Consider the following 72,089-nt stretch of genomic DNA (forward strand, 5'->3'; position numbering starts at 1 on the left):
TATATACACACACACACACACACACATACACACACACACACACTATTTGGGATCAGCATTGCTGTAAAAATACTGTATAATGTCATTTTGGATGGGGACTTGGGGAAGGATTAAGTATATACTGAGTATCCAATATGAGCTTTCGTTTCAAATTATTATTTGGAAATTGATTGCAATTACAGAAGATATTTCTGTCTGTAATAATAAACTGATAGATATGTTATTCTTCTTGGCCTTAAAACTCATCCTTAGCAACTGGAAGGATAGTTCCTTCCTAGAGATACATACTTAATGAAATACAGTATGTTTGACATAAATACGAAGCTGCTGCAGCCCAAAAAATATAATAGACCCAGAAAATTTCAGGAAATCTGGAACCATCTCTTGTAAACAGGCTCGCAATCATTTCATAATCGCTCATGCCTGTTTATCCTGCCTTAGGCATATGACCTTCTCCTTTTTCTGCATATACTGCCTCTCTGGTCCTCTTCCTTGCAAATCCCTCTGTTTTAATCCATTGGATTTTCATCTCACCCTTACCTGCTTTGTCCATTAGGAATTATTGCTTAAATAAAAAGGAACTGCCTGAGAATGCATAAGTGCAAATCTGACTACTGCTTTTGTTGATCCTTAGCAACAGAATGTGAATGATTCCTTGGAGCTCCTCGTAACACTCCCATGAACTAATTGTTACAGTGTATTTAATTTGCTGTGTTAATTTGCTGTCTGCTAACAAGCTGCTTCATTGAGATGAAAATGTTCCCTAGTCACCGGGAACAGCCGCGGACGTTGTGTTCCGGAAGAAGTAACCCAGCGAAGCGTGATAATGTGCTTTTCTGGCAGTGAGTCCTGTGATTTCTAAAAGTCTAGGTCAGTAATCAATAACACTGTGTTACTACCACCTATAACACACAATTATTAAATTTATAAATAGACCTTCATACTTGGCTTCATCGGTAAAGTGTAGTGAAACACCATGTAGACCATCGGCCTTATATCTAATCATCGGTCTATATTAGTGGCTGTGTCCATTCTTTTTATGATTTATTTACACTTAAAAATAAAAAAATGCCATAAACTGTTCAAAAGTTCACTGATCTTAAGAAACAGTTCCCACGATGACTATATTGTATCCAAAGAATTTTTAAATATATCCAAACTTAAGTGATCAAAAGATGCCATTCAAATACTTCACTAAACGCTGCTGTTCTTCCAAGGCTCTGCCCTACTTCCACATAGCTCTGCCGACACGGGTCCATGTTTCGAACTGCTGTTCTTATAAGCCAGCTCGCTTTGCTCATTAGATATTGACTTTTACTGGATCGGGCCCGTGTCGGCAGAGCTATGTGGAAGTCTTGCTTTTCTTAGGGAATGCAATAGAGAAATCAGAATAAGTCCCAGCATGCAGTGGGGTAAAACCAGGCCTGGATCAACCTATCCTGAAAATCTGAAGCCGGTTGGCAACCCTATTATCAGGACAGTTCTCCTGCTGAATATACTCCACTAAAGTTGCTTGGATGAAGTTAACCCGGGTAACTTTGCCACCCATAAGCTTACTGAATATGGCTTAATATATATAAAAGAAATTATTTTTAAAAACAGTAGCATCCCTGCAGCCACCCTTAGATTTTGAGCCCTCTGGGGACAGGGATATATCTACGATATCTGAATGTCAGCCGCTTTGAAGTGTCATGAAAAGCAGAATATTAAGAAATGTTCTCCTTCCGCTGGGTTTTTTCAGCAGTTTTCGGGATGGGGGGAGTGGAGGAATTGGGCTCTGCTGCTACAATTTAGTGGCAGAACGGGGGCCTCCGCAGGCTACAAAATTATAACCTTTGGAGGAGGGGAGGGGGGGGGGGAAGGGGAAGGGGAGGTGACTGGCCTCAGATTGGCCACTGCTGGTTTTGATATTTTTTACTGTTGTAGAGAAACCTACTGGGTTTCTACTAAGTAGAGCATACCATTAGCTTAGGTAGAGGCTAAGTAAATCAAGTGGATTATATCTCCCCCATGTGGGCTGCTGTGTTGATTGCTTCTCACTACTATGAAAAGGGGAAATATCTAGTGAGGGTACGGATTTTTGAGATCCCAATGAGAGGCAGGATATAGCTTTTGCCTGCTCATGGTTTTGTTCCTTTTATTTAGAAAGGAGTACCCTGGGACCTGCAAGAGTAAGGTCTGGTTCAGAAGGGGTAACTCATCTTCTCTTTTTCAGAAACTGAAGTCTGGATTGTTGTGATTGGTCCAGCAACTAAATTCTCCAGGGCCTAGGGAATTTAGTCACTGTCAAGGTTGTTTTTCAGGACCCTTCAAAGGTCAATCTTTGGGATTTTCTGATTGTTTCTATGCGGATGACATACAAATTCTGGCTTGTTACAATCACAGTTCATCTTTTTCTCTTACTTGAATCAATGACTGCTTGACAGAAGTGATCAGTTGGTTGACATCCTCCAAATCTAAGGCCAATCCTGACAAATCTGGACCAATCTGGTACTCCAGAAGACAGGATATTACTCAGTTTCTTCCTCCCCACTATCGGCTCGATCCAGTAAGGCCGCGGTAAAAACAGTGCGGTAGTGTCAGGCGCACCCTTCCTCCCCGCACGCACAGTTCTCTTAACTAACTCCCCGATACTCTCCTCTAATCGCATGCAAATGCATGCCGCGGCTTTAAAGCGGTAGGGAAGGGTTATGGCCGCGTAACCCATTTTACTGTATAGGCGCTTAATACAGCGCCTATACAGTAACCTGGGTGCGCTGGTACCTGTCATTTCAAATGACATTTGAAATGACAGGTACCAGGAAGTGTAAAAATCAAAATTTGTAAATACCTGTCGGAGGGCCGCGTGGGTCCAGGCGGCCGGCGGGATCCGGGGGGCCGGTGGTCGCGTGTTAAATCTAGGCCGCGGGCGGGTGGGCGCGGCGGCAGCGGCGGCGGGGGGACACGCGTTAGTTCGAGACGGCCGGCGGGCGGCGGGTGGTCGCGTGTTAAATCTAGGCCGGGTCCGCACAGGCGCGCATTCATTCATTCACTGCCGGTGGGGGCTGCCTCTCCGGCAGCCCTCACCGGCAGTGAATGAATGAATGCGCGCCTGTTCAGCGTTCAGCGATACAGTCTCCAGCGATACAGTCGTGCAATTGGGTAGGGTAGGCAGCAGCGGGGTCCGGGGGTGGCAGCGAGATCCGGGGAGCCAGCAGCGGCAGCATGATCGATCGATCGATCACACCCCGTGACGCCAAACGTCGTGACGTCACGTCTTCAGCGGCCAATTGCACGATTTTCCCGTGCAGGCGGCCATCTTTACTTTGCCACCTACCTGCCTGCGCGATCGATCATGCTGCCGCTGCTGGCTCCCCGGATCTCGCTGCCACCCCCGGACCCCGCTGCTGCCTACCCGCCGCTCCCGGATCCTGCCGCTGCCCCCCCGGACCCGCTGCTGCCTACCCGCCGCTCCCGGATCCTGCTGCCGCCCCCCTCCCCCCCGCTGCCGACCCGCCCGTGCGATTTTGGCGCTCATCCAGGGAGGGAGGGAGGAAGGGAGAAGGGACTACCGGATGCTGCTGATGGACCCACGGCCCTCCGACAGGTATTTAAAATTGTTTTATTTTTTTATATAACACACAGGTATTTTTGTTTTTTACACTTTTTAAACTTTTTTTAGCAGGCCCGAGCCTTGCTACTTTTTCGTTTGTTTTTTTTTGCCCTGGTCCCGTCCGGTCTCCTGCAGCCCCGTCCGGTCCGGACGGGGCTGCAGGAGACCGGACGGGACCAGGGCGGGTAAGCAATGTTTTTACCCTACACTACACTACACTAACTCCTACTAGGGGGAGGCGGTAAAGTAGCAGGTTAAGGCCGCGGCAGAACAGCGGGTTAGGGAGGAGATAATATCAGCGCCCGTTACAGTATCGCAGGGGAATAGATAATTCCTTCATTATACAGCTTTTTCGTTCATTTACATGCCGGGTGCGGAAAGGGTTATGCGTCTGTTTTCAGAAGCGATACGGACGCGTGAAACTGGAGACTGTATCGCCGAACTGCCTTGCGTGCCCGAATTGTGCGCTACGAGCACGTTACAGACGGGCAATCCTCGAGCGGACGATACTGGATCGAGCTGTATGGCTGGTAAACCAATCCAAGTAAAAAAAAAAGTTATCACCACTCTAGGTGTCCATATTGATACTGCTCTTTCTTTTTCAAATCACATTTTGCATTTGTTACAAAGTTCATATTTCTTTCTGCGCTTTATTCGTCATCTTTAACCTTTTCTGGATTCTTCTGATCTCAAGACTCTTAACACATCATCTTATTGCAGTGCCCTGTTTCACAGATTAACATCCATTCAATTAAAAAGTTTACAAACTGTTCAAAATACTGCTGGAAAATTTATCTTTGGAAAGAAGAAATTTGACCGTTACATCCTTAACTGCATTGGCTTCCGATATCTTTGAGAATTCAATTTAAAATAGTTTTGTATTTTTTACTTTCAAAGCCTTACATTGGGATACACCTACATACCTCTCAAGCCTAATTGTTCCTCATTGTCCTGTTCGCTTAAAGGTGAATTTTAAAACTGGCTCACAGGCGCATATATGCGCATGTGTCGGCCCGCACAAAGGGACGCGGCCATTTTATAACATACGCGAGTGTATGCGCACATTATAAAATAGCCTGGCCACGTGCACACATGAGCCCAGTTTTAAGTGGGCGTGGATCTGGGCGTGCAAATGCCGCTTCCGCATAAGTGGGGAGTATTTTAAAAGGGGTGCGTGCTGACGCCATTGCTACTAAAACCATTTGGTTCCCAGTTTGCCCAGTTAAGAGCTAGGTCTTCCAAACCCCTCTAGTTTAATAGTCTTCCTTCCTCCCCCCCCCCCCCCCTTAAAACCCTGCTGATGTGCCTAGTTTTCTTCATCATTTACACGTCAGCCACAGCAGAAGTAAAGTTATGTGGCAGGGGACCTTGGCACGCACCAGGGCACATAAGAATTTATGTGCACGTCTCAGGTACATGCCCCAAAATGTCCATGCTCCTCCTAGACCACACCCACACCCTTCCCCTTTTTGAAAACTTTGAGATGTGCATACTTCAGGAAATACACCTGTATCCTGGCGGCTTTTAAAATCTGCTTGGTGCGCGCAATCCCGACATATTCACGCATTCCTTTATTGATGAGCACGCTGGGCTTTTAAAATTCACCTTTCATTGGATTTTTCTCAATAGGAATTGCTAGTATTACCGTCCTCCAGAGAGATTAGGTTAGAAACTACCAGGGAAATTATTTTTTTGTATTTTGCTCCTAGTCTCTGGAACTCTTTTCCCTTACATTTACATTTAGAAAAGGCTTATTTTAATTTCAGAAAAGCTTTAAAGACTTTATTGTTTTGCAAACCTTTCCATTCAGGTAATTAGAGTTTCTTTCATTTTTTATTATTTTCTCTGTTATTTAATGATTTTACAGTTTTAATGTTTCTGTTAATTTGATATTGCATTTAATGATTTAATGATTTTTTAATTTTTTGTATTATATTGAATGTATTATTATTACTGTTAGAATTGAATAAGTTGTAAGTTACTACTAGTTAATGCTGTTTAAAATAAATATTGCTTGTTTATTATTTTATGGTTATGTTTTAATATATAATTTAAGTTGTTTATGAGTTATTTTTTAATGACTTACCCCTAGATTCATCAAGCTGTGATGTTTTTTCACAGGCCCCATTATTGCAGAGGGTGTCACCGCAATAGTGGGCCCTCTCGCCCGAAAATGCATCACAGCTGTATGGTGCATTCTTTTGGGTCACGGCCATGTGACTGGGGATCAGACCCACGGCACCCTGGGTGAGGAGTAGTCATCTGAATCAAGGTATGAGAAATGGGACCTTGACTTATATGAGTTCTGCTGTCACTCCTTGTGACCTTGGGCAAGTCACTTTACCCTCCATTGCTTCAGGAACAAACTTAGGTGGTTATTTTCCAAACGGCATTATGGGCTTTTTGTGTGCATTAAGGTGTTTTTTGCATGTGAAAAGCACCATAATGCATGGTGTGATGCTAATTAGAAAAGGGGTGGAGTTTAGGGTGGGATTTGATGTTACATCAAGCTAGGTGGAGAGAACATTGCACAAATCTCATCTTTGGGTGAGTTTCCTCACTCCGAAGGTCATCAAATCTTCACAAGAGAGCACTGTGCTGTTCGTGTGTCTCACTCTGAATGTCAAAGTGGCCCCTAACCCCCTACACTCCTACTTAAACCTCACCTCGAGTTACTATGGGCCTCATATAGAGGTATAAATATCTACTTAGTAATAGTTGTTCATTATCTTCATTTATGATCAAATGTCAATAAAGTCATGTTGGAACCACATATATTGTCCAGCATGATTATTATCATTAAAGACTAGAGACAACTTCTCATGGCCTTAGAGATCAGTTCCCCCCCCCCCCCCCCCAAACAGGAAATCCTGAAAAGTAGTGGGCTTATGGAAATTATAGGAAGTGTGATCATAGCAAACCCATAAAACTGAAATGTGCTCTTGGACTCCTTATTAAGGATCTCAGGAGTTACGCTCTTATCCGGCTAACTTCATCTGCAGATTTTTGATCAGAGTCAGCTGGCTAACTCTGCCGGGATAGTGCTGAATATCAGTGCCAGACCCACTCCCTGAATGTCCCCACCCTGCCCCTCATTTATCTGGTAATGATATGGGGGGGGGGGGGAATTTAACCAGTCAAACCCTTTTGAATATTGACCTCTCTGCTTCTGGGAGAATGAGTGGTGTGAATTTTTCACAGGTTGATGGAAATCTCATTTCAGACCAGCAACTCTTGGCTTACTTCATGGTTCAGTTTGTTTCAGATTTGCAAAAAAAAAAAAAGCATAAAGTTTGGTGACATGAAAGCCACTCTTCATGGACATAGGCAACTTTTGCTTCAAAACATTTCAACATGTTTTCCCCCGTCCCCCCCCTTCCCCCCAACATGAACTAGGAAAGGTTTTCATGTGGCCCCTGTTCAAAATCTTCTTAGAATGGGGTCTGGTTCTCAGCCAAACTGAGTTCAACTCTGTTGGAGGACTGCTAGCAAACATTCATCCCCTAAACTAGACAGCAAGGGGTTAATATTCCTTGGCCTTGTCACCTGAGCCTGCTTGGGAAGGGGAGGAGCTCTATGAGTTAACTAGAAGATTGCAAGGAGTCTGAATCTGTTCCACTTCTCTGCCTATTGTGTCTGGTCACACCAGCACAATCCTGTACAGAGCCATGTATATAATGTTTATTATTTTGTATCCCAGTTATTCATGCAAAGTATTCCTTGCATGCTACTACCGAAGAGTCCCTAGTCATTTTCTGCTTCACATCAAGTGTTTCTCATGGAAGTGTATATGTGTGTGTGGTTGTGTGTGTGTGTGTGTGGTGGTGGGGGGGGGGGGGGGGGAGGAGTCCCTGCTGCACACACCAAGTTCTGACCCTGGACAATAGGATTGGGCCAGAACGGCGCTACCATGCCAACAAATTCCTGGGTCCAGCTTTTGCTCCTCAAGCAAACTGGTGTTGTTCGATATTGCAGAAGCAGCATTCAAAACTCCGGGATGGGATGAAGGAGCTCCAGTCATTGCACAACAGAGACACCTACTGTCTGGAACCGGCGAGCACTCGTATTGGTTTTCAGAGGGACTCATGGTTAGTGGTCCCTGGCCTTGGACTGCCACTTCAGTGATTGGGGAAGTTTATAAAATACCTCAGCTAGTTGCAAACAAAGGCTCAAGGCATCATAAGTCCAACAGAGGCTAGTTCCAACCAACATGAATGCACAGAGGGGCAGTAGAAAAATGTAGGACCAACAATACAATTTTATTTAGAAAAAAGAATAGGGTACAGTTGCCCTCTGGCCCAGGTCAGTTCTGATGGGCCTATCCAGTTCTGCTTTTGCCCTAGGTCTTGTTTTTGGAAAGGCAGGATTAGCATTCCAGAGACACAGTGCGACAAAACCAGGACTGCATCAATCAGGATGGCCAGCTAGCTCCATTTTATTTTTTCAAGGTGGCCTGAACTGATCCTGGTTTGACCCTCTTACATCAAAGGACAGTGCAAGTCTCCTTTGGGAAGTCAGGCTTAGAAGTGCATGCCTCACCGTGCAGAGAAGAATAACCTGGGAATATGTCAAGAAATAATGCAGCTTTCTTCTCGTGGAAAAGAAACGCCAGTAGAAATGGCGGTTTTCATCAGCTGTGTTTGAAAGTGAATTATTGAAAAGATTTACAAGGCTTTAGGAAATAAAAGCTATTATCAAGTTCCAATATATATCTTTAGGAGCTGAGAAGACAACAGAGGAACAGTGGAAACTTACTTGACATGCTGGAGATAGGAGCTCCTTCTCCACAAACACAAGTGAAGAAAAACATAAAATAATATCTTAGGATATGTCCTGGATAATGCAGAAAATGATAAAAGCTGCAGTTTTCTCTCGTGTAATCTTTCCATGCCCTTGGGCACCTGACTCATGGATAATGGTGTTGAATTTTGCAACGGATATAAAACTAAATCCGGCCCAGCCTGGTGGCTGGCTGCCATTTGTCATGTGGGAGACCAAGGTTTGAGTTCAAAGCCCAGCTTTTCCTTTTCAGGCCAGCCAGGACTAAGGATCCTGCGAGGGCAGCATCCTCGGCCTTGGCGGTGTGAGGAAGGGAGTCCCAGCCATTCCATACTGGTGACACCGAATGGCCAGGCTAAAGGTGCGCATGTCCTGTGGGCCAGATGGAGCCCTGGTGTCTGTGTTCCCTGCTGAAATAGAAAAAGGGGCAAGGGTTAAAAATGGGGGAACCTCCTCCCACCACCCCGATATTTTCAACTGAAGGCCTGTGGTGCCACAGTCCAAGGGAGCAAAATTAGTCTCAGCTGAGAGAAGCGCAATGATCAGGAAAGGGGAAAACAGCCTTCATTCCTGCAGTCGGCGACTGCAGGAATGAAGCTCACCAGAGCAGGATAGGAACGTGAAATGAACATGCCAACAAAGAAATTGAAATAGAAAGACAGGAGGTGAGAATTCTCTAAGGACGCCTGTTATTGACCCATTTTCAATGCACAAATGTAAATTTAGTCTAGCCTTTGTATGCGAGCACACGGCGGAAACTTGATTCATTTGTTAAGCAAAAGTTCTCTCCCGCCTCCCGGGCACACTTGTAATGTCAGCACCATTCTGTGAAATCCGTATTTGTCTTCTCATTGAAATACACCAGGGATGAAGAGGTGAGGAAAAGGAGGGCTGAGTAAAGAGGGAACGGTACCACAGGGAAAATGCATGTCTGGGTTATACTGAACAAAGACTGTAAAGTTAAGCTGAATTCTGAATTTCAAACTCAATAGATAATGGCATATGCTCTACTCCAGTGCTTCCCAAACCTGAGTGCATGCAGATTTATCTCATGCATATTCATTGTGGGTATCCTGAAAACCTGACTGGCTGGGGGGTCCTCCAGGACAGGTTTGGGGAACTCTGCTCTGCTCTAATGCTTCTCAATCTGGTCCAAGCTCTCCCCCACCCCCCTCTAAAACTGCTGTTGTGTTTGGGGTATCCATAGTGTCTGCGCAGGAGGTATATTAGTAAACAACAACCTGATTCTTAGGCCTAACACATGCACACACAAAGGGCTATATTCAGCCCCTCACTCCCCCGCCCCCATGTTGCTTATGGAATTTCTCATAAAAACTTTGTCAGTGGCTGGCACTGCAGGGATCTCCTTATCTGCAAGTGCTTTGCATCTGCAAAGTATGTGAGGTAAAGAATCCATGGGGAATTTAAAATGAAATCCCTGCAATGTTTTCACCCAGCTTGCCCCAACCCTGTTCCCCTCCCCGGTGACGCCAATTTTCCCCGCATGGGTGATTTTTTTCTGGGAGCGTTAACTTGGGATTATCAGCATAAATCCCTTTGAAAACTAAGAACATAAGAAATTGCCATACTGGGTCAGACCAAGGGTCCATCAAGCCCAGCATCCTGTTTCCAACAGAGGCCAAACCAGGTCACAAGAACCTGGCAAGTACCCAAACACTAAGAAGATCCCATGCTATTGATGTCAGTAATAGCGGTGGCTGTTTCATAAGTCAACTTGACAAATAGCAGTTAATGGACTTCTCCTCCAAGACCTTATCCAAACTTTTTTTAAACCCAGCTACACTAACTGCACTAACCACATCCTCTGGCAACAAATTCCAGAACTTAATTGTGCGTTGAGTAAAAAAGAATTTTCTCCAATTAGTTTAAATGTGTTGCCTGCTAACTTCATGGAATGCCCCCTAGTCCTTCTATTATCCAAAAGAGTAAATAACCGATTCACATCTACCCGTTCTAGACCTCTCATGATTTTAAAGACCTCTATCATATCCCCCCTCAGCCGTCTCTTCTCCAAGCTGAACAGCCCTAACCTCTTTAGCCTTTTCTCACTTGGGAGCCGTTCCATCCCCTTTATCATTTTGGTTGCCCTTCTCTGTACCTTCTACAGTGCAACTATAGCTTTTTTAAAATGCAGTGACCAGAATTGTACACAGTGGTCTCAACATGGTGCGATATAGAGGCATTATGACATTTTCCATTTTATTCATCATTCCCTTCCTAATAATTCCTAACATGCTGTTTGATTTTTGACTGCCACAGCACACTGAGCCAACGATTTCAATGTATTATCCACTATGATGCCTAGATCTTTTCCCTGGATGGTAACTCCTAATATGGAACCTAACATTGTATAACTACAGTATCACCTTGCACTTGTCCTCATTAAATTTCATCTGCCATTTGGATGCCCAATCTTCTAGTCTTGCAAGGTCTGCCTGCTATTTATCACAATCTGCTTGTGATTTAACTACTCTGAATAATTTTGTATCATCTGCAAATTTGATTACTTCACTTGTTGTATTCCTTTCCAGATCATTTATAAATATATTGAAAAGCACTGGTCCAAGTACAGATCCCTGAGGCATGCCACTGTTTACCCTTTTCCACTGAGAAAATTACCATTTAATCCTACTCTTTGTTTCCTGTCTTTTAACCAATTTGTAATCCACAAAAAGACATCGCTTCCTATCCAATGACGTTTTAGTTTTTTTAGAAGCCTCTCATGAGGGACTTTGTCAAACGCCTTCTGAAAATTCAAATATACTACATCTACCGGTTCACCTTTATCCACATGTTTATTAACCTTTCAAAAAATGTTGCATGCATTATGGATATCCTGAGAACCGGATTAGCTTGAGAAGCACTGCTCTACCCAGGGCTGGAGGAACCACTATGCGAGCTAGGCCTGTGCCTAGGGCTCCAAGACTTAGGGGGCGCAGCGGCAGGCAGCAGAATTTTGAAAGGGCCAAAAAGTGCCCTTTCAAAATTTTGCCAGCCCCCAACTTGCCCTGCCTCCGCCCCAGTGCCACCCTCCCGACGCCCCCCCTGGTGGTCCAGCGGAGGGTTCGGGAGCAATCTGCCGCTCCCGGGGCCTCAGCTGCCACTAAGCAAAATGGCGCCGGTGACCTTTAGCCCCTACCATGTGACAGGGGCCAACTAATGGCACCGGTCTTCCCTGTCACATGGTAGGCGCCATTTTGGTTAGTGGCAGCCGACCACCAGGGTAGCATCAGGAGGGTGGCACCAGGGAGAAGGCAGGGCAAGTCGGGGGCTGGCTGCCTGCCGTGTGGCCCCCTAAGTCTCGGCGCCTGGTCTCTGGCTGCGCCAATCTTCCTTTCTTCGGCTATGTGATCAGCTAACCGGCTATAAGAATATAAGAAAATGCCATACTGGGTCAGACCAGCATCCTGTTTCCAACAGTGGCCAATCCAGGCCATAAGAACCTGGCAAGTACCCAAAAACTAAGTCTATTCCATGTAACCATTGCTAATGGCAGTGGCTATTCTCTAAGTGAACTTAATAGCAGGTAATGGACTTCTCCTCCAAGAACCTATCCAATCCTTTTTTAAACACAGCTATATTAACTGCACTAACCACATCCTCCGGCAACAAATTCCAGAGTCTAATTGTGCATTGCGTAAAAAAGAACTTTCTCCGATTAGTTTTAAATGTGCCCCATGCTAACTTCATGGAGTGCTCCCTAGTCTTTCTATTATCCGAAAGAGTAAATAACCGATTCACATCTACCCGTTCTAGACCTCTCATGATTTTAAACACCTCTATCATATCCCCCCTCAGTCGTCTCTTCTCCAAGCTGAAAAGTCCTAACCTCTTTAGTCTTTCCTCATAGGAGAGTTGTTCCATTCCCCTTATCATTTTGGTAGCTCTTCTCTGTACCTTCTCCATCGCAATTATATCTTTTTTGAGATGCGGCGACCAGAATTGTACACAGTATTCAAGGTGCGGTCTCACCATGGAGCGATACAGAGGCATTATGACATTTTCCGTTTTATTCACCATTCCCTTTCTAATAATTCCCAGCATTCTGCTTGCTTTTTTGACTGCCGCAGCACACTGTACCGACGATTTCAATGTGTTATCCACTATGACACCTAGATCTCTTTCTTGGGTTGTAGCACCTAATATGGAACCCAACATTGTGTAATTATAGCTGCGCCGATCTTCTTTCTGTGTGTGTATATGTGATGTGTATGTAAGAATGGAATGGAGCTTCTGTGTGTGTGTGTGTGTGTGTATGTGTTATGTATGTGAGAAAGGAATCTGCCAGTTTAAAAAAATGAAATGTGATAATATATATACCTCAACTTTTGTGATGGTAGCACAACTTTTGAAAAGTTGGATGAAAGATGAAATTACTGAATTTTAAGCATCCCTCTTCTGTAAAATAAAATTTAACAGTGGGTGAGACAAATACTAAAGCAAAAAAAAATTAAAGTATTTAAAATGTTCATCTCTGCAAAATCAGAAATTTAAGATACTGATGCCAGGTGGGGTTTGTTTGTTGTTTTTTTTAAGCATTATTTAAGCATGAAGACTAGAATAGTTCCAATCTGAAATGGTTTTGCTTTTTTTTTTTTATTAAGCCTTTAGAAAATGCATATTTTTAAATGACTAAGACTGGAATCTTCCCATTTAAAAGGGAAGCTGACTAAGGATGTCTTTCTGTTCCATATCTCCCACATGAATAATCATACGACTGATAGTGTGAAGAAAGACACTTGCTTTATTGCCTGAAAGCGTAAAACAAGAGAAGCTGTACGGTGTGGGTGGCTGTCCCTTGGGAGGGCAGAACCTGAAGGAAGGGTGTCATTTTGCCTTCTGATAGGAATGTGGTTTTCTTATTTAATGGTTGGGAGCATCACTTTCACTTTTAGTAAAAGTGAAAAATGCTGCATGTCTGAAAGCAAGGTGCTTCTGTGAGAGTGTAATGTGCATGTGAGACAGGGAGGGTGCTTCGTGTATGTGAGGCAGGAAGGGTGCTTCTGTATGTGTGTGGTGTATATGTGAGACAGGAAGGGTGCTTCTGTATGTGTGTGGTGTATATGTGAGTCAGGGAAGGTGCTTGTGTGTTAATGTTAACACACAAGCACCTTCCCTGTGTGCGAGAGAGATGGAGCATGTTTTTGGCTGGCTTGTGGCTGTGAGAGAGGGCATGTGTGCGATTGAGCCTGTTTGTAAGTGAGATAGAACGTGTGTGATTGAGAGCTTGTGTGTAAGTGAAATAGAGAAAGCATGTTTGCGATTGAAAGCCTGTGTGTAAGTAAGAGAGAGCGAGAGCATTGTGTGATTGAGAGAGACTGGCCAGAGAGGTGACGTGTGTATGTGTGAGAGAGACTGATCAGGGAGATGACTGGGATATGTGCTTGTGTGTGAAAGAGAGAGAGAGAAACTAGTTGGGAAGATGATTGGTGTGTGAGAGACAGAAACTGGTCCTGAGGGTGTGACTGGTGTGTGTGTGTGTGAGAGAGAGAGAAGAGACTGGTTGTGGTCCCTAAGGAAGAGGACTGTGAAGACAGCTTCAGCAGCTACTGCTGCTTCTGGTGTGGCCTGCAAGGGAAAGGAGTAGGAGAATTGCTGGAGAGGGTAAGTAAAGGTGGATTTTTAAGTTCATTTTTCTTGATTGACTACCATTTTAATTATTGGGTAGTATGTGATGTGTCTGCTGTTTGAAATATTTTATTGGTGTTTGGTAAAGCTTTCAAAATTTGCATGAGTCTTTAATTATTTGGTATTCTATTCATCAGCTGTTTTGAAATTATTTTATTCGTATGATTTTATAATTATGATTAATGATTTATATATCTTGATTTTATTGTTTCACGAGGAATGGTGAAATTTTTGTTTTTTCATTGTTACACTGTATAGAGTCTAGCGTGATGCATTTTACAGTTCAGTTTATGTCTGCACATTTCTATTTATACTTTATGTGGCTTTATTCTGTATTTGGTGAAGGTTTGTGTTCTGCATGCAAAGATTGAGATGAAGCATTCTTTTAGCATGTGGTTTCTCTGTAGGGATCTGTAGTAGCTTGGCCTGTTCTGTTTTTCTGATAGGAGGTGTATTGATATTTTAGATTCTGGTGCAATATTTGTGGTATTCTTTTTCATAGGTGGGGTTGTTATTCTTTGAGTGTTGGCAAATAGTACTGTGTTGATACGGGAGGACCTTGTCGAAATATATCACAATAGGTATGATGCCATATGAATTCCAAGATGCAAAGTTTTCTTGTTGGCATCACGACAGTGCATGAAATTAACACAACAACTTGTATATTAATTTTACCTCAGAATGTCATTTTTCATGTAAAATATGTTATACATGCATAATTTAAAATTGTGTATGGGGAGGGGTCGCCAGACTGTAAGGTTTGCCTAGGCTTCCTAATACCCTTGCACCGGCCCTGGCGCTACCCAAACCACCTCCATATCATCATGAAATACTAATCCAGTCCTGGTTTTGTAATGTCCATCTAAGTACAATCTATAGAATATGCAGGGCCGGTATGTCCCAATAGGCAAACTAGGCAGTCGCCTAGGGTGCCAGCCATTAGGGGGCGGCAAAAAGCAGCCATGTGGGGCCATGAGCGGAGCCCATCCAACTCACAGCTGAGAGGAGTAGAGACTCGACGGGCCCCGAGCATCACCTCTGTGTGTCTGTGTGTGTGAGTGGGATGGTTTGTATATGAGAGAGCAATGGTGTTAGTGAGAGAGAGGAAGGGAGCCTGTGTAAGGATGTGTGTGTGAGAATGAGACAAGGAACCTAAGTGTGTGTAAGAGAGGGGTCAGGCCTGAGTGAATGAAGCCGGGCTGGGGCCTGGACTGGGGGGGGGGGGGCAGGGGGGAGGGCGTAAGGCAGAAGGTTCGCCTAGGGCACTTGCACCAGCCCTGAGAACATGAGCGAGGCTGCCAGGGGCAGGGAGGTCTAAAACCAGGACTGGACTCTCATCTCACAACGTAAAGTTAAGTTGGAAACACATCAGTACTTCAAGCCAGCCCTCTGCCTCATCTCCAGCCAGTTTGGTCTGCAGTACATCTGCAATGAATTGTGATGGTTTGTGAGAGATCTGTATACACTGGGTCTCAGAACCAGCTTGATGTATTTAAATATATCTCATGCATATTCATTAGGGATCCCCCTAAAAATCAGACCTTCTATGGATAGCCTCACAAGTAAAATAAGAGCCACTGACTTAACTGTTGGTATTTCTCTTCTCGGCTCTGTGCTTTCTGAATCCTGTCTTTATGTTGGGATTTTTCCCTTGGGTTAATTCCTGGATCCATCCTGTGGAGAAAACAGGAAGCAGACCTAGGAAGAAGACCAAAAATGCATCTCATAGAGCCTTTGATGTAGGCTGCAGTGAGAAAGGGAGCAGTAAAGAAATACCTGGGGATGCTGCCTCAAGACACATGTATCAGTTTAATGTGTTAATTAGCCAGATAACAACTCCATTTAAGTGAAAACATCTTTAATTCACTCATAAAAGCCCTGAAAGCTGTGTTCTGAAATCACAGGCCTGGCATTGCCTTTAATGTGTCCCACTTTTAATTAAAAAGCTGCATGTGAGCAAAATCTCTATTTCTTTCTCAACAATTAGCACATTTTTTCTGCAAGGACAGGGTCTTCTCTATACTTGTAGACAGACATATGGTGTTATGCTTGGAAAGTCTTATAGTACTGTAAACATTTTTAAATAAACAAGCAAATTACAATGAAGTATGATTTTTTTTCTTTCTGATTTTAATTCTGTGTCTGCAGAGAAATAGGTGTTTTAAAAGTTATGCCTACTTAAGTACATTCATAAGAATCTCTGGAAACATGAATGCTACTTTGCTGTTCGTCATTTTATACCAGTGTATGAATACAGCACTGACAGCTGAAGAGAGATATCAGGGGAGATGAAAGCAATGCTTCAATGCATCCAAAGTAGAAATACAGCATGAACTGATGAGAGACTTCAGGAGAGGGGATAACAGCACGCTCTGAGACTATCAAAGTATGAGTACATATTCATCAGACTTGTTTGTTGGATAAGTACATATCTAAAGTGGAATGGTTTCGCCCTTGAAGGCTTTTTGTTACTCGATGGGAGACATACCTTTTTTCTTTATCTCCATCAGCACAGAGTTTAATTCTTAATGATCTGTCAATACGTTAACATTGAATATGTATACATATTTTGAAGTCTGATTCTTCCTTGTTTTCCTTAATACTATATTGTTTATATCTGATGTCCTGGGTGGGGAAATGTTTAGATCTAGGTTTTGTTCCTGATTTGCTTCATGATGACTTTTCCGGCTTGCAGAAACCCGGCTGGAAAGATGCATACATGTTATAAGATCTGTTACTTAACTGGAACATATGTAAAAAATTTTGACATCTCGGCTTGTTGCCTTACTGAACTGTTTATTATTGTCAATACTCAAAAATAAAATTAAAATAAAAAGTATGAGTACAGCATGAACAGCTGAGGATGAGCTCAGCAAAGGAGCCGGAAGCACCTCAGTACACCCAAAGGATGTATACAGCATGGACAGCTGAATAGAGACCTCAAGGGAGGAGATACCAGCACCCCAATGTACCCAAAGAATAAATGCATCAATGGCAGCTGAAAGAGACCATGGGGGAAGGGACAGCAGAGCTCTGAGAAACTTGAAGTATGAATGCAGAATGAGCCGCTGAAGAGAGACCACAGAAAAGGAGACAACAGCACCCTGACGCACTCGGGGAATGACTGCAGAGAGGTGGAGGGAAAGAGAAGCAGGGAATGGACGAGAGGTCTCAGAGAAGACAAGAAAGGGGACACAGAAGAAGCCACAAGACAGAGGAGATACATTCAAAAGACAGGAGGTGCTGAGTAAGAAGCTGAGGCAGAGAAGCAAATAATGAAGCATGGAAGGGTGAACATAGGGAGGGCAAATTTCGAAAGCTAATTACCTGGGCTTTTTGTAAACTGTTCGCCCCTGTGTGCGGTAGGTGCGTTTGCGTTGTGCCACTTGCATTGTAGTGGAGGTGTTTCTGGGGCGAGGAAAAACCCAGAATACATGGTTTTGGATTTTCAAAACTACAGGTGTTGTTTTGGTTGGAAAAAGGATCCACAGAAAAAAAAATAGGTGCAAATCTCTGCAAATATTTATTTTCCTTTGAGCAATTTTCAAAGGAAAAGCTTGTGCGTAATTTCTTTTTTAGAACTGATGCAAAATCAGAAGGGGAATCATTCCCATGGGCTTTTCACCTGCCCCAACAGTTCTGAAAATTGTCCCACTATCTTTCATCTGAAGGGAAGTTTTTAGAGAAGGCCCTTTGAAGGGAAGTTGTATAGAGAAGGCCCTTTTGCAAATAATTCCTGTCCCACTGTTAATGACACACCTCATGGTTTTCAGTCATTGGTGAAAAATGTGCCCATTCAAGGCCTCTGCTCTTCAGTTGGGTGTGAATGTCAAGACAGCACCAAGTCCATCCCTTCCTCATCCTCTTTTTAGTGATTGCCCTTATGTACTGCTTTCCAAGTTGGAAGGTAGACGAAACCTCAGTTGTTTAGAAATCCTACTCAGGTTTTTAGGTATTGGCTCGGTTTGGACTTTGAGCCTACAGCTCTTGGAAACAACTGCCCAAGCCTGTCCATTTGTGCAAAAAAACTCCTTAGGCCATCAGGTTCTTACAGCCCATACCTGATAGGTCTGTTGACAAGACTAACTAACCAGAAAGGATGCTGTAAAGTCATAAAACCCTGATGTCTTTAATCTTTACTATATAGTATTTCCAGATGATTCAGTGGGCCACAGGTTGATTATGACAGCATTAGTGCCACAAGGCCTTTGCGTTCCCTAATTTCTCTAGAGCAGTGTTTCTCAAGATGGTCCTGGAGTACCACCTATTCAAACTGGTTTTCAAAATATCTACAATGTATATGCATGAGAGAGATTTGCATGCACTGCCTCCATTGTATGCAGATCCATCTCATGCATATTTATTGTGGATATTCTGATAACCTGACTGGCTAGATGTGTCCCAAGGACTGGGTTGAAAACCCATGCCCTAGAGTGTTGCATCAGCTGTTGACCATTGCTGACATTCCACTTACACTGCTGGTCTCCTCCTGACACCCCAACCTATATTTCTGCCCTGTCAAATCCAGCTCGTTTGCACAACTGCAAATATAAGTACGTAAGACTTACCATATTGGGTCAGACCAAAGATCCATCAAGCCCAGTATCCTGTTTCCGAAAGTGGCCAAGCCAGGTCACAAGTACCTGGCAGGATCCCATGGGGTAGACCGATTCCAAGCTGCTTATCCCAAGGATAAGCAATGGATAGCTAAAACTCCACCTTAATAATGGTTAATAGACTTTTCCTCCAGGAACTTGTCCAAACCTTTTTTAAATGCAGTTACACTAATAGCTTTCATCACATCCTCTGACAATGAATTCCAGAGTTTAATTATACATTTAAATTATAGTTTTAAATGTATTGCCAAGTAATTTCATTATATGTCCCCTGGTCTTTGTATTTTTTGAAAGAGTAAACAACTGATTAATGTTTACTCATCCATTCCACTCATGATTTTATAGACCTCTATCATATCTCCTCTCAGCCATCTCTTCTCCAAGCTGAAGAGCCCTAACTTCTTTAGCCTTTCTTCCTAAGGGACTTGTTCCCTCCCCTTTATCATTTTGGTCGCCCTTCTCTGTACCTTTTCTAATTCTGTTATATCTTTCTAGAAATGTGGTGACCAGAATTGCACACAATACTCAGGATGAGGTTGCACTATAGAGCGATTACAGAGGCATTATGATATTCTCTGTTTCATTCTCCAGTCCTTTCCTAATAATCCCTAGCATTCTATTTGCTTTCTTGGCTGCTGCTGCTGCACACTGAGCAGAAGATTTCAACAATGTCATCTAGATCCCTTTCCTGAATAATGACTCCTAATGTGGAACCTTGCATTATGTAGCTATAATTTGGGTTATTCTTCCCTAAGTGCATCACTTTGCACTTGTCCACATTAAATTTCATTTGCCATTTGCATGCCCAGTCTTCCAGTTTTACAATGACCACTTGCAATTTCTCACAGTCTTCTTGTGATTTAATAACTTTGAATAATTTTGTGTCATATGCAAATTTGATCACCTCACTTGTTGTTCCCATTTCTAGATCATTTATAAATATAATAAAAAGTGGTGGTCCCAGAACAGAACCCTGGGGCACTCCACTATTCAACTTTCTCCATTGGGAAATTTTACATTTAACCCTACTCTCTGTTTTCTGTTTTTAACCAGTTAGCAGTCCACAATAGGACATTGACCTCTATCTCATGACTTTTACATTTCCTAAGAAGTCTCTTGTGAGGGACTTGATAAAATGCTTTCTGGAAATCCACATACATGAAATCAACTGGCTCACCTTTATCCACATATTTATTTACACCTTCAAAAAACTAGCAAATTTGTGAGGCAAGACTTCCTTTGACTAAATCCATGTTGGCTTTGTCCCATTAAACTGTGTTTATCTATACAATTTTGTTCTTTATGATTGTTTCAACCATTTTGCCTGGCACAGACGTCAGACTCACTGGTCTTTAGCTTCTTGGATCACCCCTTGATCCCTTTTTAAAAATTGGCATTACATTGGCAACCCTCCAGTCTTCAGGTACCATAAATGATGTTACTGATAGTTTACAAATTTCCAATAGCAGATCCACAATTTCAGTTCTCAGTTCTTTCAGCATTCTGGGATGTATACCATCTGGTCCAAGTGATTTGCTACTCTTTAGTTTGTCAGTTTGCCCTAGTACATCTTCCAGTTTCACTGAGGTTTGTTTCAGTTCCTCTGAATCATCAGCTTTGAATATCATTTCTGGCATAGCTAGTATAACTCTTACATCTTCCTCAGTGAATACCGAAGCAAATAATTCATTTAATCTCTCTGCTTTGTCTTTGTCAATCCTAAGTGCACCTTTTACCCCTTGATCATCTAATCATCCAAGTGACTCCCTCGCAGGTTTTTTACCTTGAATATACTTGAAAAAGTTTTTATTATGAGTTTTTGCTTCCACGGCAAGCTTCTTTTCAAATTCTCTCTTTACCTTCCTTATCGGTGCTTTGCATCTGACTTGCCAGTGCTTATGCTGTTTCTTGTTTTCTTCATTCGGATTCCTTTTCCATTTCTTGAAAGATGTTCTTTTAGACATTATAGCCTCTCTCACCTCACCTTTCAACCATGCTGGTAGTCATTTAGCCTTACTTTCACCTTTTCTAATATGTGGAATACATCTGGTCCGGGCTTCCAAGATGATGTTTTTAAACAACATCCATGCCTGAGCTAAACTCTTAGGGCCTGATTTTAAAAAGTATTTACATGCGTAAAACTGGGTTTTACTCGAGTAAATGCACTTTACTTGAGTAAGTGGGGTTTAGAAAATTGCCTCAATATATCCCATTGAATTGTCCATAGGATTTGCTCACGTAAATGCATAAATGGCTTTTAAAAATTACTACAATAGTAGTTACATTTACAGGTGTAAATCCTTTTGAAAATTCTCCTGTTAATCTTTGCAGTTGCTCCTTTCAGGTTTTTCCTAACCATTTTCCTCATTTTATCATAGTCACCTTTTTGAAAGTTAAATGCTGTTGCAGTAGATTTCTTTTTTGCGCTCCCTCCAGTTAAGTCAAATTTGATAATGTTGTGATCACTATTGCCAAGTGGCTCCAACATTGTTTCCTCTCGCACCAAATCCTGTGTTCCACTAAAGACTAAGTCTAAAATAGTTTCCCCTCTGGTTGGATCTTGCTCCAGCTGCTCCATGAAGCAGTCATTTATTTCATCTAGGAACTTTACTTCCTCTCTGCCAGCACCGGTCCTTTAAATTAAAGCATCTGCTGCCAATATAAGACTCATTGACGTGCACACATTTATAATGAACAGCAATTGGGTGGCTGTAATTTTCCAGATCACCGTGTTGACGACAGAAGGGCATCACCAACCATATTGCATTGCTGTCACTGTGAACAAGTGGGTTGTCTAGCCGTCTCGTCTGTGTGATTGATGACATGATTAAACCATCACTCTGTTGTGTGCACCACTGATCGCATGGCTGGGCTGCAGCGCTGCTCGGTTGTAGCACTGATGGATGTAAGGAGACTCAGGCCGAGATCTTAATGTTTTCTGATGCCTTGGTACTACCAAGCACAGACCATTCTGAATAGCGAGCTCAGTGGTAAATTAGCCCAGCTGTGTCCTAACCAGCTAAAATTCAGGACAGGACTAGCCAACTCCGATCCTCAAGTACCGTACATAGGCCTGGATTTCAGGATATCCACAACAAATAAGCATGCAATAGATTTGCATACAATGGAGACAGTGCATGCAGATTTATCTCATGCATATTCATTGTAGATCTCCTGAAAACCTTATCTGTTTGCAGCACTCCAGATCCAGAATTGCCTACCCCTGGTGTAGGGCATTTTTATCTGCAAGCTAGACAGCTAAGGGGCTGATGCAATAAATGCGTGCGATAAAACGGGCGCTCATGTTGAGCACCTGTTTTCCTAATGCACGCACATCACAGGCCCTGGGTGCCTGATGCAGTATGTAAATTAGTGACTGCGCTAAAAAGATGCGCAAGGGACAAATTGTGCGCCCCCTACCACTCAAAAGAATCGGGCGCCCTGGAGACGTGGCTGTGCGTGGGTTAGGAAAATGGACGCACAATGTACAAGCACGCCTGCAGCGTGCATATGGTGCATGTATATTGCGTGCCCACAAATTTATTTTTTATTATCGAGCCCTTCCTTTTTTTGTAAATTTCAACCCCCACAAACAGTGGATCTTAGTATCGCAACGATACTAAGTAAGAGGAACCACTAACGGCAGGATTTTTTTGTTTTTTCTTGAGCCCTTGGCTTGCGCTATGACTTGACACCAGCAATTGCCTCATCTACATGGCAAAAGTTTCCATGTGATGAGTGCTATTAGCTACGTGCTTGTTTTGACACATGTTTTGGACACACTAATCCTCTTATTGCATCGGGAATTATTCTAGCGTATCTGGCTCTCTCTGTGCACAGGGAGAGCAGCCTAACTTTTAGCTGGCTAGCGCTGAGAATTCTGTTGTTAGGCAGCTAGAAACTTTGGAAATTTATCCAGTAGTGTACATAGCATTGCCCAATACACAGCACCATATTCACTGCTACTACTTATTCAGGTCAATATTTAAAAGGGTAACTTTCAGGTACCCAAGCAAACCCTGAGATTTGAATTTCCTGCCCTGTCAAGTGGCTACATTTTACTTGGATAACTTTTTGACTTGGGTAAAATGTAACCGGATAAAAAGAGGGAGGGTGAGGAGGAGCATTCCGGAGGCTTTTTCCCTAAATCCACCCAGGAAATGTCTTGCTTGCCGCACGGCTGAAATTTGATCTCATCGTCCCTATAGCGCTACTAGAGGTTCGCTGTGCTGTACAGATCTGTAAGAGGTAGCGCCTGCTCTGTGAAGCTGACAACCTGGTCAGGACACACAGACGAGACAAATAAGAGGCTGCAGGCTACGTATTTATTAGAGGAAATATGGTTAAAATCGACAAGGCTATTCTCAGGGAGAGCCGGGGCGTGAGATTTAAAAGCAGCTCCAGAAAGGTAGCTTTTCAGATAGCTTTGAGTACATAGCGGGTGATTTTAAGACTGGCCGCATCAGCGCAATGTCTACCAGTACCTTCCCTTGGACTTTGCAGCCGTTTTTAAAGGGTAAGCATGTGGGCACTTTCACTTTGAATGTTAGCCCAGGAAAAGCCACCTGCAGGCATTTGGACCTGGCAACTGGTGCCGGTGGTTTTCCAGAAGAAAAAGAAAAATATACGCTCCTGCTTTTGAAAATGAAAAGTGCGTGCCCGTAGCTCCAAACCCCTCCCCAGTCCCACCTTCTGGGAACGCTTCTCATCTCTGCGGGTAACATGCATACCTTGACCCACATATTTTATTTCAAACATTTTTCTCCCGTCTAGCCATAGTCCTAGGCGGGTTACAGTATGACAAGCATAGTCTTAAAAACAAATACATGACAAACTAAAATAATAAAGAAATAAAATAATATACACATTGCTGCCAATCAAATATAATCATAAAACAAGCAGATAGACTAACACTTCCCAAATGCTCGTTCAAAAATATATAAATCCTTTCTGCCTTTTCCAAAAGACCTTTCTACAAGTCTGATCCCGTAGGCCAGCCAGTAAGGAGATCCAGAAAACAGGACTCACGACCCTAAAAAGTTGCTCTCTTGTTTCACAAAGTCGGACACGCCGAAAAGATTGGACCTCAAGCAATCTTTGCCCTTGTGTTGTATGCAAATGAGAGGGGAACGTATGGTTTAATAACTGAACAGGAAATAATGGCAACAGAGCATACAGGGCTTTTAAATTTCACATGCTGAATAACTGACAGTCAATGTGAAGATCTTAAAATAGGTAGAACATGCTTATAATGGGGCCGATATAATAAGGTGCGCTGAAGCTGCCGTGGGTTTCTACGTGCATGTATGCACGTGTTCCCACGCAAAGCCGTATACGGGGATGTAATAAGGGTTTTGTGTGCGAGGAAAAAAGTGCATAGAAACCTGCTTACTAACCCACATTTTTTTCTGCGCAAGTGCATGCTAATGGCTTGCAAATAAAGTGATTATCTAACCATGAGAAGTCTAGAATGGGTAGATGTGTATCGGTTATTTATTCTTTTGGATAATAGAAGGTCTAGGGGGCACTCCATGAACTTAGCATGTAGCACATTTAAAACTAATTCTTTTTCACATAATGCACAATTAAGCTCTGGAATGTGTTGCCAGAAGATGTGGTTAGTGCAGTTAGTGTAGCTGGGTTTAAAAAAGGGTTGGATAAGTTCTTGGAAGAGAAGTCCATTAACTGCTATTAATCAAGTAACCTTAGAGAATAGCCACTGCTATTACTGGCATCAGTAGCATGGGATCTTGGTACATGCCAGGGGCTTTTAGTCTGGATTGGCCTCTGTTGGAAACAGGATGCTGGGCTTGATGGCCCTTGGACTGACCCAGTATGGCAATTTCTTATGTTCTTATGGGCAACGCAGGGAGCCGTGCTAGTGCTAGCATGGGTTTTTTAATGTGGGTTTTTTACTGCCACAGTCAGGGCCCAAGTTAAGTGACAGTGCCATCTCGGGGGCTATTTTATTCCATTGCTTGCATTGGTGTGGTGTGGTGGTGTGTCCGTTCAGTTCTGGTGTGATTTTGATGATGGAGATTTCTGATTGGGTCCAGCTATTCCTGATGCTGTGGTATATCCTGCGGCTTCGCCAAAGGATGGCAACAGCAGAAGGTTTAGCAGGTGACAGAGGTCGTGGCAGGAGAGAGAGAGGATCCGGAGGGAACAGGCGGAGAGGAGGGATCACGAGGAACAGACTGTTCTGGCTAGATTTGTGCTTAGCTAGGCACCTTTCTGGGTACCTGAGCATTCAGATTTTCATCCAGCTCAGTGCCTATCTCGGCAACCAAGCAGCCAGATTTGTGCTTAGCTAGGCGCCTTTCTGGTGTTCGAGTGTCCAGATTCACATCCAGCTGAGTGCCTATCTCAGTGCCCGAGTGGCCAGATTCATAATTAGCTAGGTGCCTTTCTGGGTACCTGAGCGTCCTGATTCATGCCCAGTTAAGCACCAGTCTCAGTGGCTGAGCTGCCAGATTCGTCATTAGCTAGGCGCCTTTCTGGGTACCTGAGCATCCTGATTCGCGCCCAGTTAAGCACCAGTCTCAGTGGCTGAGCTGCCAGATTCGTGATTAGCTAGGCGCCTTTCTGGGTACCTGAGCATCCTGATTCGCGCCCAGTTAAGCACCAGTCTCAGTGGCTGAGCTGCCAGATTCGTGATTAGCTAGGCGCCTTTCTGGGTACCTGAGCATCCTGATTCATGCCCAGTTAAGCACCAGTCTCAGTGGCTGAGCTGCCAGATTCGTGATTAGCTAGGCGCCTTTCTGGGTACCTGAGCGTCCTGATTCGCGCCCAGCTGAGTATCTAATTTCCCGTTCTCCCCGATACAGCCAGTGCTACATTTCCCGTGCCTACCGATTTAGCCAACAGAGCAGGCACTGCTTTTCCTGCCATTATCGCTGCCATGCGGTGGGATTTATCACCTATGAAAATATTTGCCATGTATTCTGCAGCACACAGATATATTAAAAAAACAATTCCAGGGTCATACTTTCATTGAATAGGGAGACCCATTCACTCTCTCACTTTTATGCACATATTATCGGCGCAGCTTTTCTGCACAGATGCAGCCACATATTACATAGTGCCTTACCGTGCTTAGGTATGCGCATTTCTTCATGTGTGCATGGATGTCTGCATGCAAATTTGCATAATTTTTTTTACATCCCGCGAAAGCGCCAACTTTAGCCGTGTGTGGTGATCAAAACCCGTGCTCATGACTAGCGCCTGTTTGGCCGCAGGTCGTATTACATCAGCCCCAATATGATGCACCAACAATCAAACGTGCGGCCATTTGCAAGGCCTTAAGTGCAGAAGTAGGAAGTCCCAGAAAAACTGCATTGAAATAATCCAGGCCAATAATAACTGCATTTTGAATTATCAAGCACAAATGTTCAGATGATAACAACAGCCTTAGATTACATGAGATTTTCATCTTAAAGAAATGTATCTGTAGTACTGTGTGCTTATTATGAAAAGAGAATAGCACAAAGATAATGTCTGAGCTCCTAGTGGTTCAAACAATTGGAAGATCTAAATCTTTTAGGCAACACTAGATGGAACATCATCATGTATAGTTCATGCCAAATACAGAAAATTGATTTTTTTATAACATTCAATGCCAACTTGTTAGACAAAAGACATTGGCTAGGAGCATCATTGCACTGACGACCTGCTGCAAAGTCTCCTCCATCAGCATATAATTTACAATCCAAGCTGATTAGCCAATAGCTAAACGGGGCGACCGATAAAACCGACCCCCTGTGGCATGTCCGCCTTTAACGGAAACCAGGAAGACAAATTGAAAGCTGATGGTACTCGCTGAGATTGCACATTTAGAAAGGATCAGAACCACACCAGAACATAAGAGTGTACCTAAGTCGTCCGGCCTAGGTATCAGAATGTCAGGATGGAGGTATCGAAAGCTGAGGAAATGGCTAAGAAGACCAGAAAGAACTGCCAACCCCCCATCAAATCCTAGACGGAATTTGTCCAAACTAGAGGTCAACAATGTCTCTGTGCTACGCCCGGATCTGAACCCAAACCGGAACTGATCCAGTATCGTGTTGTCATCTAAAAAATCATGAAGCTGTTTCAGTGCAGTACCCTCTAAAACCTTAGAATGAAAAGGGAGGGATGACACTGGGCAATAATGGGATTGTTCGGATCAATTAAGGTCAGCTTTTTTTAAAACTGGTCTAGCTCTAGCTTGTTTCAACAAAACAGGGAGGCAGCCCTTGGCAAATGACAAATTAATGATTTTTGCCAGAGGGATCTCAATCTCTTGCCATGGAACAGCAATCTAAAGCAATTTTTTTTAAAACCTATTACTGCAGGCAAAGCACTGTTTTACCCATTGAATTGGCTTTAATGTGCATTGAGCACTACCATACAAAGTGGCATTACAGTCAGCCCTAGATTTGTCAATAGGCACCCATTATGTCTGTGCTTAGGGCAGGAAATGCTTAAGGGGCAGCAGGCTGGCTAAAATGTTCTGCCTTCCAGCTCTGATGAATCTCATTCAGCAGAGAACAACCCTCTGCCACCCTGTAACAGACCCTTATAGGGGGTAGGGGTAAAAGCACCAAAAGTGCCTAGGGGTGGCAAATCCTAAATCCATCCCTGAATAGCACTATCACATGCAGAATAGGCAATGCAAACATAAAGGGGTGGAAAACCGGGGGCAATGCAGGGAGAACAGCTGCTTCTGCCTACACGTTTAGTTTCACAGCGCATGGAACTCCCAGCCAAGGTAAAGAGTCAGGGGAGAAATCTATGTCCGCAAAGTTTAAAAAAGAAATACTTTTACACACTCATTTTCTCTGCCTAACAAAGCCAATCCTCAAGCACAAGCTGCACAGGTGCTTTGTATTTGAAGATTAGATTGGTTTGTGCAGGCTGCCAAGTACTCGTGAATTTTGTTTGTTAGGGAGCTTATCCTCCAGTCTATAATGCTAGAGCATACACTAGATATGTAGGATATAGCACTATACATGTCAGATATGTAAGGTATAGCACTATACACGTCATAGCATTATTTTTTGCATGTTTTTGGGGATAGCATCCATCAGGCGGTTTTGTTCCTTTCTAGGGACTACTTCCTGTGCTGCACCCTACAAGGGTACCAACTGTCCAACAGCTTCTCCCCGGGCTGGCTTCCTACAGCTGCTCCCCTCCACTGTTCCTGAGGCTGTTTCCCTGGTTGGTCTCTAAGGGGATGCCTGCGCAGCTGCTCTCTCTCTCTCTGGGGCCCCATGAAGGTGGCTGGGCTTCTGTAGCTGCTCCCCCTGTGGAGCCCTGTGCCTGATTTCCTGCAGTTTCTCCTCCTTGTGGGCCCTATGAGAATTCCTGATTTATAGTTTCACCCCCTGCTCATTCCTATGAGGGTCCTGAGCTCTTGCAGCTGCTTCCTCTGCAGCATCCTGTGTGGGTGCCCGAGCTCTAGCAGGACCCCCCCTTAGCTTCAGAAACTGTTCCTCCATGATCCCAGCAGAGGGGACTAGAAAGCAGTTGAGAGCAACACTTGCAGGATCAAGGAGATGCTAACAGGAATGCATAAAGCTATTATTTGTGCCACCATTTTAAGCACTGCACTGCTCAAAATTTTGAAGTTTCTCTTCTTCGCATTCCATTACCACCAATATCGCTGCTTCTGTTCCCTCCTTTTACCAGCGCAGTCACACACGTCAGAGGAGCAAGCCTGTGAAAGGCTACCTATAAAAGTCCTTTGTTTCTACTCGGAGGCAGCAGTCAATGCGTGAAGATAAGCAAAGGACTAATCACATCTGATGCTTTGACCTCAGCCTCTGAGCGCCCTTCTGAACGCATGAGATACTGATTGCTTGATTAAAAATTCCGAGGAGTACAATGAACTTCAATAATATCTGTTTGCAAGTGGCACCTGAAAGCCACTTTATCCAACTGGCGTGAAGGGCTGCATTTAAATTATAATGGAAGGAGATCTGAAATCTTTCAGTAAAGGATGAGTTCCTGCCAGTGACTATTTTGTTTGCTCTGTTCTAAAATATATCGTGAAGCAGAGGGTGACGTGAAAAACTTGTAGAATTAAATCTAGGCTTGATATATCTTCTGTTTTCTCTACTGAATTTAGAGTTTGTGCTATATGCCAGATTCACCGTGCTGGAAGCCAAAGATCTGCAATAATCCACAGAAAAAGGTACAGTATGGGCAGCAGCAGTGCAAGTTACACACACACACACACAAGCCCATTGGTGTCAGCGTGCCATGCCATTTTCTTCAAAATGAGTGCACCATGGAAAAAGCAAGTTTAGGCAGGGACAGAAACAGGGGCGGATTGCCCTATCGGGGGATCGGGCATCCCCCGGTGGGCCGGTCGCTCTAGTCACGTGGTATCTCCTGGGCCGGCCTGGGCGGCGAATCCCCGGGCCAGTTGTCATTGGGAATCCGCCCCTGGACAGAAGGTGAGCATGTGAGTCTGGTAGAGACACTGCAGTGCATGTATCTGGAGTGTGGTAATTCAAAAGAGCTGTATGTGATGGGGACTGAAAGACTAATGTGCAAGGGGTGATAGTGTCTGGCGATCTGAAGGCAGCAAAGCAATGTGACAAGGCGATAGCTAAAGCCAGAAGAATGCTGGGCTGCATAGAGATAGGAATAACCAGTAAGGTCTCACCTGAAGTACTGTGTTCAGTTCTGGAGCTCGTATGGAGGTGGTCCAGAGAAGGGCTACCAAAATGGTGTGGGTTCCGTATCGGAAGATTTATGAGGAGCTACTGAAAGATCCAAATATGTATACCTAGAAGAGAGGAGAAGCAGGGGAGATATGATAAAGACCTTTAGATACCTGAAGGTTTTAATGATGCATGAACTTCAAACCTTTTCCATTGGAAAGAATTCAGTAAAAGCAGGGATCATGAAATGAAGCTCCAGGGAGGACGACTCAGAACCAACACCATAAAATATTTCTTCATGGAGAGGGAGGTGGATGCATGGAATGCCCTTCTGGAGGAAGTGGTGAAGACATAAACAGTCAAAGAATTCAAAGTGGCATGGGATAAACACTGTGGATTCCTAAAGGCTACAAGATGGAAAAGAAGAAAAGGGTACATGGGGGTAACTTGCTGGTGCGGAGGTTACTATACTTTTGATGCAACTGCAACATTGCTCTCCACTTCAATAGCAGGGGAGACAGGGGAGATGGATTCAGACAACCAACAAGGGCATGGAACAGCAATTGCTACGCTTAATGGAAGGCAAGGGATTACTACCCTTAACCAATAAGCCTTGATATTTTGACTCAACTACAACATCACTCTCCGCTTTGACGGTGGTGGGGGGTGGAAGAGGAATTGGATTCAGGCGACAACCAACATGAGCCCTGACTTTTATGCTCTGGGGTACTGATATGCAGATAGAAGTGAAAAAGCACAGGACTGCTTCTAAGGCCAATTCCATAAGCAAAACACGTCAGCACTGTCTGAATTTTCAAGGAGGCTCATCACCCAGTCAAAATGATGCTAGCAGTAAATTTTTTATGGGTTGTCATAAGGCTTTGGAATAACTTCACAGAGCTGCAGTTGCTAACCTTAAGAGAAACATAGGGGTAACCTGCATGGCGCGGCAGATACTACCATAAGCTTGCTGGGCAGACGGGATGTACCATTTGGTCCTTTTCTGTCATTATTACTATGTATCTGGATCTGAAGGAATCCTCTTCCACCTTTGGATGGAAAAGGGCAGCAACAATCTCCTCTCTTCCTGGAGCCTGGCAAGAGGCACAGCCCATGGCTTCCTCTCAAGACTCTTCCAACCATGAACCAGTATATATGACTCCCCTTTAGTGATCTACTGAGTCATATTCACGATACTGATCCCTCCCCCCCATTTGGAGATGGACCCTCCCGTCACTCCTGAGCAACCACCACTTCCTTGGAGCCTTCCATTGCTGGAATATTCCTCCGTTGTAACACATAGCAGGGCCTAGTCAGTTCTGCACAAGTTTTGAAATTTACCATGAGGATCATTTTCCCGGAAAATGCTGGTTAAGCTTTGACCTACAAGGAAGAGAAAACATTGTTTTGACAAGATGAGCAAGGAAAAATGATAGTAATTCTTATTTAATATACTGCTGTGAAGGAAGCATAGATACACAGAGCTGGAAGAGCTCATCTGATGATTACAGGCTGCAAAAGAGCAAAGGAGAGATTTATTCTTCTGATTAGGGACTGTGGAAAGGAGCACAGGGAATCGGAAGAGCTATTGGTCAGAGGCTGTGGGAGGGAACAGGGGGAAATGGAAGAGCTCTTTCATTGGTAAGAGGTTTTGGGAGGGAACAGAGGGAAATGGAAGAGTTCTTTCATTGGTCAGAGGCTGTGGGAAGGAACAGCGGAACTGGAAGAGCTCTTTCATTGGTCAGAGGCTGTGGGAAGGAACAGAGAGAACTGGAAGAGCTCTTTCATTGGTCAGAGGCTGTGGGAAGGAATAGAGAGAACTGGAAGAGCTTTTTCATTGCTCAGAGGCTGTGGGAAGGAACAGAGGGAACTGGGAGAGCTCTTTCATTGGTCAGAGGCGGTGGGAAGGAACAGAGAGAACTGGAAGAGCTCTTTCATTGGTCAGAGGCTGTGGGAAGGAACAGAGGGAACTGGGAGAGGTCTTCTATTGTTTGTAGAGATTCCTGCATTCCCCTGCTTTAGCCACAGTGGAAAACAGAACTTCAGCCCACCAAGCTGCTGCTACTGCTGCTTAGCATTTCTGTAGCACTGCCAGATATAGGCAGCACTATACAGATGCACATAAGAGACAGTCCCTTCCTTCTCAATAGAGCTTACAATCTAGTCAAGACAAATGTTCAGGACAAATAAGAAACTTTGGGAATTTCTGTAGTGGGTGCTGTGTTTGGCCTGAACAAGTTACACATGGTAGTTTCTCAGTCTACGGCACTGATGAGACATGTCCAGCTTCTCCTGTATGAGTCATTTTTTTGAGGCCTGTGAATGCATTACTGCCTAATGTCCATTCTAGCAGTAAAGTGTGCTGCTGAAAGAAATCAGACTAATCAGAAATGACCCGTAGAGTTACTATTTAGGTAAGATAATAATTAATATGGTTAATCAACATGTCTTGGGGGAAAGCATTTGGATGCTAATGTGACAGCAGGTCACTGTAGACCTGTGGAGACTGGTTGGTGTCCTCTTGTACTGGCAGTTAATTTTGTTTCCTATTAATATGCAAATGAAAAGTCATGATCATTTCAGATTACAGTTCAGGGGCTCTGATTATCAAAAGGATAATATTACAGCTCTAGATAATAGCACCTATGAGAAGATAATGGCAGGTTAGCTTCTGGGCTATATACAGTATTATTATGTTTTCGAACTTCCAGTTCAGTCAGAATTGGGTCTGTGACACCATGAGCCTTTTTGTCCTATTTTTTAAGCCCCTTTTTCCTCTCTCAAATTTATGCTAACCATTGCAGTGGCAATCCTTCGGCTAGCGGCCTCATGTCATGGCTACCTCCAGAACCGGGTATGCATTATGTTGAGTCTGTCCGAGCATGAGGCATCACCGTTGCGCCATGGCTGGGATTCCCCTCCTCCCACCTGCGGCCCGGATCATGCCAAGGAGCAGAAGCCCGCTCTGGGAAATCGAAACGCTGACCTTCCACATGGCAACATCATCGTGGCGCTGCTGCTGGTCCAGCCCCAGCTTTCGGGAGCCTGTTTACATGGCAAAGGGCATTATGCAATGTTTACATCTGTAATTTTCTCAGAGATTGGGTCTGGACGCCTCCATGTCCCCATTCCTGTTTCATGGGGTTTAGCTCACTCTCTCCTCCCCCCCCCCCCCCCCCCTTCTCCCAGTTTCTTTTAGTTCAATCAGTTCTGATGGGGAATAGTAGTTTGGTGTTTCGGGAGGGAGGGAAAATCCCCCCTGCCTCTGGAAAGGATCAGGATGAACAAAGATTTGCTGATTCCATCTTACACTCAGTGGATGGACAGTGGTGACTCTGCGCTGAGTGACTGAATCTTGTCGTGAAGAGGGGGTTTTTTTCCGTTTTGTTTCGGGAGGAAGTTTTCTGTCATCCTGCCTGCCCAAGAAAGGGGAAGACAGGAGCTCTTCCCTGCTGTTCTTCGAGGGATGTTTCATTCATTTGCAGAGGGGAATCAGGAGTAAGAGGATATCCTCTGGAGACCTCCACTGGAGCCTTCACCCCTGGGGAACCATGTGGCCCTCAAGAATTCTTGGGAAGGGATTACACCAAGGATAGGAGACCTCCATCCCACCTGGGATGTTTACCATTTCTTGCCCTGGAGGGTGAGACTGTCTCCGGGCTCCAATACTGAGGTACATATGCAGAGTAAGGGAGAAATTTGGAGCAGATGGATGTAACAAAGAATGAATGTGCAGTGAAAAATCTTCAGCAGTAAAGTTTGATTTCAGAGCAGCCTGTTTATTCTGGTAGCCGATCTAATAAAGCCGCACGGAAAACGGGCGCTCAGTTTCCTAACACGTGCCCAGCCACCTCTCCTGGACGATCGACAGATTATTTAAATGAGGGGTCGCGCTGCCGAGGAGGCGCCAGGGACATGGGGGGTTATGGATGTGCATCCAGAACGCGTGTCCAATCGTGTGTTGAGCCATGCACTACAGCCAGCACACGGTATTGCATCGGCCTGTGTGAGGGAGACAAGGGCATTGGCAGGGAGGAGGGGCATTGATAGAGACTGCTGGAGACAGGGTGGGGCATGGGAGATGAAACTAAACCCATGCCTCTCTCTCAGGCAGTCTCTCAACTACCTTGTCTTTAGCAGTCTATCAAGTCCCCAGCAGCATTCTCTCTCTCGTCTCAATCCTATCCCCTTGTTCCCAGCAGTCTCTCCCTCATACTCTACATCTCATAAATTGCCATACTGTGTCAGACTGAGGGTCCATCAAGCCCAGCATCCTGTTTCCAACAGTGGCCAATCCAGGATACAAGTACCTGGCCAATACCCAAACAGTAAATAGATCCTAGGCTACTAATACCAGTAATAAACTGTGGCTATTCTCTAAGTCAATTTGATTAATAGCAGATCTCCAATAAAATAAAAAAATGACTACTATAAGTTACATCTTTTACGATGCTTAAAACCATTACTGAATATGGAGGACTTCTACACTGTCTTACAAACATTAATATTTACTGGCCTTGATTACTGTAATGCCCTTCTTATTGGACTACCAGCAAGTACAACAAGATCTTTACAATTACATCAAAATGCGATAGTAAGGATCCTCACAGACAGTAACAAAAATTTGATCATATTACTCCTATTCTCAGATTTCTACATTGGTTGCTAGTAAAGTTCAGGGTACATTACAGAGTATTATGGTAAGCCATAAAATAATGAATACAAAAAATTTGGATTGGTAAATGCATCATTGCACCTCTATACTCTACAGCACAATTTGAGATCCGCAAATAAAGGCCTATTAAATATGTACCATCTCTTCAGACAGCACATCTAAGTGAAGTAAGAGTTAGGGCTATTTCCATCGCAGGACCTAAAGTATGGAACTCCATAGCATACAAAATACGTACACAAAAAGACCTTAAACAGTTTAAGAGAGATTTTAAAACTTGACCACTCAGGCTTGCTTATGAGAGTGATAACACAATAGGTTCCAGTGCAGATAATGCCACAAATCAGCTCCCGAAATGAACATCCTCTGCCACCCCGAGCTGGTTAAACGCTAAAAAAGTGTACTCTCTTCTAGGCTCTGAGGGATGGAGGTCCTTGGCCCTGCAGTGCTCCCGGAAAGTCCCGGCCAGGCCTGTTTGCAGAGTTTCAGGCGTAGCCCTAGCAACGGCTCCTGAACTGGCAAGAGGTGTGTTCCAGCTTTTGCCGAGAGCTGCAGAGCGTTTCTTCCCGTCCCTGCACTGTGAAAGGCAGGATTTTCTCCTTCCTAACAGCATGACTTCAGGGAGAAGCTGCTACCCCGATCAGCTCTGGAGCCAGCACCCAGCGAGAGTCCAGATCATACAGCAACCGGTGAGTGACCCTGAGCCAGGACCTTCCTGGGTGGTTACCGGGCTCCGGCTGCACTACATGCAAACAGCCCAAGCAGATCAGGCATGTTTCTGAGTGAGGTAGGGGGAATGACAGCCGGATAATCAGCAGAAAACAAAATGCACAAAAAAACAGCATCTGCTACCATTTAGCTGTAAATTCTGACCGCAAGATCTGTAAAGCTAGCAAATGTTTTTAGCACTGGTATGATACATGGAAAGCAGGAGTACAGCACAGATAGCTGAAGAGTGAGCTCACAGAATGAGCCTTTTTAAACACTTACATTGGGATTGTAATGAAAAGTGTTATTTAATCTGAAAAGTGTGCAAATATTAAAAAAATTAAATACATTAGCTGAACAACAGAGAATTTGATCAAGAGAGGAAGCAACAGAACCCAGAAACAGGAAGTCAGTATTTTCTGTCATTACCACTGCTTCTCATTTCTATAATGCTTCCAGACGTACGCAGCTCTATACTTTTACACATTAGAGATAGCCCAGTCTCATCAAGAGGGACACAACGGGACAAATAAGGCACTTCAGGACCCCTGGCCTCCTGGATGGAGAGTCAAGGAGGCCAAATCTGGCCACTCAAGCACCTCCAGAACACTGTGAACACATCTTTAACAGAAGGTCACCTAGCAGACTGAAAAAAAGCAATAGTGAGAGTCAGGGATAGATGGGCGGATTAAAACATAGGCACCCTCCACACACCCACACACACTCCAGAAATCATCAGAGGTGTGGGGGGAGTCTCCCACCCCAGCCTCCCCGGAAAATCAGAGTATGTGGTGTTGGGAGGTCCCCCCTTGACCCCTGAAAACATCAGATGGTGCGGGGAGAGGTCTTTTTTTCACCCCTTCAGAAGTGGTTGAACGCTGTGGGGACCCCTGGCTAGATCTTTCCCTCTCCTTTCACCGCTAGCCATAGCCCCGCCCCCTGTCTCCTCGCAGGCTTCCTGTTACCAGGGAAACCCATAGGAGGGGGTGGGGGTCTGCAAGGTTAAGCCCTTGCAGATGAAGGCAGCAGGCTCGTGTGGTGGCGGTGTTGTTGGAAATGCTCTGGCGCCGGAGGCAGTTGCCTAATACCTACTTTGCCTAGGCCTAAATCTGAAGTCAGGTAGACCAACCCTAAAGAAACTCAACCTAGATTCAAACTAAGCTGCACAGTTTCTGTCCGGACTCAGACCTACCAATTCTAGGTAAGATCATCCAAAACAATGTACTAGTAAAGTTTTTCCGAGTTCCTACGGATGAGAAAGGCCCTGAATCCATGTCAGCCAGGCCTTGAGCCACATTTCTGCATGGAGACTGTACTAACGAGTCTACCTGACAAAATATGACTGCCTGGGTCATGGGCAGACAACCTTGCTCCTTGACCTCTCGACAACATCAACTATGACGTCCTAATCACCGGCTTAAAAGATCTAGGATCTAAGCAGGCCCTGCACTAGTCTGGCTCAATGCCTTTCTCCAGAATTGCTCCCAAACTGCTTCACTAGGGCCAGCATCCTCCCACCCTCACTCTCTCCCCTGTGCAGTTCCACAGGGATCCATTCAATATATATGCGTGGCTGCCCTGAGGTACCAGGATCTTGCCTTGCAGATACAGCGGGCTGGCATCAGCTTTAGGCAATGAATAGAACAATATCATTTTTTTAAATATCATGATACCACATGAGCAGAGTTGTACAAGAAGTAATTGTCTAGTCAAAACTGGACGTTTTGGGGTCTATATTCGGACACAGTCCAGATTATTTATTTAGATTTTTATATTTTGCTTTTCAGCACTTCAAAGTGGATTACATTCAGGTACTGCAGTTATTTCTCTGTACCCAGAAGGCTCACAATCTAAGTTTGTACCTGAGGCAACAGAGGATAAAGTGACTCACCCAAGGTCACAAGGAGTGACAGTGGGACTTGACCCCTGGTCTTTCTGGTTTGTGGCCCACTGCTCCAACCACTAGATTACTCCTCAGAAGTCTGAATATGTTGGTTTGTATCAGAAGTCACATCTACCAGAGACAAAATAGATTTTTTGAGGGAAACCAAAGCAGTCCAAACAGATTCTAGTGGAATAACTGCAGGTTTGCTCAAAGAAACTCTGTAAACAGTGCTCACCCGATCTGCATCTCGAGCGGTAAGGCCTGAAGCATCTTCGCCCTCTATCAAAAACATCAAGGTCAGAAGTAAGGGACTTTGATGTGCAGCTCCTTCCAGCGCTGACTCGCCTAACTTTCCCCATTGGAGACAAACCTGCAGTAGCCTCTGACTCCCCGGTCCCTCGAAATCAAGAGCCAAGGGCTCCCTGACGCGCCAAAGATATCATCAAATGGGAGGGAAGGGGGGAAGGAGTTTTCGGCGCTCATCCTTCAGCAGTGAAGCCACATATCCAGTGGCCATCACTGCAACGGACCCAGCTCCCGGAGCAGACTGCAAAGCTGGGGAAATCTCCCCGATTTTAGTTTTTCTTTTAGTATGAGGTATGTTAAACAGAGGAAAAAGGAATTGCGGCAGCAGCAGCAGAGCCTCTCAGGAAAGTGCCATCTTGGATCCCCCTGCAAAACGCTTCTAAGCTGAAATTGTGCAGCCTTTCTGAATAAAATAATTCTCATTCCATTCTATAACACTTGGTGGACTATAATTGACTGGATACACCTTATCTATGTTTAAATCTTTTGTATTGAGTTACAACAAATATCAAAGCAATACAGAAGCAAAGCACCTCCCTTCTCTTCCTGACCCCCAGTGATAGACTTTATTCATTTGTTAATATTCGGATTTTGGTGTATTACTTGCGAAGAAGGAACACTTCTGCAAACTTTCCCCATTTTTAGTTGCCGGCGGGTTGAGCTCCACTGGCGACCCCCGCAGCCTCTCCTGCTGCCGCCGCCACCCCATGCAAATGTAGGTGTGCCGCCCCGGTCGCACCGGGCCTGGTCATTGCTTGACAATAGGAAATGCTTGACAATAGGAAGCAGACTGTTCAGGTTAAAAGCCATAACTCTACCCGGCGCAATTTGTCGATTGGGGTTTCCATAAGGTTGTGCCCTATCTTTGGTTTTTTTTTTAAATTTGTATCTTGCCCCTTTATGTTCACTTCTGCAATCATTGGGAATGCTAGACTTCCTATATGCGGATGAGAACAGCTATATATATTCTCAGTGAAGTGGTGTCATGAAATGGTTATGTCTCAATGGGCTGGTTCTAAATGCCCTGAAAACTAGACTTCTTTGGGTAGGAAGACATCCCTGTACATAAAGTTCGAAGGGGTGGACATGTTAATAGATTCAGAACTTGGGCCTGGATTTTCTAAGTTCGCAGAGCTTAGAAAATCCGGTGGTAACAGGGGTGGGGGCGGGCCTGCAAAATCCAGCAGCGATCACACCACCACAGTGCTATTACTGCCGGCTTTCGCAAACCAATAGCACCACCGTGAAAGGTGGTGCTGTTGGCCGCATTACTGACGGCGATAAGGCTCCTTACCTTTTCGCCGTCAGCGATGACTTCGTGGCGTCCGCCCCAGTGCCGCCCCGACTCCTCCCCTTCCGGTGCGGACGCCGCCCAGAACCCGCCCCGATCTAGGTATCGCACGTGAAAAGGGACTTTTCGTGTGCGATACCTTTGGAAAATGACCCCCTTAGTGTGAAACCTTATTTAAGATACTGTATCATGCAAAAATAGCATTTTTAAAGTAAAAAATGCTTAGACCTTGAAGTACTTACTACCGACTGATTGTCATCAGTCTCTTGTCGTTGGCCATCTTGACTATTGTAGCACACTTTGTAAAGGCTTGCCTGATAAATTCATACACATGTTGCAGCTGACACAACATTCTGCAGCACATCTAGTATTGGGTTTAAAGAAGTCTGACCATATTACACCAGCGATGATTGCATTACATTGGTTGCCTGTAAACTATAGGTTGAGATTCCGATTACTTGTGATTATTTTCAGATTGTTTCATGAAGAAACCTTTTGTGTTCTTCAAGGAAAATTAAATAGGTATGTGTCATCATGTACCTTGAACTCTATTGAACAGCATTTATTATGTGTTCCCTATTAAAGATTGTATAGACTCCAACAAACAAAAGTCCGAACATTTCCTTATGTAGCTCCTGTTTGTTGGAACACATTGCCATTATAGCTGCATACAGTCAGATATTAAAAGCTTTAGGAAGGGTATAAAGGCACTGCTTTTTAGGCAAGCTTTTGGAATGAAGCATTGTAAAAAAGTTTATTGTTATTGATTTTATTTTATATGTTTTATGTTGTTGTTTCTATGCTTTATGGATTTGTTTTGTAAACTGCACTGTACTCAAAATTTGTTGGAAGTTTGTGGTATGCAAGTTTTTAAATAAATAAACAACTTTTCTACTGTCCACTATCCAGCTGCTAAAACCCCTAGCAACAAGCTTACACGGTCTTCTTATATATAGTAATATTCAGGTTATCAAGGCCCTGGCTAGTAGGGCCTTTTCCTCTCTGGCCGCTTCCCCCAAAGAGACTTTGCTCTCTCTGAAAAGGTTCTCCACCTGGATCCATCAATTTGCATTACTTCTTCCAAATGTCAGTTTTATAACCCTGACTGGCTTTAGGTTATGTCTCCCTAGGACTACAATTCCCAGCTACCCTTTGTTCTCTGCCCCCCCCCCCCCCCACACACACACACACACATACACACTTCTTTCTTAAAGCAGCATTATTTTTTTATTTCTCTTTCACTTCCTCCTTGTCTGTTTCCTTTACAGTGCCATCTGGCTGGCTAACTCATCCACATCTCTGATCTGTTTCTGAATGGGCTGAATTCTAGCTCCATTGCACTGCTTTAAGTTCATTTCTTTTGTCTGAGAGGGTGATGTCCCTATTGCTTTCTAGATACCCCAACAGCCAACGACAATATTCCAGCAGATTCCAGGAGTGATAGCCCCACTGGCTCATCCAATCAGGGCGGGGCATGCCAAAGAAGGTGAGATTGTTTGAATCTGGCAACAGAATGTAGAGAGTGATGGTACATGGAGGTCTGTTTCATGATCCCTACAGACCAGAGGTTGCCAACTCCGGTCCTCAAGAGCCACAAACAGTTCTGGTTTTCAGGATATTCACAATGAATATGCATGAGAAAAATTTGCATGCACTGCCTCCATTGTAAGCAAATATATCTCAAGCATATTCATTGTGGATATGCTAAAAACCTGACCTCTTTGTGGTTCTTGAGGTCTGGAGTTGACCACCCCTGCTATAAACACCTTAGATAATCACAGTTAGCAACTAAATGTAGGCTTCCACTTGGTGTCACCGTACCTGGGAACCCTCTGAATCTGACCTGGAGACTCTAGGTTTAGAGCCCTTCCTCAGGGTCTCCAGGAGAGCTTCTGGGATCTCCGGATGGGAAGAAAGGGGCAAGCAAGAGAAGGGTTTGTAATGTGGGGGGAGTGAGAGAAGGCAGCCAGAGGAGACAGCAAGAGTTGGGGAAGAGAGGGCAAGGGTGTAGGTGTGGGGGGAAGAGAGAGATGAGGAAAGAAGAAGACAGTAACAAGGAGAGAGAGTTGAATTAGGGGACAATGAGAGTAAGGGGAAGATGGGGAGTGGGGAGGAGAAAGAGAAGGGGGTGAAAGTGAGGCCCAGACATGGCAGGAGATGAAGAAGGAGAGGATCCTGATTTGGGGGAGGAATCCAGGGTGATAAAGTAGAAGGCAGGAATGGAGGAGAGAGTGCAGGAGGGAGAAGAGTGAAAGCAAAGCAGGTAGGATGAATAGGAAGGGGAGAGAGAAGGAAGCGAGTGTAGTAAAGAATCTGCCGCTGAAAGAAAGAGATAAAGAAGAAAAAGCTAAAAGGAAGAGGCAATGAGTCCTGCGTTCTTTTTCTGTGAATTGTACAATTGTTATTCTAGTTGTATGATATCGGTAATGGTTCAATAAAAATTCAATTACGAAAAAAAAAAAGAAAAGCAAGGGACCAGAGACAGAACACAAAGAAAGAAAGAGAGCTAAGGAAAAAGAATGAGAAAAAGAGGCATAGAATCAGAAAATAAAGCCAGAGACACCAAAGGTTGGAAACTATTTTCTTATCTGATAGAGAATATTATAAATTAAGAAAAAGTAGTTCCCTGGGAGGGAGCAGGGATGTGCAGCCACCTCCCCCCCACTGATGTCAGGGTGAGCAGAGCTGCAAAGCTCCCAGCTGTCGCCATGTCAGGGGGACTGAGACCCCCATCTCCCCCAGCCTGGCCTGCAAATCAGACGCAGGTCACCGGCACGGCAGCTCTGCCACTGCACTGCCGGCTCAGCCCAAAATCATTCTTTTCCATCCTAGCTGAATGCTTCCCTGATGTAAACGAGCTCCTGAAGGTGGATACGCAGGCCCACAGCTGAGCGTAAAGGCCGCTGTCCTCATTGCCTCTGTCTGTCTGCTGGGGTCTCCAACTAACATCCCGATCGTTACTCTGTCAATACAGTGCGTCATTCCTGCATCAGTTCTGGTCTGGGCAAAGGGTTGCTTTTTCCCAACAAGCTGATTCAGTGCTGGCTTTGCCCCATCGCATGCATTTCAGTTGGAGCCAGCTGGTAATCCGAGCTGAGGGTTACAGACATGGCTTCCTCACCGTCTTCACCAGATTGTGTATCAATCCCACCTCACTGAGAGGAAGACCCTGCCCCTCACCTTCTAATTGGCTCGTTCTCCTCCAAAGACTACAACGGCATCACCCACAACATTATTCTATTAACAGAGCTGGAGGAGTAGCTTAGTGGTTAGCGCAGTGGGGCTGAGAGCCAAGGTTCGCTCAAGCAGCGAAGGCGCATGCGCGCACGCCGTAACCTCGGACGTCCATCCGGGCGCTCAGGTCACGGCGTACGCTCATGCGCCTTCGCTGCTTGAGTGCCCAAATTGGACGTGCGTTCATGCACCTTCGCCGGCGGGGCTGCTGGAAGCCGCTTTCGCCGCTGGCTGCCCCCGGGAGGCAGGGGAGCAGCGGTGGGCGCCTCGGGAGGAGGGGAGAGAGGACTGGGGCTACTGGAAGCATGCAGTAAGTTTACTTTTGTTACAATTTCTATTTGCTTTAATAACACGTTGAGTCGATTTTCGCCCTGCGCCTTGCTTCAGGAGGGGGGGGAGAGAGAGGACTGGCAATCCCCGATGCCAGAGCGTAGGAGAACCAGGCCCGAGCGTAGGAGAACCAGGCCATACCCTGTTACTCGCTTGCTCCAACCCACCCACTTATTTGACCGGAGCCTGCCTATTGCTGTCACATCCCTCTAACGCCAGGGTCAGGGTAGGCAGTAAATTAGCAGGTTAAAGACGCGGCAAAACAGTTGGTTAAAAAGGCGATAATCGGGCCGCACGTTACTGTATGGGAGGGAATAGCTAATCCGATCGTTTACATATCATATACATGCCGCGGGCGGAAAGGGATACGCGTCGATTTAAAGAAGCGGTAAAGATTGGTAAAAACGGATAGTGAATCGCGAGTTAGACTTACACGGCCAAATTGTGGGTAGAAAGCGGGTTAGAAACAGGGTAACCGCGGCCGCGCTTTACTGTATCGGCCTGTTAGAAAGGCAAGTAAATAAATTCAAATGTGTGATGAGGCCCAGTCCCTGGTGGGGAGACAGACCTTGACTGCCTTTTTGACGGCCCCCTCCTGTTGCATTTTGGTCCCGTGGTGCTGATTTAAACCTGGAAAAAGCCAGACTGGAGGTAACACAAAGAGTACTGTGGTGTAAGTTCAAATACCAGGACCAGCGCAAAGTGTCTTTCCAGAGCCTGGGAGGGGACTCTCTGCTGCTCGCAGACACAGTTTGAGTTTTGGCTGCCGGTAGGAAAGACCTTTTTCTGTTTTGCTGGTTTCCTGGCCCTGTCAAGCACGGGAGAGATTTTTCTGATAAATGTCTCATCTTACTTTTGGAAGGACTGCTCCCTCGGCACATTACTTTCACATAGCCCAGCGGGCCGCTGCTCCCTCCCGCCACGCTCTCTCTCATTAGTGGCTCAGTGGGCGCATTCACCCGCAGAGAGGACAGAATGCCAGGGGCCATTCTACCATGCTAAGAACCACACAAAGACAGAGAAAGCAATCAGACACAATAGCAGGCGCAGCATTCTGCGTCAAAGAATCCATCAAGCCAAAGTCAGATGTGTAGGGGCGAGAGTTAAGATAGATCCAGATAGCAGGCTGGTAAGCAAACCAGCAAATATGGGAGAAGCTCAGGAAGCTGTTAGTTAGGCAAAGAACTGGCCAACAACACAGAGGGCAGTGGACAAAGGGAGTCCACTCTGCTGAACGTAAAAGGGGGAGAGCATTGCTGAAACCTGCTCACACAGGTGTAGATTCTGTGCATGCTGCTACCTGCAGAGTTAGCATCAACAACCAAAGGAAAAACCCCCACACGTTCCCCCCCCCCCCCCAAAAAAAAAAAACCCAAATCCTACCCTCGGAGATTACACACACATTGTCAGGTTGAGCAGCATTCAGAGCCCCGACTTCCGTGACCACTGGGTATACCTGCTTGCCCAGAGATTAGCTGACAGGGAAGAAGAAAATGAACTATTTTTTTTTCTCAATTAATATTCTCTTCCAGCAGCAGGGCCCAGGAAAGCACTGGGTACTCTCTTGGGCACTACATGGTTTGATCCATGCAGTGCCCCATAGAACTCGCAGGGAGTTAAAACTCAGCTAAGCCCTCTTTCCTGCCACAGGCTGGGGGGGGGAGGGGGGGTAGAAATGGACTGGGTGGTTAGGAGGACCAGAGGAGCAGGAGCAGGAGAGGAGGAGAGATTAGGGTCATGGAGGTCAGGAAGAGAAGGACCAGAACCCGGATAGGAGGACCAGAGTAAGAAGGGGGGAGAGATCTACTTTATGGGATCTGCCAGGTACTTGAGATCTGGACTGGCCGTTGTCAGAGAGAGGATGCTGGGCTCAATGGACCTGGGTCTGACCCAGCGTGGCAATTCTTAACCTCTTATGAGGAAGACAGAGGAGCAGAAGTGGAAGGACTGGAGCCATCACAGGTACGGGAAGGAAAGATGAAGGAGAGAGGGAAGAGGAGTGGGAAGGGAAGGGAAGGGAAGGACCATCTGTGCTTTTGTCTAGAGCACTGACCCGCTAGGGAAATTTCCTGGTGTCCTAGTGCAGTCGGTCTTAACTTGGCAGCACTGATTGGATGAAGCTGGCTGGGGATGGGGAGGACAAGGGACAGAAATGGGGGATGAAAGGCAACCGGGGGACAGTGGTGAGAAACCAGGGACAGTTATGTACTGCTACTACTACAGTTTATTATTTCTAACGCGCTACTACAGATACGCGTAGAAGAGACAGTCCCTGCTCCCTGGAGCTTACATCTTTAAAAATGGCGCGGGCCATCCAGTGCTCCTACCATGTGATAGGGGCCGGCCAATGGCACGGATACCCTGTCACATGGTAAGGGCAAAGGGCCATCGGCGCCATTTTGATTAGTGGCAGCCGACGGCCTGGGAGCGGGAGATTGCTCCCGGGATCCCCACTGGACCACCAGGTACCTGTTAAAAGTTTTTGGGGGGGTTGGGAGGGTGGGGGAAGCTAAAGGATTAGTTTTAAAGGGTCGGGTGGGTTTAGGGGTTATTTTTGTGTGCCGTTTTTCCCACCCTCCCCAAAACGATATGAGAACCCCCACGAACAATATCGTGGGGTTTTCCTATCATTTTGGGGGAGCCCCCGATTTCTGACGATTTTGAAAATATCAACGATATTTTCAATCGTCCAAAGCCCGATTCACATCCCTAATCTTTAATGCACACCCACACACACATATATATAAGTATGGAGCACTGCATTCATTGCACCTTGCTGTGTAACACAGATATACATTCTCTGTTTAACAGATTTGATTGATTTGATGATGATCCAAAATGCACAGATGTATCAGCTGATTATGAACAACATGACCATGTCCACGCTGTCTTCTTTTGGCTACGCCCCGGCGCTGCCTGCCTCCCAGGTATGTATCTCCTGTGCCGGGTACCACAGCAGAACTGATAATGGCATAGCACATGGAGGGGCTTAGAACATAAGATGGGTCAGACCAAAAGTCCATCAAGCCTGGCATCCTTGTCCAAATCCCTTTTAAACCCCGCTAGGCTAATCGCCTTGACTACATCCTCCGGCAACAAATTCTACAGCTCGATGGTGCACTGAGTGAAAATGTACGTTCTTCAGTTTGTTTTAAATCTGCTGTTAGTTTCATGAAGTGTCCCCTAGTCCTAACACTATTTAAAAGGGTAAATAACTGTCCCCCTAATTACCTGTTCCACCCACTCATGATTCTATAAACCTCTGTCATGGCCCCTCTCAGCCATCTCTTCTCCAAGCTGAAGAGCCCTAACCTACGTAGCTGCTCATCACAGGAGAGATGTTCCATCCCCTTTATCATTTTAGTTGCCCTCTTCTGCACCTTTTCTAGTTCTGCTCTGTCTTTTTTGAGATGGGTGACCAGAACTGCACATTGTGTGTTTGCACCATGGATCCATACAGAGGCATTACGATATTTCTTGCCTTATTCTCCATTCCTTTTTGGATCATTCCTAACATTTTATTTGCTTTTTTGACCGCTGCCACATACTGAGCTGTGGATTTCAATGTATTGTCCCCAAGGACTCGAATGATCTTTTCCTGGCTAACCTCTAGATGGCTGGATATATTCAGTGGCGCAGCTGCACTGCTGAATATCCCAGTTAAGTTAGCCAGATATGTTTAATTGGCTAACTATCTTAGCTGGATAGTGGCTGAGTATCTACCATACCTACGTGTATTTATTCCATACCTACATAAATTTACCAGCAAATACACCCAGAGAAAAGGTTACCTCTCTGTGCCTTGGATCCTGGAGGTTTATCCTCCCCCTCATAATGTAGAATCCGCTCCCCAGGTATGTTTACATTTTGACACTGTGTACAGGGACTTAGCCCCAGGACTGAGTGTGATCGTTGCCTTCACAGATAAAACCAGAAGAGGGGACTACTCATATTTGCCTGCTCTTTATTTAAATCCATCTAGGCTGCTTCAGCCTTGCCCTTTACCACAACTTGTCTATCAGGATATTCTAACTTCCCTGGTTTGCCAGTATCCTTTTGAAGTTGCCTCATGCCTAACCATGCAATCCTGAGCGGCTGCCAGCTTTCTACTGATCTGGTTTAAAAGCTTTGTATCTTTTTAAGTTAGTGCCAGCAGCCTGCTTCCACCCTGGTTAAGGTGGAGCCTATCTTGTTAGAATAGGCTCTGCTTCCCTCAAAATGGCCGCCAGTTCCTAACAAAGCTTAAAGCCCTCTTCCCTAAAGCATCCATGTCATCCACACATTGAGATTCTGGAGCTCTGCCTGTCTCTGAGTGGAATGGGGAGCTTCTGGTTTTCAATTTCCTATTTAAAAGCATAAACTTGGCTTCCAGAACCTCCCTCCTGCACCTTCCTCCTGTGTTCCACGGCAGACGGATCCTTCCCAGCACTCCCTCAGATCCTATCTAGGTGATGCGCGAGGTCCACTACCTTCGCGCCAGCAGGCAAATTACCAAGCAATTCTCATGCCCTCCAACCACCCACCCATCTGCATTCCTAATAATTGATTGCTGGCTACAGTGGTAATCCTACCCCTTCCCTCCTGGGCACGGGCCCCTGGAGACCTGTCCTCAGTGCGAGAGAAAAGCTTGTGTACAGCAGGTCCTGAAACTCTTGGACAGGAAGGGGGCAGGGCCTGGACCCCCACTATTCGCAGGTGATTCCCTATAGAAATGTGCACAGGTGCATGCAGGGTCCTTGGTAACAGTCAAATGGAAAGAAGATGCAGGAACCTGGGAACAAGCTGCACGGGAAGGAAACAGGGACTGGGTAGGAGGAGTCCCTGATGAGTCTTGGATAGGAAGGAGTAACAGGCCAGGAACGCAGTCTCCCTCATGTGAGCTGGAGGAAAAGCAGTTAAGAGGCGAGGTCTGATTATTCCCTGATGAGAACTGCAGAGTGGTCGTGAGCTGGGCGAGCAGTTACGGAAAAGCCGTGCAGAAGGAGGTAACAGAAAGAATTCCAGCTTTGAAAAATAAGACTTTTTTTTTTGTTTGTTTGTTTCATAACTGGTATGAATGTATTTCCCAAGAATTTCTGTGCAAGGCTTGCTCAGTCTTGGCCAGCTTGAGAACGGTGGGGGACCAGGTTTCTGGGTGCCGGGCTGTGCCATGGATTAACACAAATGTTTTCCTGACCGCACAGGCAAACATCGTCCCATTACACATAGAGGAGGAAGAGCCAGCTCTCATTTATCACCATCACTATGACCCCTACCCCAGCGGCTACCCGGCAGTTTCCTCTTGGCCACAGCAGCCACAGATGATGGTGCCACCTAAAGAACCCTTTGTACGCCACCTGGGCCTGGATGAACCAATGTCTTCCTCTAGGCACCACAGGGATAGGTGAGTATCAGATAATAAGAGTATGAATCTATCCTCCAGATAACCCGTGGGATCAGTAAGCATCTTCTCTCTATGTATAAGAGACTTAGGAGCAGTGCTCCTGGTTTCCTGTGGCAGAATTTTCAAAATTCTTTGGTAAACCTGTACAATTTTGCATAAAGATACACATTTCACTATGCAAATAATCAGGGGTTTTTTTTTAAATTGGAAACCTTGCATATGGTTTTAAAGCAATATTTAAACTATACAAAATTTACCAAGATCAAAAATCAACTATTTATCAAGCAAAGACTTGTACAAATTGCAGACTTTTAACTGTGAAATATCACTTTTGGTTTGCACTGAAATACAATGCAACCATGCTTTTTATATCTTTGTTTTTCCGAGTATATGTGCTTCTGCATGCTGAACCTGCCCTCAGTCTCCGTAGTCTGTCATGCTGGTAATTGCACAGAAAGATACGTGAGCACATATGTTGGGCACATGGCAACAGACACCAAAAGGGGAGTTGAATTAGTACAAGTTTGAAACTTATTAGCAGTCCTGTCAATCACCATAATTTCTATGAAATGAAATGAATGCCCTCTCTGCTAGCTGTGAAACACCAGCAGTTCCAGACTTCCAAAGCACAACCAGGTCTGTGTGGCTGGAGTCTGGCTGGCCACATATGCAGGTGCAAGAAGCAGTTCTTCTAAAGGGACATCATGCCATCCACAAATGATATCATATTTAGTTCGAGTTATTTATTTATTTGTTGGGCTTTTATGTACCGTTGTTTAGACTAGCCGTCACAGCAGTTTACAAACATTTCAAACATATACAAGTTCCAGTAAAATATATCAAAACAAAAGATAAAATGTAATCATAAAACACTAAAATAAAACCATAAAAAGCATAATACAAATCTATGGTCTTAAATACAATTAATAAATCAATTAAAAATGTACAAATAAAATTAAGTAGTCTATAAAAAACTGTGGTAAATAAAATTAACTGGTAGCAAGAATTAACCAATGCCTGCTTTGTAAGCCTGCTCAAATAGCCAGGTTTTGAGCGCTTTTTTAAACAGCTTAAGTTCAACTTGCAATCTTAAATCCACTGGTAGAGCATTTCATAATTTCGGTCCCGCAAGTGATATCGCTCTCTCTCTCTAACTGAAGTGAGTCTAGCTGTAGTGACAGAAGGGATCGAAAGTAACCCTTTATTAGCAGATCTTAAATTTCGCTGCGGAGATATCTTTGATGGATTAAACATTCGGACTGCTTTCTTCATGCACTCCAACTTCACCCCTCCCCCCCTTCAGGATGGAAGGGGGTGAGGGGACAACAAGGGAGGAGGAACTGGATTAGAGAACAGAGTGCCTCTTCTCTTTTGCCATCTGTCTGCTCCAGGCTCAGCCTCACCCCCTTCTCCCCCTTTTCCCTGCAGGCTGCCTGCCAGGAGAGGGGCTAGAGCAGCAAACAGGGCCAGCTGAAGCTGAAGTCAGGTACTCTGTAGCTTTCTTCAGATGATTGAATTAGGTGGTGGGGGAGCTTTAGGTTTATTGATTGTTTGACAGATGGTAAATTATGCAGCAACAGGCTAATTATGCTGTTTCTCCAGCAGCCACAGAATCATTGGAGCCTGGGGGAAAAGCTTGAGGGACTGGTGGCATCTATCTGTCAGTGCTGTTTCCATGGTGGCTAAGAGAGGGCACTCTCAGCATTGTCACATGTCCACTTGCAAAGTAACTGTGGTTCCAGGAAGCGCAGCCATGTGACCAGAGGGAGGCAGCAGGGAGAGCAGGCTGGAAGAGGATACTTACAGATTGCAAAGCAGGAATGATGGCAGCTTATTATAGTCCATGAAATATGAACCAAAATAAATCTCCAAAAATCAGAGAGTTGGAGGATAGAACATTTAAAAATGTGTTCTTGTTGCCTTATGTATCGCTTCTCAATTGGGGGTCACCTTCCCAGACCCAGAGAGAACTGGATTTATTCAACCAGGATGGAAAAAAAGAGATTCTGGGTCCCATGGAATAGAGGCAGGAACTCCTGCAAGGCCAAACTAGGCAGACGTTATAATAAAAAATAAAACAATGTCCATGCAAAGGTTAGTGCTCCAAATATAAAAACGTTTACTTGTAAAAATAACCAGTTCAGCAGATACAAAGCAAAAGGAGTTCACAGCAAAACAGTAGAAAATCCAGATTCAGAAATAGACAGGCCAAAATTCCTCCAAACTTATCTTTCAAATTCTAGATCTTATAGTTCATAAGAATCTTTCTCAAGCTCTCTGTTGTCTCTCTCGTCCTTGTTCCCAGTACTCACACTCAAAGTTGATCCACAAGAATCTTCCCCTTGTTTCTGGATGACGGATACTCCAGGATTCACTTCTGGAACATCCCAAGAAAGGGGTCTCTTCCCTTTTAAGGAGACTTCAGAAGACTGGCGAGGCAGGCCAGGAACACACTTTCTGGTTGTTCCTCCCTTTCTCCCAGCTCCTTATACTTCATTGCTTCTCAACTCAACATATACCAGTTCTTCAACAGCTGGAACTTGCAGCCAACTTCACAACTCCAAACTTCCACCCTGAGTCTCATGCGGGGGGTATATTTTATACTCTGTTATTTGTCTCATCCCCTTTGGGAAAAGAACCACCTTGTTACCCTAGTAAAGTACATAACCCCCATGAACTCCCTATGAACTTCCTTGTAGCAGAAAATGCTTAGTGTTAACAAATACATCCACCCTCTGAACACCTAGTGAGTCTTCCACTGCTGGAGGCTTCTCCCTGTTGAGACAGAAACATCCCAATGCTGTTCTAATACACCTCTAGTGGTGAAGCAGGGGCCACACTTAGAAAACTGAAGTCTTGTCATTTGTACTTTTGAGAGCCTGAAAATGCTTCTTGACTCTGGATGCAACAACATTTTTTAAATATTCCAGAGTCAAAACTGTAACCAAGCAACCCCTCACCGCCCCCCCCCCCCCTTCCCGGTTGAACATAAGGTGGCCTGATTTTGAAAGCCATTTACATACTGGTTTTATATGCGTAAAAGGTTGTTCTAAAATAGCCTGGGGCTCTGTGTGTATAACCCGATTTTGTGTATACTTTTACACAAGCTGGTGGAAGACCTTCTGAGCAGGAGTGAAGCTGGAACTTTTAAAAAGCACGTAGGTAAGTTATGCACAAGTAACACCCTCCAAAGAGCACGTGTAACTTTGTGTGAGCTAATCTGCGCGTGTCCCAGGCCAAAGGTATGCACCAAATGCACACAGCTAGAGAATTATTCTCAAGGAGTGCCATGCTGGGTCAGACCAATGATCTGTCGAGCCTAGGATCCTGTCTCAGCAGTAGCCAGTCCAGATCACATGACAGTACCCAGCAGATCCGTACAGGAGAGTCCATTGCATGTTGCTTGCTCAGTGAAGTAAAACATGGAGACACCCAGCAGATCTGTACAGGAGAGTCCATTGCATGTTGCTTGCTCCATGAAGTAAAACATGGAGTCACCCAGCAGATCCGTACAGGAGAGTCCATTTCATGTTGCTTGCTCTGTGAAGTAAAACATGGAGACCCCTCAGTCTATCTGGCTGGGAATAGACCTGTCCTCTACAAACTTGTCCAAACCTTTTTTTAAACTCTGCTAAACTACTAGCCTTCACCACCTTCTCTAGCAACAAATTCCATAGCTTGATTGTGCATTGACTGAACAAATACTTTTTAAATTTTGATTTAAATCTGCCACATTCATGGACTGTCCTCTTGTTTGGTTTATGGTTCATTAAAATTTATATACAGCAAACATCATAAATTTCATAGCAAATTTCATTACAAATAAAATGTACAAATTTCATTGCAAATAAAATGTACATGATCAAAGTAAAATGACAGCCGCACACATATTACAGCATAAAATAAATGAACAAACCTCTGTACCAAATAGGCTTTCTTAAATAAGATACAGTAAATAACCATTCCCTATTAACCTTGTTCCACAGCAAACACTGTTTCACAGATGGGGCTTTACGCACAAAACACCCAAAATTTGGGAGAGGCGGGTTCTGTGTTTTTGCACATGAAACCCCATTTGTTTTTCACCGGTTTTCGACTTTGCAGGTGGTTAAACGTTGTGCATAGTTTGCTAGGAGCAAAAGTTTACTCCAACTCAAAATGAATGAGCTGCTTCAAAGCAGCTCGTTAACTCTGAATTCAGCAAAAACCCATGCATGAATTTTCCCATGGATGGATTTTCCCCAAAAGATAACTCCACCTCATACGAAATGGCTGAACACGCGTGGGAAATCCCAAAGCTTAATATTCAGCCTCCTAATTTTATAAACCTCTATCGTATCAGTTGTATAAACCTCAGTCACCTCTTGTCTCCAAGTTAAAGAGCCCTAATCTGTTTAGCCTTTTTCATAAGGAGCCATTCCATCCTCTTAATCTTTTCTGTTGTCCTCTTCTCTGAATTTTGTCTAGTTCTATTCTATTCTTCTTTTTAGAGATGCAGCAAAAAGAACTTCACAAAATACTCTAAAATGTAGTTGCATCGTGGATCGATTCAAAGGCAGAACTGAGTTTCGTTTTCTCTTCTTTTCTGAATGTTTGATTCTTTGGCTGCTGCCGTACACTGAGCGAAGGGTTACAGTGTATTGTTCACAGTGCATCCAAAATCCTTTTGCTGGAACCTGGCATCGCGTACCTGTAGTCGGGATTATTTTTCCCCATGTGCATCACTTTGCGCTTGCCCACATTATATTTCATCTGCGATTTAGATGCCCTGTCTCTCAGTCTCACACACTCCTTCTGCACTTCCTCAGTCTGCTTGTGTTTTAACTAATTTGAATATTTTTGTGGCACCCGCAGCTTTGAACACCCTGCCCATTGCTACTGCTTCCAGATCATTAACGAATATGTCACAGGGCACAAAGAGCATTTCTGTCAGCGTTAAATGATGCCTTTTGCTTCCACAGAAGAGCCGTGCCACCTCCTCCCCCTCCCAGCGCCACAGGGACAGTGGGGGCTGACATCCCACCGGCCTCAGGTACTGATTACCCAATGCTGATTTTGTTGTGGGTACAAGATAATTGCTGCGGTCACTGCGTTAGATGTCCCATGACTTGCTTTGGGGGACTTTGCTCATCTAGTAAGGGCTCACTGTCACAGGAACCTCACCTGTACTGTATATCTATAACCACTAGATGAAACTATGGTATAGCAATTTGCAACAAATTAATTTCAGTGTTAATAAGGGAGCCACTTCATTGCAGCACGTGAGATGAAACATGAAGACAGAGACACTAGGACAGACACAGTGACAGAGACAGACAGAGGGAGATAAGGTGAGGAGTAGGGGAATGAGGAGGCCCCCTTACCTGCCACGTTATTCTCACTTTACCTCCTGAGTCAAGGTCCCCATCTCATTTCAGTCACCTTTGGTGGTTACCATCAGCTGCCTTCCCCTACTTCATAACACAGAGCACTACCTGTAGCACTATCGAGAAGAGCTGCATGCATGGAGCCGTGTGCGCGCACCTTGCATACAATCAGCTGCCAGTCCTTCCTCCCCTGCCGACACTATATATGCTCTTCTTAGACCTCTGGACCCTAGAACGGCTCCTGCAGGATTAGGAAGTGAGGAGGTGCCCTGATCAGAAACCCTCTATGGGAGACCTGCATGCAAAATGGATCAGGGCCTTTTCTCCTCAACGCTTCTGCCTTGCTGCCTTGGGAAGGCTGCACTCACTTCTCCTCCACTAGCCTGTGCTCAGCCAAGTCTGTCTTACAGGCTGCAATGATACAATTAATTAGCAGCCAGGTTTGGCAGGCTACAAGTACAGTAACTAGAAGTCCAAGCAGAAATGCAGGCACTCGCGTAGCCTGGTCTGTCTGGCAAGCTGCGCAGGGGACCCAGGAAGCCAGACATTCAAGCAACAGCCAGGTTGATATTGGTAGCTGTTTAGATTATTAACATTGTTCGCTGTTCCATTTATTATTTTGTTACGCCTATTAACGCTGTTTGATGTTACATTTAACATCAAACAGGAGTGGACTGAGACCACTCCTACATTTCAAAGACTTCCGATTAGTGCTACAAGCAATCATTCTCACGAAAATAGATTACTGCAACTCACTTCTACTGGGTCTCCCTGCCAACGCCATAAAACCGCTACAGATGCTGCAGAACGCTGCAGCATCTACTGGGTCTCCCTGCCAACGCCATCTACTGGGTCTCCCTGCCAACGCCATCTACTGGGTCTCCCTGCCAACGCCATAAAACCGCTACAGATGCTGCAGAACGCTGCAGCGAGGATCTTAACCAAGTCCAACAAAAGAGACCACATCTCACCCATCTTAAAAAGCCTACACTGGCTTCCCGTCAAATTCAGAATACTATTCAAAGTGCTCTCACTAACCCACAAGGCAATACACAACCTGGCACCACTTGAGCTCACATTCCCTCTCCAACTCCCCACATCTTCCAGACCAGTGAGACAAGCCTACAAAAACAACCTTCAAATTCCACCGATGAAGTCAGCATTAAGTAAAAGAGCTTTCTCCACAGCTGGGCCTAAACTCTGGAACTCTCTCCCATCAGAGCTCAGATCACTGCAATGCTCCACTACATTTAAAAAAAGACTCAAGACTTGGTTATTCAACCAAGCTTTCCCATAACATCAACCTGCGAAATATCCCTGCCAATATCCCCTCAGTGGTAACACGCTAGAGAACTATATAGATCTTCTCTAGAAATCACATGATCTTTGGCAGTCTATTATCTTTGGCAGACTATTATCTTTGGCAGTCTATCATTAAAACCCAGCCTCTAGCCTATATTAGGCACCGCTCATGTTAATTATGTTATTACCCCCATATATCTTAATCCAAGTTAATTCGACCTGTTCATTGTAAGACATTTACTTGTCATTGTTGTTATTGTTTAAAATGTAAACCGAATTGATCAATAATTTTGTTATTGGAAAGTCGGTATAGAAAAATGCTAAATAAATAAATAAAATTTATTACTATTTAATATTTACATTCTATTGTTCAGACGCCTTGTTTAATGTAACGCCTTAGCCGCGACTGTTTTGTTATAATGGAAACCAATATGATTTGATATTTGTATCAAGAATGTCGGTATATAAAAATTCTAAATAAATAAAATAAATAAATAATTACAAAGCCTTGAGCTTAGACATGGGAAGGTAGAAGTGCTGAGTGAGGAGTAAGTGGGAGATTTGTATGCTCATCTGCCTGAGATGATAGTACAGATAAGGAAGATGTCAAAAACTGTACTGGATATATCCCAGCTGCCAGTGGTCACACTGGCAGCTGGGATATATCCTTACCAGTGTGGACAGGAATAACAGGGCAGACTGAATGGACCTGATTGCTCTTTTCTACCATCATCTATGATGTTACTATTATAAATACTAATAATCATTGATCTCTGACTGTTCAGGGCTGGGTGGGTACACTGATGATGCTTTATAAATAATTAAGCTAAACCACTTTCTCTCTCTTTTCAGCATACTATGATGTGGCCGACGGAAGTATATGACTCCAGCTCTCTCAGATAATTAAATGTTTTGTCCACTGCAATGTCGTGTTACCTGTATACATGTTTGGAGGATATCTGGAAGAGGCCTTGCAAGTACTTTGCAGTGACTGTCCCAGTGATGTATCACAGATGCAAGGCTTGACCAGTTCAGGCCAGAATTTAGGCATAGGCAACTGCCTAGGGTGCCAGATTTCGAAGGTGCTAAAAATATCCAGGCCAGAGAGAAGCCCGCCTCTGCGTGCTGTAGGGTCATGTGCTGGCACAGCTTCAAAGGGGCGCTGCCGTGGCACTCTGCCAATGGGTGCCAAAACCTTAAATCCAGCCTTGGCTTGGGTGGAGCATGCAGAGCTCGATTCCCCCATTGTTCTCCTGCCTCCGTTTCACTCGTGACATTAATGGGGATGACTGCTGGCGGAGACCAGATGCGGCATTTGTCCTCTGCTTATGTGCATAGTGAAGGTTTCTATAAAACGAGGACTCTCCTCTAAATGCATTTCAAGGAAATCTGTGCCCTGAGTCTTCTTGACGAACCTGCATTGGCTCAAAATTCTATTGCTTATATTGTCAGGACTGATATCCTTTACTCAGCTCCTCCCTCCCCCCCCCCCCCCAAACCTGTGGGAGCAGCCTAGTTTGGAACAGAATCACAAATGACATCACTTAGAGTGATATCTGATTGGTTCATATTGTGAGTGTTTGTGATGTCAGTTGTGACATAATACCCAAGGGCAGTCTGTGTCTGCTGTATGTGAGGGAGCAGGGAACGGTAATCTGCTGCCTGATTTCTAACATGAGGGATACCCAGGGCTGCAGGGGAGCTGCCAGGAGGCAATTAAATATTATGACTGAAGATGACAAATTTGAGATGTGGTTTGGCTATTACTATATGTCCTCCATACTTTTCTTTTAATACAAATAGTTTTGGGGCTGAAAAGATGTGTCCCTTCTCCCCATCCTACTAAATTTATCTGAGAATTACTTTCCATATATCCCTATAACCTTTAATGCTATTAGACAATTATCTTATAAATAACAAAGTCCAAATCAGCCAGGAAACCTCTAATAATCCAAGAATCAAATCCTGCTGTGTGTGTATGGGTCCACAATATGTTTTTCTCCAAGTGACCTCATATAACGTGCCCAAAGAGCTACGAGGCTCACAAGGCTATGAGAAGCGTCAGGCCTTTTTAATCATTGGTCACTGAGAAGTTTGTAACAAGTGCTCCCAATGGAAGCTATGCGTTATTTGAAGGATACTTCAACTGATGAAGTTATCAATAAAGACACTTATCTTGTTAAGTATGTTGAAATGCCCTCCAGTCCAAGTTTGCTGGTAGTGGCTGAAATGCCCTCCAGTCCAAGTTTGCTGGTAATGGCAGAAGAATGCAGTCCACTCGAAGGTAAAGGACCAGTCTAGATGGAGTGAGTCCGACGATATCCAATTATCAACATCAATGTGTGTGTGTGTGTGTGTGCACGCGTGCGCAAATTTATATCTATACACACATGCACGCACGTGCATCCACACACAATTTTAGTATTTGCAACTCGTAAGGATACACCTCTCTGCCTCCTGCAGAGTTCTGTTGCCAATCCCGCACACTCTGTAATTTGTCAATGACTTTTCTTGACTTCTGTGCATGTTACAATCAGATGAAATGCACATTTCAGATAATCTTCTGCGTGCAGCTGTAGGGGACATTTTTCAAACAGAGCTCAAGTGGAGCGGAAAAGCAAAAGCACCGCATAAAATCTCCAGGTGTCTTGAGAAAAGCAAATGCTCATTAGGGGTTGGAGAGCTCATAGATTCAGTTTAACCAAGCCGCGGGCTTCTGCCAAAAATGCAACTCTGGTCATGGCTTCCTGGGCCTATTTCAGGTTCCTCGGTATCAGTCCGTTTATGATTAATCAAATCCATCCGTCTGCACTGATGATCAATTAAGAACCAGATGTTTTCCCAGTGGCTCAGCCATGCTGTGTGGGAGATCTACAAGCGATTCCTAGACCCAGCTCCTGCTGCATGGGCTGGCTGGGGGATGCTGCGGTGGCAAGGGGAGGAGGAAATCCAAGTCGTGGCTCCACAGCGACCCTGAGTGACTATAAACACAACGATACTGGGCTGCAGAGGGATCTGGCGTCCATGCTTCTCAGCCAGAAGACTGTCACTGGGCTAAAGTGAAGGAGGAAGAAGAAGATTACAAATGGGGAAACCCCCCCGCCCCATTGCTATAAAGAAAGGCTCGAGGTGTTGTAGCCCCAGTAAGTAGCCTTGTTCCCACTGAGCTGGAAATCTAGAAGAGCACGAGGAGGCTACCAGCTACCGGAAATATATATCTACATAATTTATTTCACACGGCGGCCTCAGAGATCCATATTATGAGACTTTTATATCATAAATAAATATATTCATCAAGCTTGAAGCCAGAAGCCTGCAATAATGACCATAGGAGTCTGTAATTTTGGAAACAGCATCTGTCTAAAAAAATGGGTACATCCTTTCTTATGGTTTTTTTTTACACGGAGCTTGTGACTGATTCTAGCACTGTAAAGTGAAAACCGGGCTTCCCACATCACTGCAGAATGACGGCTCGATATGCGGAGCTGCAGTGGTGTCAGCACAGGACAGCGGCTCCGTATATGCAGCAGTGTCACTGCAGGATGGCAGCTTCATATATGGCGCTGTGGTGATGTCACCTTAGGAGTGCAGTAATATCGCTGCAGAAAGCAGGCTGGGTATAGACCTGCCACATATGGCACTGACATGAGATCACACTGCAGAAAAGGCAGCTTCATATATGACACTGTAATGATGTCACAGTTGGAGGCTGGCTCCATATATGGTATTGGGAAGTTACTGCAGCGCGGCGGCTTCATATATGGCCCTGTGGTGATGTCACTGCAGGAAGGCAGCTTCATATATGACACTGTAATGATGTCACAGTTGGAGGCTGGCTCCATATATGGTATTGGGAAGTTACTGCAGCGCGGCGGCTTCATATATGGCCCTGTGGTGGCCATTGCTGACACTGAGTGTGTGTGAAGTTAACCTCAGAAATGAGGTTCCTATTTTCACAGCCTCACAATGTGAAACACTAAAATGAAGAGCTGTTTTGGGTTTGTTTGGTTTTTTTTACTTAGAAGCTCTTACCAAAACTGCAGCTGCCTATAGTAAGTGATGAGAAGGTTAACTTACAATAATCGCCTTTTGTAAAACTAATTTGCAGCAGCCATCTATTAAGCTTGGTACGACTGGTGACATCCGTCAGCGGTGCAGAATAATGTGTTTTATGAGGCAGAGTTTCATCACAGCCATGGTTTTGCATTTGGGCTTAACTTAGTGTAAAAAGAGAATTTTGTTTACAACACACATGACTAAACTCTGGCTATGAGTCTCAAATGAAGCTCTTTCCCACAGACTGCATTTTTATTACACGCTATCGCTGGAACTGGAAACAGAGACGTAATTGTTACGTGCATATCACATCGATTATGCTGATCATATACAGAACAACAAGAGTCTCTTGGTCTTTCATGTGAGAAAAACTCGGATTGAGAACATCATAAAAAGAGCTACAGGGTGAAGAAATGCATTGCAGAGGATAAATAAAATCTGCATTGCTATCTGAGCACCTGAACAGCAGCAGTGGTTCCCAAATCCTGTCTTCGAGAACCCCCTCAGACTGTCTGTGATGAATATCCATGAGATATAGTGTTATTTTTATTCAGGCAAAGAACTGAGTTAATTTGCATCGTTCGGTAGCCCTGAAAACCAGGGGCCGCCTCGCGGAACTGAGAGAAATCCGTCTTCTCTCACGAAAGCAGGGGGGTTTTAAGTCCCATCCTCGTGATCCCTTCCCCTGCCCCTGAGTCAGGTATGATTTTCAGGGAAACTAACACATGCAAATAAGTCTGAGTCTTGGCCCAGGTGTATGCAAATGTCTTACATGCAAATTCGTTGTGGATATCCTGGGAACTCAGATCTGCTGGAAGGGGCCTCCAGGACCGGTTTGGGAATCACTGGAGGGAGTCTGAGATTCTGGAGGATTTTTTTTTTTTTCCCCCATCTGCAAATGCTGAAAATTGAAAGGGATGCCATCAGGCTTGGTAAAAAAATGAATCATAAAATCGCTACCATTCATTTCTAGTCACGCTGCAGGCAGTGACATTAGGGTCAAACTCCAAACAATTCTGCAGAAGAAAAAGGCTAACACCAGAGGCAGGGGGATACGGTGGTTCCCACTGGTGAGGCCCTTTCACTTTGCCCTGGCCCCACAAGACGCTCACTAGCTGGTGGCAGCAGCAGCAGCCGTGTCTCCCCCCACCCTGGCTCATCAGCAAACCTGGAGGAGAGATTTCTCAAAGCAGGTCCCCAGCCAGATAATGAGGAGGGCATGTGTGGCTCGAGAGGAAAGTAATGCGCATTAGATGGCATTTTAAATAAATAAATAAAATAAAGTTTTAATTCAATACATTTTCAAATCTGTGCATGTTGTTTGCCACTAAGAACCTAATCACGCAAAAAAACAGGTGCAAGAGTACGCGGCTCCTTTCGTACCTGGAACGATTTAGAAAGGGGACGTGCACATGTACTTTCCTCTGAGAAATGGTGCCAAGCCCATGAGCAAAAGGTTCCTGCTGCCTTTGGGTTGGGGAGGCGGGGGAGGAGGCTCCATGCAGCATTTTCTGCTGCGTACGACAGCGGCAAACATTGCCAGAGATGCGTCGGGTTGGTCCCACCAACGAGATCAAGGTGATGAAGACTGCCCGATACCGTGCCTGCCTATGTGCAGCACTGGAGGCCTCTTTCTGATCCCTGCTAGAAATATCGGCCTCCGCATAATCCATTGTATCCCCATCTCCTTCCTTACTCCTCCTCTTCTCCATTCCATCTTCTTTTCAAACTTTCTTGTTCTTTCCCCTCTCCCCTCTCCCTTCCTCCTTTTCCCCTTCCTATCCTTGTTCTTTCTCTCCATCTTCTCACCCTTGTTTTTTTGTGGTTTTCATTTTTGCTTTCTAGCTCCACAGCTTCTGTCACCGCCCTCAGGTACATGTGTGGCTACTAAGGTAGAACAAAAAGAAGATAGATCCAAAGTCCTTAAAATTCTTTATTGTAGTGAAGACAAGGTGCCCAATTATTGGGCACCTTGTCTTCACTGCTATACAGAATTTTAAGGACTTTGGATTAGAGATGTGAATCGGAACCGGAATCGGTTCTGATTCCGGTTCCAATTCACATCGTGATTTTTTTTCATCCGGCCAGATCAGGTTTTTTTTATCGGCTACGCCCAAGCCGATAAACAAAAAACCCACCCCGACCTTTTAAAACTAATCCCTTAGCTTCCCCCACCCCCCCAAAACCTTTTACATGTACCTGGTGGTCCAGTGGGGGTCCCGGGAGCGATCTCCCGTTCTCGGGCCGTCGGCTGCCACTAATAAAAATGGCGCCGATGGCCCTTTGCCCTTACCATGTGACAGGGTATCCATGCCATTGGCCGGCCCCTGTCACATGGTAGGAGCACTGGATGGCCCGCGCCATTTTTAAAGATGGCTCCCGGGACACCCACTGGACCACCAGGTACCTGTGAAAAGTTTTGGGGGGGGGGTCGGTAGGGTGGGGGAAGCTAAGGGATTAGTTTCAAAGGGTCGGGGTGGGTTTAGGGATTATTTTTGTGTGCCGTTTTTCCCGCCCTCCCCCAAAACGATAAGAGAACCCCACGAACAATATCGTGGGGTTTTCCTATCGGTTTCGGGGAGCCCCCGATTTCTGACGATTTTGAAAATATCGTACGATATTTTCAATCGTCCGAAATATGATTCACATCCCTACTTTGGATCTGTCTTCTTTTTGTTCTCCTCTCGGCTTTGGTAGATCGCCTTCCTTTATGCTTTCTAGATGGGTTCCATTAGGTTTCTGCTCCAATGGCTTAGAGTCGGTTCCTCCCACTCTTGCTCTATTCAGTAGCCCAGAGTCACCGCTGCCCGCTCTGAGCAGTGTCTCAGTCACCTCTTTCCAATGCTGCTTTGATTGGTGTTTCTTCCTACTCTGGGTGTAATCAGTGGCCCAGAGTCACCTTTACTTGATCAGTGTCTCTTCCTGCTCGCGATCTTATCAGCAGCACTGGCTCCCCATTCCTTCTCAGCAGCTGAGAGGCAGAGCTTCATCTGGGGTGTGGCTGGAGGATGCCAGGAACTTTCAGACCACACTGGGAACAACTTCTATAATCGATATCTGTGTGTCTCGGTTCAGAATTGGTGTGTTTCACTTAATGCTCTGAATATATTTAAATGAACTTGTTAGATATAAAATTTGGTTTTCACTAAAGAAAGAGTATACATTAACAAAAAAAAGCAGTCTATTGATTTCTCCTTTTTGGCTATTACCTTTTGGGCTTCTTTCGCTCACCATCTGTCTGATTTCTCTCACAATTTAATTTGATTCAGCAAACATTTATTGCCGTGAGAAGTTATTGCCAGAATTACTAAGGGAATCTGTTATTACACAGATTCAGCAATGGGGTCTCTGTTTTAACCAAGATTCATCCAAGAGGACAGTATAGTTTAACTCTGGTGTGAAACCAGTTTCGAAACCGAACATAATGCTCTGGAATGCAGCTGGAATTTGTTGCCAGAGAATGTGGTTAGTGCAGTTAGTGTAGCTGGGTTCAAAAAAGGTTTGGATAAGTTCTTGGAGGAGAAGTCCATTAAAAGCTATTAATCAAATTTACTTAGGTAATAGCCACTGCTATTAATTGCATCAGTAGCATGGGATCTTCTTAGTGTTTGGGTAATTGCCAGGTTCTTGTGGCCTGGTTGGCCTCTGTTGGAAACAGGATGCTGGGCTTGATGGACCCTTGGTCTGACCCAGCATGGCAATTTCTTAAGAACATAAAAAATTGCCATACTGGGTCAGACCAAGGGTCCATCAAGCCCAGCATCCTGTTTCCAATAGTTGCCAATCCAGGCTACAAGTACCTGGCAAGTACCCAAACATTAGATAAGTCACAAGCTACTAATGCTCATAATTACCGTAATAGCAGTTTATGGATTTTTCCTCTAGGAACTTATCCAAACCTTTTTTAAACCCAGTTACATTAACTTCTGTAACCACATCCTCTGGCAATGAAATCCAGAGCTTAACTATGCGCTGAGCAAAAAACAATTTTCTTCAATTTGTTTTAAATGAGCTACTTGCTAACTTTATGGAGTGCTCCCTAGTCCTTCTATTATCTGACAGAGTAAATAACTGATTTACATTAACTTGTTCATGCCCTTTCATTATTTTGTAGACTTTCTCCAAACTGAACATTCCTAACCTCTTTAGCCTTTCCTCATAGGGTAGCCATTCCATGCCCCTTATCATTTTGGTCACCCCTCTCTGCACTTTCTCCAGTGCACCTATATCCTTCTTGAGATGCGGTGACCAGAATTGCACACAGTATTCAAGGTGCAGTCTCACCATGGAGTGATACAGAGGCATTATGACATCCTCTGTTTTATTTGCCATTCCCTTCCTAATAATTCCTAACATGCTGTTTGCTTTTTTGATTGCCATAGCACACTGAGCCGACGATTTCACTGTATTATCCACTATGACACCTAGATCTCTTTCCTGGGTGCTAACTCTTAAGACAGAATCTAACATTGTGTAACTACGACAAAGGTTACTTTTCCCTATATGCATCACCTTGCACTTGTCCACATAAAATTCCATCTACCATTTGGAAGTCCAATCTTCCAGTCTCGCAAGGTCCTCCTGCAATTCATCATAATCTGCTTGAGATTTAACTATTCTACATCATTTTGTGTCATCCACAAATTTGATCACCTCATTTGTTGTACCCCTTTCCACATCATTTATAAATATATTAAAAAGCACTGGTCCAAGTACAGATCCCTGAGGTACTCCACTGTTTACCTTTTTCCACTTTGAAAACTGACCATTTAATCCTACCCTCTGTTTCCTGTCTTTTAACCAGCTTGCAGTCCACAAAAGGACATTACCTCCTATCCCTTGACTTTTTAGTTTTCTTAGAAGCCTCTCATGAGAGACTTTGTCAAACACCTTCTGAAAATCCAAATACAACACATCTACTGGTTCACCTTTGTCCACATGTTTATTCACTCCTTCAAAAAAATGTAGGAGATTTGTGGGGCAAGACTTCCCTTGGGTAAATCCATGTTGGCTGTGTCCCATCAAACCATGTCTATCTAAATGTTTTGTGATTTTATTCTTTAGAACAGTTTCCACCATTTTCCTGGCACTGAAGTCAGGCTCATCAATCTAGTTTCCTGGATCACCCCTGGATCCCTTTTTAAATATAGGGGGTACATTGGCCATCTTCCAATCTTCAGGTACATTGATTTTAATGATAGGTTTCAAATTAGGTCTGAACTTTCATTTTTTAGTTCTTTCAGAACCCTGGGGTTTAAATCATTCAGTTCAGGTGATTTACTACTCTTCAGTTTGTCAATCAGGCCTACCACATCTTCCTGGTTCACCGTGATTTGGTTCAGTTGATCTGAATCATCACCCATGAAAACCTTCTCTGGAACGGGTATCTCTCCAACATCCTCTTCAGTGAACATCGAAGGAAATAAATTGTTTAATCTTTCTGTGATGGCCTTATCATGTTTCTAAGTGCCCCTTTAATCCCTTGATCAACCAATGGTCTAACTGACTCCCTCGCAGACTTTCTGCTTCGGATATATTTAAAAAAGGTTTTATTGTGAGTTTTTGCCTCTATGGCCAACTTCTTTTTAATTTCTCTCGTAGCCTGTCTTATCAGTGTCTTACACTTAACTTGCCAATGCTTATTCTTATCCTATTTTCTTCTGATGGATCCTTCTTCCAATTTTTGAATGAAGATCTTTTGGCTAAAATAGCCTCTTTCACATCACCTTTTAACCATGCTGGTAATCGTTTTGCCTTCCTTCCACCTTTCTTAATGCATGGAATACATCTGGACTGTGCTTCTAGGATGGTATTTTTTAACAATGTCCATGCCTGTTGCACCCTTTCTACCTTTGTAGCTGCACCTTTCAGGTTTTTTTCTAACTATTTTTCTCATTTTATCAAAGTTTCCCTTTTGAAAGTTTAGCGCTAGAGCTGTGGATTTACTTACTGTCCCCCTTCCAGTCATTAATTCAAATTTGATCATATTATGATCACTATTGCCAAGCGGCCCCACCACTGTTACCTCTCTCACCAAATCCTACGCTCCACTGAGAATTAGATCTAACATTGTTCCCTCCCTCATTGGATCCTGAACCAATTGCTCCATAAAATTGTCATTTATTCCATCCAGGAACTTTATCTCTCTAGCATTCCCTGTTGTTTCATGCACCCAGTCAGTATTGGGGTAATTGAAATCTCCATTACTGCACTACCAGTTTGGTTACTTTCCCTAACTTCTCTTAGCATTTCAATGTCTGTCTCATCATTTTGGGCAAATGGATGATAGTATACTCCTTTTGCTATACAAGAGATTTTTATCCATAAAGATTTGATTGTGTATTTAGTGTCATGCAGGATCTTTATCCTGTTGGACTCTATGCCATCGCAGACATAATGCACCACCCACCTCCCAGTTGCTCCTCTATGTCACTGTGATATCATTTGTACCTCAGTATAGCACTATCCCATTGCTTATCCTCTTTCCATCATGTCTCTGAGATGCCAATTAAGTCTATGTCATCATTCACTGCTATACACTCTAATTCTCCCATCTTACTTCTTAGACTTCTTGCATTAGCATACAAACATTTCAAAGTGTGTTTTTTGTTTGTATTTACATTCTGCTTTTCAGTTGACAGGGATAAATTGGAATGTATTAGCTCAGGTGAGTTTTTAATTACAGGCACTTGGACTACTTTTCTAATTATTGGAACCTCACTGTCGGGATGCCCTAATTCTAATGCGCCATTCTGTCGGCTTTCCCCTTTGATTTAGTTTAAAAGCTGCTCTATCTCCTTTTTAAAGGTTAGCGCCAGTAGCCTGGTTCCACCCTGGTTAAGGTGGAGCCCATCTCTTTGGAAAAGACTCCCTCTTCCCCAAAAGGTTCCCCAGTTCCATACAAAACTGAATCCCTCTTCCTTACACCATTGTCTCATTCATACATTGAGACTCCGGAGCTCTGCCCACCTCTGGGGAGCCAGAGCATTTCAGAGAATGCTACCCTGGAGGTTCTGGATTTCAGGTTTCTACCTAAGAGCCTAAATTTGGCTTCCAGAATCTCCCTCCCACATTTTCCTATGTCATTCGTGTCCACATATACCATAACAGCCGGCTACTCTCCAGCATTGTCTAAAATCCTATCTAGGTGACGCATGAGGTCTGCCACCTTTGCACCAGGTAGGCATGTTACAGGTGATCCTCACGCCCACCAGCCAGCCAGTTGTCTACATTCCTAATAATCAAATCACCAACTATGACTGCCAACCTAACCCTTCCCTCCTTGGCAGAAGCCCTGGGAGACACATTCTTGGTGTGAGAGGACAATGCACCACTTGGAGAGCAGGTCCTTGCTATAGGATCCTTTCCTGCTGCACCAGGTTGATGCTCTACAATCATGAGACCTTCCTCCTCCAAGGCAGCACCAGGGCTGCCAGACTGGAGTTGGGACTTGGCTACTATGTCCCTGAAGGTCTCATCTATATACCTCTCTGCCTCAGCTCCTCCAGGTCTGCCACTCTAGACTCCATTAATCGGACTCGTTCTCTGAGAGATAGGAGTTCTTTGCATCGGATGCAAACGTACAACTTCTCACCAGCGGGCAAAAAATCATACCTGTGAGACTGGGAGGCCCCATCTTGCTGCTGGACTGCTGCCTTCATCTTAAATTTGTTCAGTTCCTAGTTACATTTTAGGTTGCTTTGGCAGTAGGAATGTGTACAATTAGGGTCCTTTAAATGTATTAGTGTATTCACTATATATGTCTGGTAGTGACCTACAAGGGAATGATCAAACTCTTGATAAGGTGTGGGGAACTTCTGAGTTTAAGTTAAAAGGCTGATTTAAAAAAAAAAATGTAATATATATTTTTTAAGTGTGAAAGTGCAACCTGCCTATAAATTAAAGGACGAGCTAGGGGTGGGAGGATTGGGAAATACAAACACAAAACCTTCAGTTTGTTGCCTGCCTTTCTGACTACCTATTTAAAACAAAACACACAAACACACTAAAAAATATACCCCGATAGTTTACTTCTTCTCAATATTTTTAAGTAATTAAAAATTTCTCCAAGCAGTACTTACTGATTCTTTCCAGCCACCAGCAAGGTGATCCTCTCCTCTCAGTGCTCCCACTGGAAGTGTAATGTCCTGTGAGGGGGGTGCTAGGTCTTCTCTGAATAGGGACTGGTGCATAAGAGCTTCAGCCTATGGAGGCAGTAAGAAGCAACCTTTTGTTATGTGATATGGAGAGGAGGTAGTAGGATAATAAGTTGTGGGTATTATTAATCTTGATGTTTGTTTCTGTTCTGGTTTTGTTTTATTGTGATTTTAACATTGCAATCAATGTTCACTGCTTGGATCAGTCGTACTGTTAGAGCAATAATATAAATGTTTTAAAATAAATATTGAAGCCTAAAGAGCGGAATGATGTTGGGAAGAGGGCGATGCCATTAGGAGTAGAAACCTCAGCTGTGGCTTACGCATATAAAATAAGGAATTATGCATGCACCTATGTGAAATTTCTGTCTCCTAAAAATATGCACATAAGGTCATAACTGAATAATAAAAGTGTGTACCTAGGGGTCATATTACAGGTTTCCAAACACAATTTGAATTTTCAGAAGTTATGCTCATAAAGGGCATGCCATTAACACATGTAACTTAATGCCCTGTTTTGTAAGGGACAAAATTATGGATGCATATTTGGCCATGTAAGCCAATTCTCAAACTCAATTTCTATGCATATCTTGTATTTGAAAATTAGATCATTTTGTGCCTATTTACCTTTTAACTTTGCAATTAGATACATTACTTAAATTAGGTCTCTTATAAACTATGGAAGAGAATAAAGTGGGGAAGAGATATTTAAGAGGGTAATGTCATCGACAGTTCTGGAGGTAAAGAGATGTAAGAGGTTAATGCCATTGAAGGCTATGTAGATAAATAACTTGGGGGTCATTTTCTAAGCCTATCGTACGCAAAAAGTCCCTTTTCACTTGCGATAGCTTGCCGGGGGCGGAGTCAGGGCGGGGAGGCGGACGCAGCGTTATCTTCGCTGGCGGCAATAAGGTAAGGACCGTTATCGTCGCCAGTAGCGCACCCAATAGCACCACCTTTCACGGTGGCGCTATTGGGTGCGAAAGCCAGCAGCTATAACACCGCGGTGGTGCGATCGCTGCCGGCTTTCCCGGGCCCACCCTCATTACCACTGGATTCACCATTCTCTGTGAAAATGGAAAATCCAGCCCTTGGTGAGGAAGATGGGTGTCTTTCTATGAAGCTGTCATTCATGACAGTGAGGTGGAAATCAGGGGAGGAGGATACCCCCTTTCATTTCTATGCCACCAGTTCAAATCTGTCTCAGGTTGGTGATGTCCAAAAGTCATTACCATTTGAAAGTCATTTATTGGTCTATGTGAAATAATTTGCTGGTCTCCGTCTAATTCACAGTGGACAGGGAGCTTTGAAACTAGTTGACATCATTGTTGTCACTCTGGCCAGAGAGTTTGCAAAGGCATGGAGAATGGACTAGCCGAATGGAGAGGTGGTCTCTCCAGAGCAGGTAGGTTATTGTCAGGTGCACTGCAACTACTCAGACCATGCCTGTTCTGTGTTGGGGAAGTGTATGGGGGAAGTGTGCACTGCCTCTGCTGTGCTGTACGTACCTGCTCTAAGAATAAATGGTTTTTAGTCCTGTCAATCCAACACTTTTCCCAAGAAAAAAGAGGAGATTTGAGAGGGGCGTAGTAGAAGCTAGTAGCTAGCAGGGTGATGGCGTGCATTGAGGGTGTGCAGCAGGGAGTTGAGCTTCTCGTTTGAGCTGAGTTGCAGGGAACCATGAGAAAGAGGTGTTTCCTGTGGCCCCCAGCCACAGGAAACACCTGAGCCAGTTCTGATTTCCCAACTCACATGTCAGCACGCTCTGGGAGTTTAACAATGTGGAGGTATAAGAGGCAGGAATTGAAAAGAAAAAGTCAGATGATCTCCCTACTTATATTCTCTATTTGCTTCCTTCCTGCTGCATGTTCTCCTGTTTATTTATAAAACTCTATACCTGTTCTTATCCAATGTTCAAGGTGGGATAGAGTAAGACATTCATAAAATCACAAAACATATAGCAAACTATATAGGGCCAGATTCATTAAAGCTTTTCTCCCAGTTTGTATCTATGGGAAAAACCCTTAGTGAATCAGGTACACTTGTGAATGTGAGTTGTATCTTGGACTGCTGTTTACCTCTCCTCCTCTCAGGGGTGAAACATTAAATGTCCGTCTGGAGAAGGCCAACTCTTTTGTCTTACTTTTGTTTGAATTTCATCCATGTGTGTTTAGCAAGATTTGATTGCACACTGGATATAATATAACGAGAGGTTTGATTTTGCAACAGAACTGAATCTGGATGTTCTTTCCCTTGAGATTCGGCTTGCTGCAGATGAGAAACGTTTTCCAAAAAAGGCTGTCAGAAGAGAAGCTTAATGCAAATTGTTTGTTGACGACACTCCTGCACAATTACCGGGTATCCATTGACGCTATACACAGCTTTCAGCGCGGCTTTACTACCCATTAAAAGAAGACTCCCTGGCCTGCTACAGCTGATCAAAAGATGTGGCATGGAATTAGCCTGGCTTCAGCCTGTAGCACTGCTGTCCCACTCCACAACCACTGACCCATTACACTTCTATATAACACTTGGGTTTTTTTTGTGGGGGTTTTTCCGGTTAAAGACCACAAGTCATGTTGCTGGAAACAAAGGCCGTGTTTTCACTTCTTCCCATAAATCTTCAAGGTCCTGCAGCTGCAACATATAATCATTCATACATCTGAAGCCTTGTAAACGTAACTCTTGTGAGAATGAGAGCTTATGGCTGTGCACACTGTGTGCCAGCTCCAGAGCTTTCAGCTCTTGCTTACACAGTTGATTACTTTCAGATTCTGCTCATTTGAAAAGCTCTTCTTGTTTACCTCCACTAGCTACTCCTCACTGCAATGGACTTCAGAAGGTAAAGCTCTTCACATCTTGCCCTTAGGGTTTTCCAGTACTGCCACGCACATGCTATGGCCTGGTCAATAGCCCTAATGAGGTCTTCCATGCTATATGACTTCACCAGGAAACAGCAGACCAGTAGATGTTCCCTGGGCTGTGTATCAGCACAGGCATGTGCATTGGGCTCTTCAGAGTAGCCCTGTTTTCACACGTCCTTTGGCCTGCCAACTCTTGAAGACGATTCAAGCATCCCCATATGGGCCGCTCCTTCTCTGAGCCTGTGGGGAAGCCTCTGCTTCCTTGTCCAGTGCATCCACTCACATTTCTACTTGCGTAGTTATCAGAAAGATTTTACCACTGCAGGTAGGAAGATTTTGGGTAATCTCAGTGTGGCTCATATAACAAATGTCTGGCATCTTCCACCTGTTACGATCAGACTATTTGACGTGAAACCACTCGGACAGACTACTTAATTTAGATCCAAGATGGTGGTGACCTGGCTCCTGATTCTGGTGAGTGCACTCAATGATGTGTACTGTGCTGTTCGTACCTCTGACTGTGCATGTAAAACTGCCCCCGAACCCTAGACCACCACCAAAACCTCACCTCGAGTTACTAGCTGACCCTCCTACAGTGGTATAAATAGTTGACTAATATGCGAGCCTTTTAAAGAGTCTCTCTCTCTCTCTCTCTCTCTCTCTCTCTCTCTCCCCCTCCTTTGCAGGTGCTATTCATGCAAAATTTATAGATGAATCTAGGCCTTAGGCAGATAAATTGCTAAGTGGCAGCTACTGGCAGTGCCTGACTTCCTCCACCTGTGCCAGAACTGAGCATCTTGCAGGTGCAGGACAGGTTGGGTAAAGTGCACACAAGGATTTCAAAATACGGCTTCAAGGGCCTGCTGCGACCTTGCCTCTTTTCCCTGTGGTGAATGGTGCATGCCCTGTGACCAGCACATTCTCTTTTTCCCCACAGGTGAGGGTAGGGGTCATTTTCAGAAGGCAGTTTTCTGCAAGCAAACCCTCATTTTCCTCCAGGAAACCTTCTGAAAATTACCCCAAGTTTGTATATTTTGCTAATAGTCCCAGAATGGCCCACTGGATATATGGTTGGTAAATTTTCTTCAGGTTTTCTTTCTTTTGATGGTGACTTGGATCTCCTTCTATTAGAGGGCTGGATGGAATTTTATTCTTGGGGAAATTTAGTTTTCTTATCGTCAAATTGTAGTTGGCGTTCCCAGATGAGGAGCTTAAATTTGCTTATTTTTTCTCCCATGCCACTGTATCCTTTTCTCAATAAGTTGCAGCATTATGTAAACCTACTGCATAAAAAAGAAAACCAACAGGCCAGTTGATGTGATTTCATCTGTTTTATTTTTACTGTCCTGTGATACCCCGGATCCAGGCATTCTCACTGCAGCCTTCCGTGATCAGCACTGCTCACGGTACCAGATCCATGCAATCAGTGACTAAGCTGGGTAGCGTTTAACACAGGCCTTCATTTTGCACAACTATTAGGTTTTTGTGCGCGTCCTCCAAGGATTGTTTTATCATCATGATCATCATCGTTTATTTATAGCCATTCCTTTCCAAACTGGAGAGATCAAAGTGTGTTACAATAAGTCTGGTTTACAGAGACACAGTAAGCTAGGATTACATAATGGGCATTTGCAAGGGACAGTTCTAGTTACAGCAAGTCGGGCTACAAAGTGGTACCAGGGCTCAGGATTCAGGATTTCAGTTCTTCGAACAGTTAAGTTTGTAAGAGGTGACTTAGTGAGAGATTCATTCTTCAGCCCAGGTTTTTAGCAGCTTTCTGAATGTTTAATTGGATATTAAGTGGCAGGGTGTTCCAGAGGGTCAGGGCTGATCCTGAGAAGGTTTAGTTCCTGGTGCTGGCAAGGCGCATGACCCTGGGGGAAGGGATGAAAAGGAAGGTGTGTTCCCAAGAGAGAGAGAAGGTATGTATGGGGGTGAAAGGAAGGAGTAGGGAGCCAGCATCGGGATTTTTGGACTGAAGTGATCCTGGTGAATTTGCATACATTTTGCATCATCCGTGCGGTTGCATTTTGGATGAATTGAAAGTGTCAGTTTAGTTCCTTTGGGATTCCAGTATAGAGTGAGTTACAGTAACCCAAGCGGGAGGAAATACATACTTGGATAACTGTAGCAAAGGCCAGAGAATCAAAGGGAGGGTGAAGATGGCGAAGGTGGAAGGGTAACTTTGTAACTGCATGGACTTGAGCTTCCATCGTAAGTTTCGAGTCTTGAGTGGTCGAGGGAAGTTGTTTTCCCTGTAGGCTTTCTTTCAGTATCCAGAGTGACCCCAGCTAATCTTACCATGTTCACCACACCAACTTGCATGCGCATCACTTTTACACAGTCCGATGAGCTGTCCTTGGTCACGTTCCACAAGGGGTCATGTCAGTCAAACAGGTTTACAGAAAAGGATAGTGTATGAGTAGTAGGGGAGAGGTCTGGTAGCCATCTTGAGCCTGCAGAAAACTGGATTTTTTGCAGGTAGGGTTGCCAGCTGGCTCGAGATTCGCCTGACAGAGTAGCTGAAGTCTAGAGTGTACCCCATTGTGTGCAGGGATTTGTAGCTTTACTTTTCATAGGAATTGCAATAGGGAAATCAGAACTAAAAATCCCTGCAGACAATGGGCGAAATCCAGGACTAGATCAACGCTGTCAGCACCATGTACCAGATCGGCACAAGAATAATGACTGTGAGCTGTCTGCGCATCAGTAGCCAAACCTTGACAATCATTTCCAAGTCCTCTCTGCCCCCTACCCCCCACCCCAAGGAACTGGAACGACAGGCCAATACAGAACGGTGCACTCGGCCGAGCGCACTGTTAGCCCCCGTCTGGGCGCGCGTTTTCCATGCGCTATTATTACCCCTTATACAGTAAGGGATAATAGCGCAAGGAAAACGCATGTCCAACCTCCCAAAAACTAATAGCGCCCGCAACATGCAAATGCATGTTGATGGGCCTATTAGTTATTCCCACGCCATACAGAAAGTAAAATGTGCAGCCAAGCCGCACATTTTACTTTCAGAAATTAACGCCTGCCCAAAGGTAGGCGTTAATTTCGGCCGGCACCAGGAAAGTGTACAGAAAAGCAGAAAAAACTGCTTTTCTGTACACCCTCCAACTTAATATCATAACGTTTTGCCAGTGTCCATTTTCTGAACCCATGGCTGTCAGTCAGTTCGACAACCAACACCGGTAAAATTAAGCATCGGCTGTAAAACCCGCTGACAGCCGCCGTTTCTGCCAATAAGG

At 44.5% G+C, this 72,089-nt stretch overlaps 1 protein-coding gene across 1 annotated transcript; it reads left to right on the forward strand.

The window, feature by feature from the left end:
• Positions 1 to 34,372: 34,372 nt before the first annotated feature.
• Positions 34,373 to 59,303, forward strand: PRR29 (proline rich 29). Its single transcript, XM_029573660.1, has 6 exons — positions 34,373 to 34,646; positions 39,543 to 39,633; positions 44,523 to 44,638; positions 46,895 to 47,094; positions 52,056 to 52,126; positions 54,615 to 59,303. The coding sequence occupies exons 1-6, from the start codon at positions 34,569 to 34,571 to the stop codon at positions 54,644 to 54,646; spliced, it is 588 nt and encodes a 195-aa protein (XP_029429520.1). The 5' UTR covers positions 34,373 to 34,568; the 3' UTR covers positions 54,647 to 59,303.
• Positions 59,304 to 72,089: the final 12,786 nt, after the last annotated feature.

Source organism: Rhinatrema bivittatum, chromosome 12 (assembly GCF_901001135.1).
Source record: "Rhinatrema bivittatum chromosome 12, aRhiBiv1.1, whole genome shotgun sequence".
In the NCBI taxonomy this organism is placed as follows: domain Eukaryota; kingdom Metazoa; phylum Chordata; class Amphibia; order Gymnophiona; family Rhinatrematidae; genus Rhinatrema; species Rhinatrema bivittatum.

Coding starts and splice junctions, on each gene's coding strand:
- PRR29 (XM_029573660.1), top strand. CDS start 34,569: ATGACTTCAGGGAGAAGCTGCTACCCCGATCAGCTCTGGAGCCAGCAC. Junction 34,647..39,542: donor TCCAGATCATACAGCAACCG/GTGAGTGACCCT, acceptor ATTGCTTTCTAG/ATACCCCAACAGCCAACGAC. Junction 52,127..54,614: donor TGACATCCCACCGGCCTCAG/GTACTGATTACC, acceptor CTCTCTTTTCAG/CATACTATGATGTGGCCGAC.